The sequence below is a fragment of the Lolium perenne genome, chromosome 1, assembly GCF_019359855.2.
Source record: "Lolium perenne isolate Kyuss_39 chromosome 1, Kyuss_2.0, whole genome shotgun sequence".
NCBI classification, from domain to species: domain Eukaryota; kingdom Viridiplantae; phylum Streptophyta; class Magnoliopsida; order Poales; family Poaceae; genus Lolium; species Lolium perenne.
The window spans coordinates 99,535,892-99,607,980 of NC_067244.2; positions in this window are offsets into that span (position 1 = coordinate 99,535,892).

Here is a 72,089-nt window from a genome sequence, read left to right on the forward strand (position 1 = left end):
GATGCCTTGTAAGCCTATAAATACCCCCAGGACGCCCCTTTAGCTCTTTAGACTTGTTTTGAACTCAAACCTAAATTTGAGCTTAGTCTCCCTTGGGTATCATCCCTCTGTAATCAAGGCACCTTGGTTGTTGATTTGGAACTTGTTGAGTGAGATTCTAGTACAAGATACTCTCTCTCCCTCACCAAGCTCTTCTTCTCCAATCCCAATCTCTCCCCGGGGAATTCTACCGCGTGTCTCTTCCTCGGAGATTCTATTGGCGTGGTCCATCGAGCCACGGAGGTAAGCATCGGGTGTATCGGGGTGTGTGTGTGCGTGAGTCTCGGAGTTCCTCGTGTTCATCGCCGTGTTCTTCGTGTTCCTCGCGTTTTCCCATCTTCCCCCTTGGTTTCGAAGTCAATCCGCGAGATCGGGCCACACACGGGGTCTTAGACCTCATCACTAGATGTGTTTGTTTGACATTGTTTTCCGCTTTACCTATTTGCTCGAATTCATTCGTACTGTACACTGTACTGCTCACCATTGCCCAATGTCTGTAGTCGTCGCTTGGTGCCAGTCCTCTATGGACCTGTTTGTAATCTTATTACTTCTGGGTTCTTTGCACTGCTAATACATCGGTGGATTTACGGCCAAAAAGAAGAAAAAATTTGTTGGGATTATATTGCTTTTGATTGATCTGTTCGCCCCCAAGCATTTACAGAAGACACAAGAGATTCAAGGATGAAATGTCTCTCCTTGTTTGTAAGGCAAAGAGGAAATCATATCATGGCTTATAATCATGGGTAGAACTTTTTAGCTAGATTTTGCTGTTTGGGATCTATGATCCTTTTAGTTGCTGCTCTCCAGTAACCTTTTCCCTCTTTTTTATTACAGTGAAAAATACACATCGAGGAAACCACTGTCCAGCCAAAAAAAAAATAGACCTCAGTTGGTTTGCTGAAATCGGCTCAAATAACGTGGCATTTAGTTATATGGTTTTATATTCGACCTGTTTGCTCAGATATGTTGGTTTACATTCATACGCAACCTATTGGGCAAGTATGGACACAGCTTCAGTGACTTTCAGGTCAAAATTCAGCGGTTGAGTGATTTTTGGTTGGATCCATTCCTGTGAGTTCGATCGGCTTTTGATGGCTATTATTGAGACAAAGTCATGGCTGGACTTTTGACGCAACTCCAGTGACGTTCAGGTTAGAAGTCCAGCGTTGACTTTGGTTCAATAAAAGCCATCCAAAGCCAATCGAACGCACATGAATGTATCCAACCAAAAATCACTCTACAATAAGTCGTTTCCAGACTAAAACAATGTTTATTCCCAAACTATTTTTTTGAATCCGACCAATCTTTCCCAGAATGCAGAAGAAATATATAAGATTTACTGGAATGTTGTTCTTTTTTCTGGACAGTTTGAATTTTAAGTTTAAAGTTGGTTGTAAAACATAAAATGAGGTTTATTGATAAACAATATGGCTTAATCTGATGAAACTCCCCCAGAATGCATAACCCAGCATATAAGATTTACTGGATTTTTGTTTCAAATACTTCTAGGCAAGATTTAATTTTAAGTTTAAAATTTTCTCGTGAAACTAAAAATGGGTAAATTTTGGATCCATTCTCGTGCGTTCGATCGGCTTTTGATGGCTGTTATTGAAACAACGGTTAATTGGTTCTATGCCACTCCTCAATTCACAAGTTGTGTTTATGCCATTACAAAAACTGAAGTTGTGTTTATGCCACTCTCAATTCTCAATATCCCCTTCTATGCCATTTTCAATACTCCACTATAATAAATATAGCATATCTATGATAGTACTCCATGATACCACCCACTATGCACCCATGTTCCAAAACACCACTCCCACCGACTGTAACTTATTGTATCGAGCGATAAGCTTGATGAACAACCCAAACAAACAAAAAAAGGTTGTACCTTATTGTACTTGCTCTTACCCGTATCTTCTCTTTCTCTTTCATCGCGAGTGCAGCTAATTCAGTTAGTCTTCCAATGAATATTAATATTTTGTCTCAATGATTTTTATGAAGTACTAATTGAAGATTCATTTTTGAAAGATGTCATGTTTCGACTAACAATTAGCACTTTTGAATTCTTAGATTGCTTTTTCACACGATGCACTTCTTTTAATTTATTTTACCACATTTCAATGTGAACCTTGACCAAATAAATAGGACAACAATATCACGATCATATAATACATAAGCAGCATTGTTAGAATCGTGATGGAAAATACTTTCTATTGATACCAGTTTTATATCAATTTTTTTATATACTTCATCCTGAAAAATATGTTTCAACTTCATCAAAACTTGCATGTATCTGCAAACTAAACTCATCTAAATACATGTATATCTACATAAAATTGAAACATCATTTTTAAATAGAGAGATATAGATTAATATTTTTTCGAAGATAAAATAATAAAAACAAGGGTGCATTGTTTATTGAAATGGAGTGACTAGTATATATAAAATCATTTTAGTTGCCAATGATCATGTTGAGGTCCTCTATTTCTTGTTTTGCTCAGGCCCTCCGTATTCTCAGGTATGGCCCTGGTGGTCTATGGACCTGTTTGTAATCTTATTACTTTTGACTTCTTTGCACTGCTAATAGATTGGCGGAATTACGGCAAAAAAGAAGAAAGAATGTGTTGGTATTGTATTGGATGAAATTGCTCTCCTTGTTCATAAGGCAAAGAGGAAATCATATCATGGGTAGAACATTATATATATATTTTGCTGTTTGGGATCTATGATCCTTTTAGTTGCTGCTCTCCAGCAACTTTTGTACATATTTCCCTCTTTTCATTAATAAAAAGAAAAAAAATACAAAGTGGGGAAACCCAGTGGTCAGCCTAAAAAAAATCTGTTCGCTAGGTAGTCGTAGTTTTGCACTCAGTTCGTTTGCTGAAATCGGCTCAAATAATGTAGCATTTATAGTTTTATATTCGACCTGTTTGCTCAGGTATGTTTGCTTACATTCGTAGGTGACCTGTTTGTTGAAATAGCTTATCGCTTCTTTGACCATCTATTCCCTCAACAGATGGACAGAACTTGGATATTATTTCACTCATTAAACACACCAACATATTTGAGTGGTATTGAAGACTTCATGAAGCAAGTTAGTGATTTTACTGACGGCGACACAACAAAGGAAGTGATTTGTCCATGTCGCGTATGTTTGAATATTGGGTCCAAGCCTCAACATGTAGTCTCAGATCATTTATTCGTTTATGGGATGGACCAGACATATATCAGGTGGATTAACCATGATGAACACTATGATCAGCCTGAGATTATTGATCCTCTTTATTCGGATGGTTATCAGCCTGAAGATCTCGTCCAGGATGAGGCTATGGCTAATTTGTTACGGGATCTGTATCCATATGCAAGCCAACAACCCCATGGTTATCACAAAAAGCCTCTTTTCCATGACCTGATAGAAGATGCTAAGCGCTTAGTGGCCCCTGGTTCTGTTGTGTCAAGATTCGAATTAATTGTGAAATTACTTCATGACAAGTCATACCAGGGGATTACCAATAAAGCCTTCAATGTAGTTGCGAAGACATACAGCGATGCACTCCCTGGGGCTGGACTGCCAAAATCCTTTTATGAGGTGAAGCAGTACATCAAGGTACTGGGACTTGGATATGAGAAGATTGATTTTTGCAAAAATAACTGTGCACTGTTTTGGATGGAGTATAATGACCTCGATGAATGTCCAGTATGTAAGGAATCAAGATGGAAACATGATGGAGCTGGTGGTAAGAAAAAGATTCCTTGGAAGGTTCTGAGATACTTTCCACTTGTACAAAGATTGCAGAGGTTGTTTGCTTCAGAACAAACATCTCGGGAAACAAGATGGCACAAAGAGATTCTCACGCCCGACCCTGATTTACTGAGGCATCCTGCTGATGGCGATGAATGGAAGCAATTCGACCTGGATCATCCAGATTTTGCTGCAGATCCAAGGAACCTGAGACTTGGCCTTGCTACAGATGGATTCAACCCATTTGGCAACATGAGAAACTCGTATAGCATGTGGCCAGTACTAGTTACACCTTACAACCAGGCTCCCTGGACATGCACTGATCAGTTGAACTGTATGATGGCCTTACTCATCCCAGGTCCCAAATCTCCTGGGAAGGATTTTGATGTGTTTATGCAGCCTCTTATTAGAGACCTGCAAACATTATGGGAGGGTGTCCCTACACGGGATGTGTGTCAACCTAAAGAATAAAATTTTCTATTACGTGCTGCTGTACTGTATTGCACCCATGATTATCCAGCTTTGGGCACTATGTCAGGCAGAGTAACATCAGGTTATAATGCATGTGTTCACTGTGATACAGATCAGCTGGCAATGAGGATAATAAACAAGATATGCTATATGGGCCATCGCCGTTTCCTTCCAATGGGTCACAGTTTCTGAAAAAATAGTAAAAAATTGCAATTTATTGGTGATCAGGCATGCGCAAAGACTGAACTGCAGCACTTTACGAGTCACGAGTTGGAGGCGCAACTAGAAGCGGTCAGAAATGTTAAACCAGGAAAACCACCAGCCGCCACAGCAGGTACAGCAGAGAAGAATACAGAAGATGCAACATCAGTAGTAGCAGGTAGAAAAAGGAAGAAGAGAGGAGATGAACTGAGTCTAGCAGCTACCAAAAGGAAGATGGGAGGTGAAATAGCAGCATGTACCAAGAGGAAGGAAATGGAAAATGATAGACCGATAATATTTTATAAGCGCAGGGCCACTCTTTGGGACTTGCCGTATTGGGCTGGTAAGAAGCTTCGGCATAATATTGATATCATGCACATGGAGAAAAATATATGTGATAACATTGTCGATACATTGCTCAACATTCCATCCAAGAAAAAAGATAGCTCAAATGCTAGGATTGATTGTGCAACATTGAATGTTAACAGGCACTTGCAACTGGATCGTAATGACAAAGTGAACAAAGGCAAGGAAAAACATTATAAATTTCGAGGCGTGGAATTCACATTGCCGATGCCTAAAAGGAGATTATTTTGTGAGTACCTTCGAGGTGTGATGTTCCCGTTCGGATTTGCTTCCAACATTGCAAATTGTCTCAATGCTGAAGGAAACAAGCTCCAAGGGTCAAAAACTCACGATTGTCACATCCTGCTGCAAAGGCTTTTAGCTATTGGCATTAAAGATTTAGTGAAGCCAAATATGTACAACGTGATTGCAGAGTTGGGAAGGTTCTTTAGGGAAATATGTAGTAAAACTCTAAGCAGAGCTGTTGTAAAACGTCTTAAGGTGGGCATAGCAGTAATCCTGTGCAAGCTGGAGCTGATATATCCACCAGCGTTCTTTGATGTGATGGTGCATTTGGCTGTTCATCTACCTGATGAGGCACTTTTAAGAGGTCTGGTACAGTATGGATGGATGTACCCTATAGAACGTCGACTGTGCACTTTCAAGAATACAGTTAGAAACAAAGCTAGGCCGGAGGCTTGCATTGTAGTGGCGTATATTGCTGCTGAAGCATATACATTTGCATCAAGATATATTCCTGATATTGAGACCAGATTCAACCGGGGTCGCAAAATTTTGGAAGTTGGAGGATCTGTTTTTAATCATGGTGTCGAGCTATTAGGAAAGAGGACCGAAAAAACATTAGAGCAGTCTGAATTTGAACAACTGTCTTGGTATGTGCTGAATAATGTTGCAGAGGCTGATGAATATGTTAAGTGAGTACTATGCACACGAAATCCTCAGTTCCTCGCATATACTATGAAATTGTATCAAAATGAAATATATTCAGCTGACTTGGCTATGTTTTGCAGGTTGTACATGGAAACGAATGGAAAACTATCGGCACAAGGGAGTGGGTTTCAAGACTGGTTTGAGAAACATGTAAGATGTTCAATTGCACTCTAACTTTTCTATGTTTTTTCACATGAGATGACCTCTTGTCTATTTTGTAATCGTAGATCTCGAAACTCCATGCGGAGAATCCAGGCGCTGTTAGTGCTGATCTCCTTGTCCTATCACGTGGTCCAGATAAGAGGGTGTTGGTAGTTGCAGCTTGCAATGCCAATGGTGTCCATTACAGCTCCTATGAGCGTGAACAACATTTGAAGACACGAAATAGTGGCATCACAACCAGTGGAGATCACTTGACAACCAGAAAGAAGAGATCAGAGTCATTTGACCATTATGGTCACATAGAAGAGGTTATTCAGTTGTTCTATAGTGATAAGGTTACTGTCCGATCTGTGGTTCTATTTAAGTGTTACTGGTACAACCAAGATCCAAACAAGGGCAAAGGTGCCAGAAATGATGGGTATTTCATATCAGTCAATAATACTGCTCAGTGGTACAAGGATGATCCTTATATTTTGGTACCTCAAGCGGCCAAGGTACTTTTCTTGGAAGACAGATCTACAAAAGGATGGCAGTATGTGCAAAAGTTTGTGGCAAGTAACATATATGATTTGGATGAGAATGCGGATCCAATAATTGGTGCCCAACAAGATGATTTCGCTGGTTCTAGGAAAACTAAAGTTGCTGACATTGATGAAACCTCGTTGGATACAGGTATCCCTGCACATGATGGAGAAGTAGAATTCACTGTTGAGGTTAGTATAGTCGACAAAGAGATGGATAAACTGAAGCTACCTGGTGAATCTCGGGAGGAGAACGGACACGACAAGTAGGATGAGACCATGCACGAATATCAGAATGAAGACGGAGGTGATGATGATGATGATTAGACTCTTGTCTCTATATCATGCTATGAGATGAAGAAACATGATTTGTTTTGATTTTTCTATTTGGAAAATGTATGAGTCCTGAAGACAATTATCTGTTGGATTGTAATCCCATGATGACTAATTATTTATGTTTGTTGTCCTACTAAAAGTTGGTCAAACTTAATTGTGTGGAAGTAATCCCAGTCTGTTTGATTCATAGGGTCATATCCCATAGGAAAATAGAATGATAATAGATCAAACTAATGCAAAATATCTTATAACCACAATCAAATAGAATTTCTCTTGACATAGGATTCAAGTTGGCATGGCATCCCTATCATACAGGGTTTTTATTCATACTATGCTACAAATCGAAAATAAGATGAGTCAGTGATACGTCTCCAACGTATCGATAATTTCTTATGTTCCATGCCACTTTATTGATGATACCTACATGTTTTATGCATACTTTATGTCATATTTATGCATTTTCCGGCACTAACCTATTAACGAGATGCCGAAGAGCCGATTCTTTGTTTCTGCTGTTTTTGGTTTCAGAAATCCTAGTAAGGAAATATTCTCGGAATTGGACGAAATCAACGCCCAGGATCTTATTTTTCCACGAAGCTTCCAGAACACCGGGGAAGATACGAAGTGGGGCGACAAGGCGGCGACACGCCAGGGCGGCGCGGCCCAGCCCCTGGCCGCGCCGGCCTAGTGTGTGGGCCCCTCGCGTCGCCCCTAAACCTACCTCTCCAACTATAAGAAGCCTTCGTCGATAATAACTGATGAGGTCTAAGACCCCGTGTGTGACCCGATCTCGCGGATTGACTTCGAAACCAAGAGGGGAGATGGGAAAACGCGAGGAACACGAAGAACACGACGAACACGAGGAACTCCGAGACTCACGCACGCACACCAACCCGATACACCCGATACTTACCCCCGTGGCTCGATGGACCACGCCAATAGAATCACCCGGAAGAGGCACGCGGCAGAATTCCCGGTGAGAGATTGGTGTTGGAGAAAAGAGATTGGTGAGGGAGAGAGAGTAGCTTGTACTAGAATCTCACTCAACAATATCCAAATCAACAACAAGGATGGCCTTGATTACAGAGGGATGATACCCAAGGGAGACTAAGCTCAAAGGTAGGTTTGAGTTCAAAACAAGTCTGAAGAGGTAAGGGGGTGTCTTGGGTCTATATATAGGCCTACAAGACAACACATGGCGAAAAGGTACATAAGGGGGTAACTTAGGCAGTTTGGTGGGTAGTTCCCGTCGGATCCGGTCTGGGGCCGGTCAGACCGGGCCTGGGACCGGGCGGTCCGGTTGTGGAGCCGGTCGACCGGTCGCCAACCGGGCAGGTCGGTCTGGGGCCCGGTCGGACCGGACTCTGGGCCGGCTGGGCCTCCTCCTCCCTCTTCCTTCTTCCCTTCTTCTTCTTCCTTCTTCCTTCTTCCTTGCACCATGATGAATGGCTCCTCTTCCCTTCCCTCGCTTCCTTGCACCATGGGTGTTCCTCCTCTCCGGTTCCTCGATGATTCTTGTACCTTGTCGCGTGTAGCGTGGTTTAGGGTTGAAGGTCCACTTGGGGGACTCTTTGGCCATGGTGTAGCGTCGACAATAGGCGGGGTTGCACTTGATGGTCTTGGTGTAGCGACGTCGGTGACCGGGGCTACATCATCTCCCCCCCCTTGGGGAAGAGTCGTCCTCGACTCTTGTTCCTCCTCATCGAAGTGGTCGTCCATGACGGTTGTCCCATGTAGAGTTGGGTAGTCGCGGTCGAAGAAGAACTTGGAGAAAAACCACTTGCGAAGGGAAAGCTCCAAGAGGCATTTGGCAAAAATGGGAACCAAAAGAGTGTGGGTGTATCCAACATGTGGAAAGGCAAAAATTTGTGCATGTAAGAGTTGTATGGTGTCAAAAATGTGTGGTGTAGCATTGTCCCAAACAAGTGGAACAAACAAAAGGCAAGTGTCGGCGGCAAAATTTGGGGCAAAATTGTTATGTGCAATGGCAAAGCGATGGAGACTTCGAACTTGGGAGAGTATGGTTGGCTTGAGCCGAGAGTATGGGTGTCCTCAAGTGTGAAAGAATCCATTGCAAATGCCAAAGATGAAATGAGAAATCCAAAGAAGAGCAACTTTTTGTGTGACATGTGGCACAAGATGCATAAGGTGTCTCTCACATGTATGACATGGTCCTTGAGATTCTCGGAGTGTATGATGATAACATCAAGGCATACAACAATCATTGTGCCAACAAGATGTTTCAAGATAAGTTGCATAAGAGGCAAAAGGGGCGACGAGGAGTTGGACCAAACCGGAAACTCGACAAGGCAAGTCGGAAACACATGAGGGCGAAGGCTTGTGGGAACATACCCTTTGGTGTGATTCCCGCGGGTTAGGTCCTTGTTAGGGTAGCTCTCAATTGCGCGTTTCGTGAGCTCATGCTCCGTAGCGGTGGAAGTTGTCATTCGGGTACCTATGCACACAATGAATAGAACAAAAAGCGTGTGTGCATGGTAAAGGAACACATCATCCATCATGATGTTCCAAGACTTGTGCACATCACCATTAGTGTCAAGCAAGATAGTATGAAAAGCATGGCGATAGTGCAAATGGCATGAAGGTGCATGTGTGGTATGTGGGTACTCATGATCATCAAAAATGGAGAAGGCTATGGGGGCCATCTCATGGACAATGAAATAAGCATTCTTGCATACCAAGCATAAGAAAGAGCAATTGTTCACAATCTTGGATGCAATGATCATGGAATGGTGTAAACATTTGGGGCAAAGCATGCGGAACATGTTATCATTGTCATTATCATTGCAAGCAATACATGGTAAAGAGCAAGTGGTCGACATATTGCAAGCAATGGTGGAAAAATTGAAACTCTCATAGCATGGCATGGTCATGGTATCACAAACACTCAATTCCACATGATCAACAATGTTATCAAGCAAAGCATCACATGGGAAAGTGAAAGTAGCATGTGACGTAGCAAATGGGTCATCAAGATCATGCATGCATTCATGAGTCATCATGTCCACTAGTGGGATCATGGCATCACCAACACCTATGTTGTTACCTTTGTAGGCCGACTCATGTGAAGTAGGTGTGGTGGAAGTAGGAGGAACCATGTGGTCGACATCTTGGAGCAAGCATGGTGAAATATCATCATCTTCATGCACCATGTACATCGTCTCCATGAGCGGGAACTCGTCCTCCGTGGAACCTAGGGCAACATAAGAAGATACAAACGAGGGAGAGGTTAATGTGTTAGCAAATGCGATGTCCTCCATGGACCTATCATCTACCTCTCTCAACTCACTTTGTGTGTCACTCATGTCCTCCGAACGGAAGCACTCAAACTCACATATGGGGTGGAAGTCACTCAACTCACTATCACTCTCGCTCAAGTGGGCTAAGTGGCTCTCATCCTCACATGGGATTGGTACCAACTCATCAATGAAGCATAGGGGAGTAGGCTCGACTTTCTCATCTCCATGCGCCTCCTTGGTTGAAGGGAAATTCCCATGCTCAACCATCTCAACTCCATGCGCCTCCTTAGGTGAAGGGAGAATCCCATGGTCACCATGCTCAACTCCATCGCTTCCCAAGTCGTCCTCAAGTGGTGGCGTCGTGGTGTAGTAGAGAGCTAGGCTCGAATCCACATCAACCTTGAGTTGACCTTGGCGATCTTCATCTTGAAGTGTGGGCGCGATAGGCATCTTGGAGACTTGTGCATTGAGCTCGTCGAAGTAGAGCTTCTTGGCGCTTGGCGTTGTGCATTGCCATGCCACGTGACCCTTGGCCTTGCACACCTCACATAGGAGATTGGGACATTCCCGTGGAGGGTGGCCTTGTTGCTTGCACTTGTAGCATCGGAGTCCATAGGCACGTGACGAGGTAGAGGCCATTGTGGTGGTGGCACAAGAGGTGGAAGTCGCCTTATGAGGAAGGTATGCTCGATGTGCACTTGCTATCCTTGGAGTGGTAGTCACCCTATCAAGGTGTTTGTCGCCTTCATGTCGAGGCTCTCGTCTTCGTGCATCATCACCATGGCTTGATTGGTGTCGTCGAAGACTCGTGGAAGATGTTGGTCGATGGCGATCATGAAGTGGCTTGTGGCGGCGAAGCTCATGTGGTGACGTATGTCGATGACGGTCTTTGCCATGCCTAGATGATGGCTCATGCGACTTGGCATGTTGCTTGTGGCGTCTTGTGGAGCTTGGAGAAGAGTGTCGATGACGCTCATGATGGGGGCGCTCTTGATGCTCCATATGGTGTACTTGAAGTCGACGATCTTGTGCATAAGCACTCTCATGGTGGCGTCTTGTGGAGCATGGAGAAGTATGTCGATGACGCTCATGATGGGGACGCCCTTGACGATCCATATGATGGTGCCCTCGTGGAGGTCCTCCATCTTCATATGTAGCTCCATTTGCCAAGTAGGGGTATGTAGGAGCATCGTCTTTGCTCATCGTGGAGCGTATGTGAGGCTCCGCCATGGTGTCGATGTCGTACTCGTGGCGTTGCTCCACCATGTCGTCCATGAGTGGTGAGCCATTGTCGATGTAGAGCTCGTCGACGTCGTCCTCAAGGTGGTGCTCCACCATGTCATCCATGCTTGAGGAGCCATTGTCGATGTAGAGCTCCTCGATGTCGTCCTCAAGGTGGTGCTCCACCATGTCGTCCATGCTTGAGGAGCCATTGTCGATGTAGAGCTCCTCGATGTCGGTCATGTCGGTGATGCTCGCGGAGCCATAGTCGGTGTCGAGCTCCACATGTTCCTCCACATCCGCGGTGCTTGCAGAGGTATCCTCCTCGAAGTGCTCCGTGTACTCCTCCGTATCTTCTTCGTCGCTATACATGTTAGCATGACAAGATCTATATGGTGTATGTTAGTGGAAGGAGACTACCTCGCACTCTTACCAAGGTAAGATAGTATTGAGGCAATCCACCAAACCGAAAGCAAGATCAAGTGTATCGGGAACACACGCAAAACCACACGCAAAAGCTAGCAAATATGGTGTTAGGCGAGTGTTGTGGAAAGCCAAAAGACGAAATCCGAAATCAAGTTTGTTGTTAAGAGTGGGTGAAGTCCAACGAAATCAAATGTCAAAGCGATGATCACTAGAAACACGGAAAAGATATGGAACACACACACGAGATGAACGAGGTTAGTGCGACCAAGGAATGAGCGGAAAAGTGTATGAAGCCCTTAATCAAGGGTGCTCGGTGTCACACTAACACAAGGAGAGATCAAAGCTTGGTTGCAAACGAAGAGACAACAAGATTTACACGCGGCCTCTCTTCTCTTTTCTCTCTTGTTGCTTAAAAGCTTTTCCTCTTTTGTATTTGGTGGCACTTGCACTCGTTTGTATCTATGGTGGCGCTTTGTACACTTTGGTATGTATGATGGCACTATGCACACTTGTGCTATTTTTGTATTTTGGCGGCTTTTTCTCGCACTATGTTAGCGTTAGCTCGCTTTTGCTATCTTGCCACACGAGTTTTGCTTAGAAGCTTTACTCCACACGACACACACACCTCACAATCGGGGCCACGTGCAATGTCTCGCAACACTCGATAAGCAATGCTCGTAGGATAGATCGCAAAAGGAAGAGGGGCTACAAGGTGGGGAGCAAGTTATACCTAGATGAAAAGTTAGGCGGTGTCGGAACACACAACTTGCGATGATGGCGACGATGGTGTCGTAGTTGCGCCGGAGTCCGGGGTGCCGAAGGTGTCGCCGCGGTGTTGATGTAGACGCGGAAGCTCGATGGACAATCCTTGCACTCCAAAACGGAAACCGGGCAAAATAAGTCAATGCCCGAAAATTTGTGTCACGACGAGCGATCGAAGGTGTCAAAATTTTGGAGTCGGAAAATTTCGGAAACGGTGTCAAAATTAGAGTTAAGATGAAAAGGGATAACTGTGAAAGTTTGGGGTCAAACGGGCGCCGGAAAGTTGTCAAAATTTGGGGCAAAAAGTGGAGTCAAAATTGGACGAAAATTGGGTCAAAAGTCGTGAAATCCGGTTGGCGGCCGGTTTGACCGGGTCTGGGGCCGGATTTTCCGGTTGGCGGCCGGTCTCGCTCCGGTCCGAGCGTTTTTTTCCGGTGTGCCGCCCGGTTGGCGCCCGGTTTGGGTCCGGTTGACCGGCCAGGCGCGTGCGGGCGTGGTGAGCAGCGCTGCGCGGCGAGGATGGGCTCGATCAGAGCGAGTCAAGAACGTGGCCGGATGGGCAGGCTTGCTGTGCGCGTATGTGAAAATAGATTGGAATTGCTGTGTGCGTGGGAATTGGAGACTGCTCGATGCGTGAGCTGGGATGGTTGGAGCGGGTGTGGGGTGAGCGGCGGCTGTGCGCAGCGATGGTGAGTGGCTGAGGAGCGAGGTGGAGCAGCTGCTGCGTGCGGGCGCGGATTGGAGCTGGTGGTGCCCGGCCTGAGCGGCTTTGCTCCGTGGAGGCGCGGGGCCAGGGGCTGATGCGCGTGGCTGGCGGCTGGCCGAGCGGAGGCGGGTCGGCGGCGTGTGATGGGCCAAGGCGGAGCGCTGCAGTGGCTTGCGCGCGCGCGAGCGAGGGCGTGGCCTGGTTGGCTGCGCGCGTGAAGGCGGCCTGCGGGTGGAATTGGTGAGCAGCGGGGCGGCCGGAGCAAATTGTGAGCGGAGGCGAGCGGGGCGGCGTGGCTCTGGCAGCGGAGGGTAGGGCCCGGCGGCAGCAGCTGGTGGTGGGGATTCGTGGGCGTTGACCAAGCCAGGAGAGCTGTTCGTCCTCTCAAGAACAGCACGATGAACTCGACGAAAATGGGGGAAAACGTGCTCAGATTTGCTCAAAATCGGATGGAATCGAAGGGGAAAAGATGGGGAATTAGTAGATCAATCACTCCAACACCAAATCCATGGACTAAAACCACTCAAAACGCAACCAAATCACAGATCGTCAAGAGGCAATTTAGGGCTATTTTTGGGGATTTTTTGGGGAAAAATTTTCAGAGATGAAATTGGGTGGGTGGGGGGTCAAATCCGCGGAAACCAAAGGCTGCTGATACCATATGATGAGGTCTAAGACCCCGTGTGTGACCCGATCTCGCGGATTGACTTCGAAACCAAGAGGGGAGATGGGAAAACGCGAGGAACACGAAGAACACGACGAACACGAGGAACTCCGAGACTCACGCACGCACACCAACCCGATACACCCGATACTTACCCCCGTGGCTCGATGGACCACGCCAATAGAATCACCCGGAAGAGGCACGCGGCAGAATTCCCGGTGAGAGATTGGTGTTGGAGAAAAGAGATTGGTGAGGGAGAGAGAGTAGCTTGTACTAGAATCTCACTCAACAATATCCAAATCAACAACAAGGATGGCCTTGATTACAGAGGGATGATACCCAAGGGAGACTAAGCTCAAAGGTAGGTTTGAGTTCAAAACAAGTCTGAAGAGGTAAGGGGGTGTCTTGGGTCTATATATAGGCCTACAAGACAACACATGGCGAAAAGGTACATAAGGGGGTAACTTAGGCAGTTTGGTGGGTAGTTCCCGTCGGATCCGGTCTGGGGCCGGTCAGACCGGGCCTGGGACCGGGCGGTCCGGTTGTGGAGCCGGTCGACCGGTCGCCAACCGGGCAGGTCGGTCTGGGGCCCGGTCGGACCGGACTCTGGGCCGGCTGGGCCTCCTCCTCCCTCTTCCTTCTTCCCTTCTTCTTCTTCCTTCTTCCTTCTTCCTTGCACCATGATGAATGGCTCCTCTTCCCTTCCCTCGCTTCCTTGCACCATGGGTGTTCCTCCTCTCCGGTTCCTCGATGATTCTTGTACCTTGTCGCGTGTAGCGTGGTTTAGGGTTGAAGGTCCACTTGGGGGACTCTTTGGCCATGGTGTAGCGTCGACAATAGGCGGGGTTGCACTTGATGGTCTTGGTGTAGCGACGTCGGTGACCGGGGCTACATCAATAACTCCAGTACCGAGAGCCACGATACGGAAAACCATCCAGAGATGCCGCCGCCGCCAATCCCATCTCGGGGGATTCAGGAGATCGCCTGCGGCACCCTGCCGGAGAGGGGAATCATCTCCCGGAGGACTCTTCACCGCCATGGTCGCCTCCGGAGTGATGAGTGAGTAGTTCACCCCTGGACTATGGGTCCATAGCAGTAGCTAGATGGTCGTCTTCTTCTAATTGTGCTTCATTGTTGGATCTTGTGAGCTGCCTAACATGATCAAGATCATCTATCTGTAATGCTACATGTTGTGTTTGTTGGGATCCGATGAATAGAGAATACTATGCTATGTTGACTATCAATCTATTATCTATGTGTTGTTTATGATCTTGCATGCTCTCCGTTACTAGTAGAGGCTCTGGCCAAGTTTTTACTTGTAACTCCAAGAGGGAGTATTTATGCTCGATAGTGGGTTCATGCCTCCATTAAATCTGGGACAGTGACAGAAAGTTCTAAGGTTGTGGATGTGCTGTTGCCACTAGGGATAGATGCTATGTCTAATGATGTAGTTGTTGATTAAATTACGCACCATACTTAATGCAATTGTATGTTGTTTGCAACTTAATACTGGAAGGGGTTCGGATGATAACCTGAAGGTGGACTTTTTAGGCATAGATGCATGCTGGATAGCGGCTATGTACTTTGTCGTAATGCCCAATTAAATCTCACACTACTCATCATATCATGTATGTGCATGGTCATGCCCTCTTTATTTGTCAATTGCCCAACTGTAATTTGTTCACCCAACATGCTTATTCTTATGGGAGATACGCCTCTAGTGAACTGTGGACCCCGGTCCATTCTTAACATCGAATACAATCAACTGCAATACTCGTTCTACTGTTTTCTGCAAACAATCATCATCCACACTATACATCTAATCCTTTGTTACAGCAAGCCGGTGAGATTGACAACCTCACTGTTACGTTGGGGCAAAGTACTTTGGTTGTGTTGTGCAGGTTCCACGTTGGCGTCGGAATCCCTGGTGTTGCGCCGCACTACACTCCGCCGCCATCAACCTTCAACGTGCTTCTTGGCTCCTACTGGTTCGATAAACCTTGGTTTCTTACTGAGGGAAAACTTGCCGTTGTACGCATCACACCTTCCTCTTGGGGTTCCCAACGGACGCGTGCTGTACGCGTATCAAGCTCTTTTTCTGGCGCCGTTGCCGGGGAACTGAAGAAAAGTTACACCACAAAGATTTCTAACTCCCACGTCAACTGTACGCCAGCAGCTCTTTTTCTGGCGCCGTTGCCGGGGAGATCAAGACACGCTGCAAGGGGAGTCTCCACCTCCGATCTCTTTACATTGTTTTTGTCTTGCTTTACTTTTATTTAGTACTTTGTTTGCTGCACTATATCAAAATACAAAAAAAATAGTTGCTAGCTTTACTTTATTTACTGTCTTGTTTGCATTCTGCATATTAAAAAAACACAAAAAAATTAGTTACTTGCATTTCACTTTTGTTACCATGTCTAGTTCTGCACCTGTTACTTCTTCACCTGAGGAATTAGTCTTCACTTTTAAACAAGGGGATGAGGAGAGTTTTAAAGATGCTTGGTCCAGAATTTTTGATTCTTATCGTAAAGCTGAACCTCAAATGACTCTAAGTTTGCTCCTTAGTAACTTTTATTTTGGGCTTATGATTCGCTATAGATATGCCTTGGATGCTGTAGTGGGAGGAGATTTCCTTCATTGCAATGGGGATCAAGCTTTTAATGCCATAAAAAAATTAGTTGCATCACATAGTTCAGCTAATAACTTTGATTCAGCTCTTATTAGCATTTATAATAGATTAAACACTCTTGGGATAAGTGCATCTTGCTTGAAAGAAAATTATAGCTATGTTCGTAACCGTCTTGATCAAGTTTTAGAGAACTCTGAACCTTCAAAATGGGACCCTACTATTAAAGTTGTTATCGGTGGTGAAACTTTTCATGCCAATTGTGATATTATGTCTGAATTTTGCCTTATGCCTAAGAGTATTTATGAATCTTTGACACTTTGGGGACTCGTTGAAGGGGGAGAAGGAATAACTCTTATTGATAACTCTGTTATAATTCCTAAGGGAATAGCCGCTGGTGTGCATACAACCATTCTTGGAAGAACAGTATCCACTGATTATCTTGTTATTGAATGTGTAGGAACAGGACAAATCACACTCGGAAGATCCCTGCTGAAACTATTGGGAGCAGTCATAAATGTGGGAGAAGGCACCCTAAAATTCACCTCTACACCGGGAGGTAGACATGTATTCCCTAAATCAAAGAGTAAGAAAAAGAATAAGAAGGGTAGGCGTAAAGCCCGAGGTAATGTTGATGCCTCATCTCTTGATAATACTTGATACACACTTTCTGCGCCTAGCTGAAAGACGTTAAAGAAAAGCGCTTATGGGAGACAACCCATGATTTTACTACTACACTTTTGTTTTATATTTGAGTCTTGGAAGTTGTTACTACTGTAGCAACCTCTCCTTATCTTAGTTTTGTTGCATTGTTGTGCCAAGTAAAGTCTTTGATAGTAAGGTTCATACTAGATTTGGATTACTACGCAGAAACAGATTTCTTGTTGCCACGAATCTTGGCCTAATTCTCTGTAGGTAACTCAGAAAATTATGCCAATTTACGTGAGTGATCCACAGATATGTACGCAACTTTCATTCAATTTGAGCATTTTCATTTGAGCAAGTCTGGTGCCTCCTAGAAATTCTTCTTTACAGACTGTTCTGTTTTGATAGATTCTGCCTTTTATTTCGCATTGCCTGTTTTGCTATGCTTGATGGATTTCTCTATTCCATTAACTTTCAGTAGCTTTGTGCAATGTCCAGAAGTGTTAAGAATGATTATGTCACCTCTGAACATGTGAATTTTGATTGTGCACTAACCCTCTAATGAGTTGTTTTGAGTTTGGTGCGGAGGAAGTTTTCAAGGATCAAGAGAGGAGGATGATACAATATGATCAAGGAGAGTGAAAGCTCTAAGCTTGGGGATGCCCCGGTGGTTCACCCCTGCATATTTCAAGAAGACTCAAGCGTCTAAGCTTGGGCATCCCCTTCTTCATCGACAACATTATCAGGTTCCTCTAGTGAAACTATATTTTTTTCCATCACATCTTATGTACTTTGCTTGGAGCGTCTGTTTGTTTTTGTTTTTGTTTTGTTTGAATAAAATGGATCCTAGAATTTATTGTGTGAGAGAGAGACACGCTCCGCTGTTGCATATGGATAAATATGTCCTGAGGCTTTACTCATAATGTTCATGGCGAAGGTTGAATCTTCTTTGTTAAAATGTTATATTGTTGGAAACGGAAAATGCTACATGTAGTAATTGGTAGAATGTCTTGAATAATTTGATACTTGGCAATTGTTGTGCTCATGTTTAAGCTCTTGCATCATATACTTTGCACCTATTAATGAAGAAATACATAGAGCTTGCTAAAATTTGGTTTGCATAATTTGTCTCTCTAAGGTCTAGATAATTTCTAGTAAGGGTCGAACAACAAGGAAGACGGTATAAAGTCTTATAATGCTTACAATATGTTTTTTATGTGAGTTTTGCTGTACCGCTTCATACTTGTGTTTGTTTCAAATAGCCTTGCTAGCCTAAGCCTTGTATCGAGAGGGAATACTTCTCATGCATCCAAATCCTTGAGCCAACCACTATGCCATTTGTTTTCACCATACCTACCTACTACATGGTATTTCTCCGCCATTCCAAAGTAAATTGCTTGAGTGCTACCTTTAAATTTCTATCCTCTACCTTTGCAATATATAGCTCATGGGACAAATAGCCTAAAAACTATTGTGGTATTGAATATATACTTATGCATTTTATTTCTTATAAGTTGCTTGTTGTGCGATAACCATGTTCCTGGGGACGCCATCAACTACTCTTTGTTGAATATCATGTGAGTTGCTATGCATGTCCGTCTTGTCTGAAGTAAGGGCGATTTACCATGAGTTGAATGGGTTGAGCATGCATACTGTTAGAGAAGAACATTGGGCCGCTAACTAAAGCCATGATCCATGGTGGAAGTTTCAGTTTTGGACAAATATCCTCAATCTCATATGAGAAAATTAATTGTTGTTGAATGCTTAAGCATTAAAGAGGAGTCCATTATCTGTTGTCTATGTTGTCCCGGTATGGATGTCTAAGTTGAGAATAATCAAAAGCGAGAAATCCAATGCGAGCTTTCTCCTTAGACCTTTGTACAGGCGGCATAGAGGTACCTCTTTGTGACACTTGGTTAAAACATATGTATTGCGGTGATAATCCAGGTAATCCGAGCTAATTAGGACAAGGTGCGGGCACTATTAGTATACTATGCATGAGGCTTGCAACTTGTAGGATATAATTTACATGATGCATATGCTTTATTACTACCGTTGACAAAATTGTTTTTTGTTTTCAAAACCAAAGCTCTAGCACAAATATAGCAATCAATGCTTCCCTCTGCGAAGGGCCTTTCTTCTACTTTTATGTTGAGTCAGTTCACCTATTTCTCTCCATCTCAAGAAGCAAACACTTGTGTGAACTGTGCATTGATTCTTACATACTTGCATATTGCACTTGTTATATTACTTTATGTTGACAATATTCATGAGATATACATGTTACAAGTTGAAAGCAACCGCTGAAACTTAATCTTCCTTTGTGTTGCTTCAATGCCTTTACTTTGAAATTATTGCTTTATGAGTTAACTCTTATGCAAAACTTATTGATGCTTGTCTTGAAAGTACTATTCATGAAAAGTCTTTGCTATATGATTCAATTGTTTACTCATTGCATTAACATTGCTTTGATCGCTGCATTCATTACATGTTCTTACAATAGTTTGATCAAGATTAGGATGGCATGTCACTTCAGAAATTATCTTTGTTATCGTTTACCTACTCGGGACGAGCAGGAACTAAGCTTGGGGATGCTGATACGTCTCCAACGTATCGATAATTTCTTATGTTCCATGCCACTTTATTGATGATACCTACATGTTTTATGCATACTTTATGTCATATTTATGCATTTTCCGGCAGTAACCTATTAACGAGATGCCGAAGAGCCAGTTGTTGTTTTCTGCTGCTTTTGGTTTCAGAAATCCAAGTAAGGAAATATTCTCGGAATTGGACGAAATCAACGCCCAGGATCTTATTTTTCCACGAAGCTTCCAGAACACCGGGGAAGATACGAAGTGGGGCGACGAGGCGGCGACACGCCAGGGTGGCGCGGCCCAGCCCCTGGCCGCGCCGGCCTAGTGTGTGGGCCCCTCGCGTCGCCCCTAAACCTACCTCTCCGACTATAAGAAGCCTTCGTCGATAATAACTCCAGTACCGAGAGCCACGATACGGAAAACCTTCCAGAGACGACGCCGCCGCCAATCCCATCTCGGGGGATTTAGGAGATCGCCTCCGGCACCCTGCCGGAGAGGGGAATCATCTCCCGGAGGACTCTTCACCGCCATGGTCGCCTCCGGAGTGATGAGTGAGTAGTTCACCCCTGGACTATGGGTCCATAGCAGTAGCTAGATGGTCATCTTCTCCTAATTGTGCTTCATTGTTGGATCTTGTGAGCTGCCTAACATGATCAAGATCATCTATCTGTAATGCTACATGTTGTGTTTGTTGGGATCCGATGAATAGAGAATACTATGCTATGTTGATTATCAATCTATTATCTATGTAATGTTTATGATCTTGCATGCTCTCCGTTACTAGTAGAGGCTCTGGCCAAGTTTTTTGCTTGTAACTCCAAGAGGGAGTATTTATGCTCGATAGTGGGTTCATGCCTCCATTAAATCTGGGACAGTGACAGAAAGTTCTAAGGTTGTGGATGTGCTGTTGCCACTAGGGATAGATGCTATGTCTAATGATGTAGTTGTTGATTAAATTACGCACCATACTTAATGCAATTGTATGTTGTTTGCAACTTAATTGATGAGGTCTAAGACCCCGTTTGTGGCCTGATCTTGCGAATTGACCCGGAATCGAAAGGGGAAAAGAGGAAGAACACGAAGAACACGACGAACGCGATGAACACGATGAACACGGGGACACACGCACGCACACCGACCCGATACAACCGATGCTTACCCTCGTGGCTCGATGGACCACGCCGAATAGAATCACCCACGGAAGAGACCGCGGTAGAATTCCGAGGTGAGAGATACGGTGTTGGAGACGGAATCGGTGAGGGAGAGAGAGTGCACACACTAGAATCTCACTCACAAACTCAATCAACAACAAGGGTGGCCTTGATTACAGAGGGATGATACCCTAGGGAGACATAGCTCAAATCCTATTCTAAGCCAAATCTTGTCTAACCCTAGCAAAGTGCAGGTACGGGAGCACATATAGGCTCACTTACAGGCAGGGGTAAAGTAGGGATTACAGCTGAATGATTTCGGAGCGTCCAGATGTGAAGGGATGGTTCAGATTCGAGGGAAAAGTGCACGAGCGGTACCTCGGGCGGAGGTACCGGTCGTGGTACCGGAAAAACACCAAACGATGGCTGAAGTATCCAGGGTACTAGGACATGTGAGCGGTACCTTGACCGGTACCATGGGTGGAGGCTCCGGCCTGGCCCTGGGTGGAGGCTCCGGCCAAGGTACCGGAGTCCCTGCCCTTTCCCGCGCGTGGCCAACCAGGAGGAGGTGCCGGCCAGCATGTGACCGGTAGTACCAGCCATGCATGGCCGGTAGTACCGGCCTTGGGCCTCTCCCGCGCGCCTGGTCACCACTAGGAAGTGGTACCGGCCATGGGGGGCCTGGAGGCTCCGGCCTCTCCTTAGTGGAGGCTCCGGCCCCCCTCTCCCTCTTCTTTCCTCTCTTCTTTCTTCTCCTTTCCTTCTTCCTTTCTTCTTCTCCCTTTCTTCTTCCTCCTCCCTTGCACCAAGTGAGTGACTCCTCTTCCCTTCCTTGTCGTCCCTCGTACCTAATGATACATACACATATCCATTAGGTAGTATACCATCCAATGTATTGTCGACGTCGAGTGTCGAAAGGAAAGGGTTCACCTTGTCATGTATCGCGTAGGTTCGGGTTGTCGGTCCACTTGGGGGATTCCGTGGCCATGGTGTAGCGTCGTCGTTAGGCGGGGCTACATCATCTCCCCCCCCTTGGGGAAGAGTCGTCCTCGACTCTTGTTCCTCCTCATCTCCATGGTGTGGCGAGAGGTCCGAGAGGGTGAACGTCTTGCTCACCAAGTAGTTTGGAGTTTGTTTGTCGAAGAAGCGGTCGAAGAAGCACTTGGGGAAAAGCAACTTGCAAATGGAAAGCTTGTGGGTGCCAATTTGGTGATCGGCGAACAAGAGGCTCTCAATCAAATACGAAGCATCAAGTCGTTTCTCCAAAAGGCATTTGGCAAAAATGGGAACCAAAAGAGTGTCGATGTATCCAAAATTTGGTGGGGCAAAAGTTTGTGCAAGTAAAGGTTTACTTTGTAAAGTGTCAAAAATGTGATGTGTAGCATTGTCCCACACAAATGGAACAATCAAAAGGCAAGTATTGGCGGCAAAATTTTGGGCAAAATTGTTATGTGTAATGGCAAAGAGATGGAAACTTCTAGCTTGGGAAAGTATGGTTGGCGTGAGCCAAGTATGGGTATCCTCAAGTGTCCAAGAATCCATTTCAATTGCCAAAGATGAAATGAGAAATCCAAAGAAGAGCAACTTTATGAGTGACATGTGGCACAAGATGCATAAGGTGTCTCTCACATGTATGACATGGTCCTTGAGATTGTCGGAATGTATGATGAAAGCATCAAGACATACAACAACCATTGTGCCAACAAGATGTGTCAAGCTATGTTGCATAAGAGGCAAAAGAGGTGACGAGGCATTGGACCAAACCGGAAGCTCGACAAGAAAAGCCGGAAACACACGAGGGCGAAGGCGTTTGGGAACATACCCTTTGGCGTGAATCCCATGGGTTGGATCATGTATCTCGTCCGTGTTGGGGTAGCTCTCAATTGCGCGTTTCGTGAGCTCATGCTCCGTAGCGGTGGAAGTTGTCATTCGGGTACCTATACACACAAAAGAGAAAACAAAAAGCGTGTGTGCATGGTAGAGGAACACATCATCCATCATGATGTTCCATGTCTTGTGCATATCACCATTAGTGTCAATCAAGATAGTATGAAATGCATGGCGATGGTGCATATGGCAAGAAGGTGCATTCATGGCATGTGGTAACTTATGATCATCAAAAATAGAGAAGGCTATGGGGGCCATCTCGTGGACAATGAAATAAGCATTCTTGCATACCAAGCATAAGAAAGAGCAATTGTTCACAATCTTGGATGCAAGGATCATGGAATGGTGTAAGCATTTTGGGCAAAGCATGTTCAACATGTTATCATTGTCGTCGACAACCCTATGTAAAGAGCAAGTGTTCATCAAGGGTGTCACAACACAAGCATTATCATTATGGCAAGCAAGCGGGGAAAAGGTGAAACTCTCGTAGCATGGCATGTTCATGGTATCACACGCAATCAATTCCACATGATCAACCATGTTATCAAGCAAAGCATCGCATGGGAAAATGAAAGTAGCATGTGAAGTAGCAAATGTATCATCAAGATCATGCATGCACTCATAAGTCATCATGTCCACTAGTGGGATCATGGCATCATCAACACCTATGTTGTTACCTTTGTAGGCCGACTCATTTGAAGTAGGTGTTGTGGAAGTAGGAGGATCCATGTGGTCGACATGTCCATCTTGGAGCAAGCATGGTGAGATATCATCATCTTCATGCACCATGTACATCGTCTCCATGAGCGGGAACTCATCCTCCGTGGAACCTAGTGCAACATAAGAAGACACAAACGAGGGAGAGGTTAATGTGTTAGCAAAGGCGGTGTCCTCCATGGACCTATCATCTACCTCTCTCAACTCACTTTGTGTATCACTCATGTCCTCCAAACGGAAGCACTCAAACTCACATATGGGGTGGGAGTCACTCAACTCACTATCACTCTCACTCAAGTGGGCTAAGTGGCTCTCATTCTCACATGGGATTGGTACCAACTCATCAATGAAGCATAGGGGAGTAGGCTCGACTTTCTCATCTCCATGCGCCTCCTTGGTTGAAGGGAAAATCCCATGCTCAACCATCTCAACTCCATGCGCCTCCATAGGTGAAGGGAGAATTCCACGGTCACCATGCTCAAATCCATCGCCTCCCAAGTCATCCTCAAGCGGTGGTGTCGTGGTGTAGTAGAGAGCTAGGCTCGGATCCACATCAACCTTGAGTTGACCTTGGCGATCTTCATCTTGAAGTGTGGGCGCGATAGGCATCTTGGAGACTTGTGCATTGAGCTCGTCGAAGCAGAGCTTCTTGGCGCTTGGCGTTGTGCATTGCCATGCCACGTGACCCTTGGCCTTGCACACCTCACATAGGAGATTGGGACATTCCCGTGGAGGGTGGCCTTGTTGCTTGCATTTGTAGCATCGGAGTCCATAGGCACGTGACGAGGTAGAGGCCATTGTGGTGGTGGCACACGAGGTAGAAGTCGCCTTATGAGGAAGGTATTGATGAGGTCTAAGACCCCGTGTGTGGCCCGATCTCGCGGATTGACTTCGAAACCAAGGGGGAAGATGGGAAAACGCGAGGAACACGAAGAACACGGCGATGAACACGAGGAACTCCGAGACTCACGCACACACACACCCCGATACACCCGATGCTTACCTCCGTGGCTCGATGGACCACGCCAATAGAATCTCCGAGGAAGAGACACGCGGTAGAATTCCCCGGGGAGAGATTGGGTGATAGGGCAAAGGTGGCCGATCTTTCGATGAGACGAGGATAATTCGATTTGTTGGTGGAGTTCGTGCTTGACGATCCGACTACACGTGCAAAGCTCGTGCGCCAATGCAATCGCTAGGACAATCTCCGGGAGTTACTGATCTTGCGGAAGCACGATCAGCCTGACCAGCAAGGGTCTTAATTCCTACCTGAAATCGAGAACAAGTAAGAACTAAAGATGCAATCAGAATATTGCGAATAGAGATGAAAGCTTGATTGATAATGGTGGGATTCCGAATAGTCGGTCTTGTTCTGGGCGTTGGCCTCAAAAGAAGTACACGAAGTTGCAGCAATTGGCTAACTTTTAATCTAATCAAAATCCAAGTTCTAATGACGGCTACGGAGGGATATATATGGGGGAAGTCAAGGGATTTTCGTCCAACCAGCTAGGGTTGGCCAAAAACACCCCTAAATGGGCCTTCCTCCACTTATATGGCCTCTTAAAATCCCCTAAAATACCTAATCCGAAAATACATGGGCCTGGCCCATTAAATAAGGTGACGCAGCACCAATAATAACTCTTGGACGAATTTTATGATGGGGAAACTTGTAGAATTCGTCCAATCATCGTTGCTCCATTATAATGGCTTCAAAGTTCTGAAATCTCCACTTGCGGCGTCATCTTCAATCCTCAAACGCTTGCTGCCATCTCCTCCATGCGTGATCATGCTCCAATGCTTGTCCTCCTCATCCATGCTTGGTCCATCATTCCTAAGAGTAACAAACATATCTGATTTAGGCAGCATCATATTCTCATGTATGTGAGGAATAGTTCCAAGAAACGAAAGTACCTGATAGTTAAGTTGTTTGGCACGAGCTCGAGTGATTGGTCCTTGTATTTGTGTGGCTGTAGGTACAGCGGTTGTATCAAGAGATGGGATGTCCTCATCATGCCCCCCTTCTTGAATTGAAGTCGTCCTCGACGAAAACTCCTCTTCTTCCCCAAAGTAAGGCTTCAAATCTGCAATGTTAAATGTAGGACTAACCGGACCCAATTCTGCAGGAAGCTCAAGTTTATATGCATTATCATTTATTTTCTCTAACACCTTAAAAGGACCAGCAGCGCGGGGCATTAGTTTAGACTTGCGCAATTCAGGAAAACGATCTTTGCGCAAATGCAACCAAACAAGATCACCAACATCAAACACAACATGCTTTCTTCCTCTATCCCCAGCAATTTTATACTTAGCATTCATGCGTGCTATGTTGTCTTTAGTAGTCTCATGCAATTTTAGTATCAATTCAGCACGGTCTGTAGCATCCAAATTATTTTGCACAGAAGATGGTAAAGGCAACAAATCAATAGGTGCACGTGGTACAAAACCATAAACAATCTCAAATGGGCACATCTTAGTGGTAGAATGCAGCGAACGATTGTAAGCAAATTCAACATGAGGTAAACATTCTTCCCACAATTTTAAGTTCTTTTTCAAAACAGCCCGCAGCATAGTAGACAAAGTTCTATTTACTACTTCAGTTTGTCCATCAGTTTGGGGATGACATGTAGTACTAAACAGCAATTTAGTCCCCAACTTAGCCCATAAACATCTCCAAAAGTGGCTAAGAAATTTAGTATCACGATCAGAAACAATAGTATTTGGCACACCATGTAAACGCACAATTTCGCGAAAGAACAAATCAGCAACATGTGTAGCATCATCAGTTTTGTGACATGGAATAAAGTGTGCCATCTTAGAAAACCTATCCACAACAACAAAGATACTATCCCTCCCCTTCTGTGTACGAGGCAAACCCAAAACGAAATCCATAGAAATATCCTCCCACGGTACACTAGGAACAGGAAGAGGCATATATAAACCATGTGGATTAAGTCGAGACTTAGCTTTTTGACATGTAGTGCAGCGTGCCACAAATCTCTCAACATCTCGACGCATACGTGGCCAAAAGAAGTGTGCAGCAAGTACATCCTCCGTCTTCTTCACACCGAAATGACCCATCAATCCTCCTCCATGCGCCTCCTGTAACAACAAAAGACGAACGGAACCATCTGGGATGCATAGCTTGTTAGCACGGAACACAAATCCATCATTGAGGACGAATTTGTTCCATGTTCTACCATCTTTACAATTCAGCAACACATTGTTAAAATCAGCATCAAGTAAGTATTGTTCCTTTATGGTTTCTAATCCAAAAATCTTGAAGTCAAGTTGAGATAGCATAGTATAACGGCGCGACAAAGCATCAGCAATAACATTATCTTTACCCTTTTTGTGTTTGATAACATAAGGAAAAGACTCTATAAACTCAACCCACTTTGCATGGCGACGATTCAACTTAGCTTGACTACGAATATGCTTCAAAGATTCATGATCAGAATGTATAACAAATTCTTTAGGCCATAAATAATGTTGCCAAGTTTCTAATGTCCGAACCAGCGCATATAATTCTTTATCATAAGTAGAATAGTTCAGACTAGGCCCACTCAATTTTTCACTAAAATATGCAACAGGTTTGCCCTCTTGTAATAACACACCTCCCAAACCAATTCCACTAGCATCACATTCAAGCTCAAAAGTCTTATTGAAATCAGGAAGTTGGAGTAATGGAGCATGTGTTAACTTATCTTTCAGAATCATGAAGGCGTCTTGTTGTGCATCGCCCCACACAAAGGGCACATCCTTCTTTGTAAGCTCATTCAGCGGCGCAGCAATGGATCCAAAATCTTTCACAAAGCGCCTATAGAAGCCAGCGAGGCCAAGAAAACTCCTCACTTGTGTGACCGTCTTTGGCTGCGGCCAACTCTCAATTGCCTCAATCTTGGCTGGATCAACTTCAATTCCTGCGCAGAACAACATAGCCAAGAAACGCAACTCGATTGGTGCAAAAGGTGCACTTCTCAAGATTACCATACAAACGTGCATCACGTAACGCATTGAAAACAGCACGTAAATGATCCAAATGTTCCTCCAAAGATTTGCTATAAATCAGAATATCATCAAAGTATACCACCACAAAACGTCCAATAAAAGCACGTAAAACTTCGTTCATCAGTCTCATGAAAGTACTAGGTGCATTAGTTAAACCAAAGGGCATTACTAACCACTCATATAAGCCGAACTTAGTTTTAAACGCTGTTTTCCATTCATCTCCTAATTTCATACGAATCTGGTGGTAACCACTACGCAAATCAACTTTAGAGAACATAACAGAACCACTCAATTCATCAAGCATATCATCTAAACGAGGTATTGGATGACGGTATCGAATGGTAATATTATTAATAGTTCTACAATCAGTACACATGCGTGAAGAACCATCCTTCTTAGGTACCAAGATAATAGGAACAGCACATGGGCTAAGAGACTCACGAATGTAACCTTTATCTTGGAGAACCTGAATTTGTCGCTGAATCTCTTTCGTCTCTTCAGGATTGGTACGGTATGGTGCACGGTTGGGCAGCGACGCTCCTGGAATCAAGTCAATCTGGTGTTCTATGCCACGGATAGGTGGTAGTCCAGGGGGAACATCTTGTGGGAACACATCAATGAATTCCTGCAAAAGGTTAGCAACCGCAGGTGGAAAAGAAGGAGGCATATCCTCAAATGAAAACAGAACTTCTTTGCAAATGATAGCATAGCATTGAGTAGTGTCCACATCAAGTTCAGCAATATCAGATTTGCTAGCAAGCAAACAAGGATTTTTCAAACGAATTTCAGTAGCATGGTTCGAATCAGATTTAGTATTAGTCTTATGTGGAACAAAATCTGCAGCAACAATCTGATTCTCACTCTTAAGTTTCTCCTCGTTTTTTACTCTACTAGCTCTAGCAAGATCATCTTTTAGTATTTGTTCAGGAGTCATAGGTTTGAGACCAATTTTCTTTCCATCATGCATAAGAGAATATTGATTAGTTTTACCATTATGAACAGATTCTCTATCAAATTGCCAAGGTCTACCAAGTAACAAAGAACAAGCTTGCATAGGTACAACATCACAATCCACAAAATCAGAATATGTACCAATAGTAAAATGCACACGTGTAGTTCTTGTTACCTTGAGCTTCCGAGAGCTCTCAAACCATTGAATGTAGTATGGATGTGTGCGCTGTCTTGTAGGGAGAGAAAGCTTCTCTACCATATCAACGCTAGCCAGATTATTGCAGCTCCCTCCATCAATGATGATCCTTATAGCTCGCTCTTTTACAACGCCTCTTGTTTGGAACAGATTGTGGCGTTGATCATGCTCAGCTTTGCTCAATTGCACGCTCAACACACGCTGTGCAACTAAGCTCCTGTACTGATCAGCAGTGTCACCGTCCATTACCTCCATCTCTCTCTCAGAATCAGAGTTGGCACCATCACGTGCAGCAATAAGGGCCAATGTATCTTCATCAAAGTCACTTGCAGAATCATATTCTCCATCTTCTCGCACCAACATCACACGCTTGGTTCTGCATTCTCGCTCTATGTGACCAAATCCCAAGCATTTGCGACATTGAACGTCGCGCGTCTTCCCCGTGGAGGCCATGGAAGATGAACTCCGAGGAGGACCAGCCGATGGTGTTGGTGTAGTGGCAGGAGGTGCTCGTGAGGCAGGCGCGGTGTACTTGGAGGTAGTAGGTGCTGGTGCAGTACCACGAGATTGTGGCGCTGATTGTCGCGGAGACCATGACGATGTACGACCTGCGAAACATTAGCTCTTCTCCATGGTGGTTGACGATCCTGCACTTCACGTTCAGCTTTGCAAGCAAGATGAAACAAGCGAGTAATAGTGTTGTACTCCTTATAATCTAAAATATGCTGAATCTCTTTATTCAAACCACCAAAGAAACGTGCAAGCATAGCCTCATTATCCTCTACAATACCACAGCGAATCATGCCAGCTTTGCAATTCTTGATAATAGTCTTCTACAGAATTTTTCCTTGTTCTAAGCGAGACAATTTTTTCAGCAAATCACGTTGATAATGTGGAGGAACAAAACGAGTACGCATAGCAAGTTTTAACCCAGTCCAAGTAGCAGGAATATTTGCTGCATGTGTTCTACAATATTCAGACCACCAAATAGATGCAAAATCTGTGAACTCACAAGTAGCAGCACTAACACGCAAGTGATCCGGGTATTTTAAACATGCAAAGCGTTGTTCTACTTCCAATTCCCATGTAAGATATGCATCAGGATTATATCTACCCTCAAATGGCGGAATGTTCAGTTTCAGTTTAGCAACATGATCATCATCATTACGTACCGGGCGAGGAGGTGGTCGAGCGTTGCGGTTCAGCTGCCGTGGACGACCAGGTGCAGGTTGTTGGACTTCCTCGCCGTCCAGTATGTTCTCATCTACCTGCTCGTCCGCGTCCCCTTCATAGTCTTCGTATCCCTCATCAGAAGGCGCGTCATGTGCGGCTGCTGCAGCAGAGCGGTACCGCGAGAACGTCCGCACGAGGAACGCGGCGTGCGCGGCGTTGCACGTTGGCGCGAGGCGGCGGTAACCGAGTCAAAAGCTCCTGGAACTTGGCGTCGAGCTTGGAGTTGAAAGCTGCCTCGAGGCCATCCAGCTTGTCCGGCGCGTCGGTGAGTTTGGCATCCACGTCACCACTGCGCGCAGCGGTGTCACGTGCCTGCCCGCGCCAAAGGTGGGGGAAGGGAGCATGCACCTGCTCTGGCGTCATCTTGGCCGGGTCAACAGCGGTCGGATCAATCGGTCCCGACATGGTTAGTACACGAAAAGCACAAATGTATATGCCTACAAACTACGAAATATGGTGGTTCACGCGCAATTCGTCAAGCAAAATACAAAGCTCTTACAAGTTCTTACCAAACAGGAGGAAGGTGATGTAACAACCAGCAAGGATCAGCGTCTCCCAAGATTGCCAAAGCGATTACCAGGTGTCGACACAGTGCACGTGGAGACAATATGTAGAGCTCTGGGAAGGCAAAGTATAGTGATATGGTGGCACAATAATCAAATCAGCGATGCAAATTGAGTAAACGCTCAACGAAGGTCCTGTGCTGGTCCTAGGCTAGATCGTATTAGAGACGCGAGCCGAAATCACCCACGAGGTCACGATGCGGCACAAGATGCAAAGGACAGCGAATCGGCGCCGAAGGATAGAGCAACCTATGGGAAGGAATTTTTTTTTTTTTTTTTTTTTTTTTTGGGAATCCATCGTGGCGCTAGACCACGAGAGGTCTCTATGGTCGGGCGACCGGAATTTTTTTTTTTTTTTTTTTTTTTTCGGGGGAATCTTCGGGGGCGCTACACCACAGCGGTCTCTATGGGCGGGCGCCCGGAAATTTTTTTTTTTTTTTTTTTTTTTTTTTTTTTTTTTTTTTGCAGCTAGGTTGCTTTCAGGATTCCGACGGAAAACGCGAAATTGACCAAGAAAACGGATCTAAAACCCGGAAAAACTCAGAAACAAAGATCAAGAAAGACCCTACGATGATGGGAATCAAAGGAGAACAACAAAGAGTTGATGGCAGATGTGGCGGAAGTGTATGGTGGCGGTGATATGGCGAGGACTGCAAGCGGAGATGGTGCGGCGGCGACTACTATGATCAGAACTCGAAACTCTAACGACTCTAGACGCTAAGACCAGCACGCGACACAACGATTGCAGACAAAGACTCAAAAAGCAAAAACTGAAAAGATCATGCAATGGCTTGGCAGGGGCTATGGGACGGATGATCTAAACCTAATATATTTTTGTGGAGCTTTTTCTGGGTTATAGGTAAAACAAATCTACACTAGTAAACCGTAAATCTCACCGAGCAACCTGAAATCTGATACCACTTGATAGGGCAAAGGTGGCCGATCTTTCGATGAGACGAGGATAATTCGATTTGTTGGTGGAGTTCGTGCTTGACGATCCGACTACACGTGCAAAGCTCGTGCGCCAATGCAATCGCTAGGACAATCTCCGGGAGTTACTGATCTTGCGGAAGCACGATCAGCCTGACCAGCAAGGGTCTTAATTCCTACCTGAAATCGAGAACAAGTAAGAACTAAAGATGCAATCAGAATATTGCGAATAGAGATGAAAGCTTGATTGATAATGGTGGGATTCCGAATAGTCGGTCTTGTTCTGGGCGTTGGCCTCAAAAGAAGTACACGAAGTTGCAGCAATTGGCTAACTTTTAATCTAATCAAAATCCAAGTTCTAATGACGGCTACGGAGGGATATATATGGGGGAAGTCAAGGGATTTTCGTCCAACCAGCTAGGGTTGGCCAAAAACACCCCTAAATGGGCCTTCCTCCACTTATATGGCCTCTTAAAATCCCCTAAAATACCTAATCCGAAAATACATGGGCCTGGCCCATTAAATAAGGTGACGCAGCACCAATAATAACTCTTGGACGAATTTTATGATGGGGAAACTTGTAGAATTCGTCCAATCATCGTTGCTCCATTATAATGGCTTCAAAGTTCTGAAATCTCCACTTGCGGCGTCATCTTCAATCCTCAAACGCTTGCTGCCATCTCCTCCATGCGTGATCATGCTCCAATGCTTGTCCTCCTCATCCATGCTTGGTCCATCATTCCTAAGAGTAACAAACATATCTGATTTAGGCAGCATCATATTCTCATGTATGTGAGGAATAGTTCCAAGAAACGAAAGTACCTGATAGTTAAGTTGTTTGGCACGAGCTCGAGTGATTGGTCCTTGTATTTGTGTGGCTGTAGGTACAGCGGTTGTATCAAGAGATGGGATGTCCTCATCATTGCGATTGGAGAAGAAGAGCTTGGTGAGGGAGAGAGAGTATCTTGTACTAGAATCTCACTCAACAAGTTCCAAATCAACAACCAAGGTGCCTTGATTACAGAGGGATGATACCCAAGGGAGACTAAGCTCAAATATAGGTTTGAGTTCAAAACAAGTCTGAAGAGCTAAAGGGGCGTCCTGGGGGTATTTATAGTCTTACAAGGCGTCATGGGCCGAAAAGGTAAGTTCGGGCCGAAAATATAACTTAAGTCGTGCAGGCCGGTCAGGAGGCCGGTCAGGCCGAACTGTGACCGGCGGGCGGTCGGGGGCGGTCGACCGGGCTCGTGGACCGGGCGGTCCGGTTTCAGACCGGGCCGGGACCGGGCGGCGACCGGACGAGGCTCCAAGTCCCCTGGATGGCGCCGGATGTCACGAGCGCAAATCCCGGTTGCTGACCGGGCGGTCCGGTCAGGCCGGTCGACCGGCCGTGGACCGGGTGGTCCGGTCAGGAGCCGGTCGACCGGGTTACGGGCCGGCCGTCCGTCTTCTCTTCCTTGCGCTCTTCGGGCGACTTCTGTCCAGCTCCATGTCCATCTTCATGTCCATCTTCTTGTCCACCTGCTCCTCTCCTCCCTTTGACCATGGCGTATCCTCCTCTTGGTGACCTTGATGCTCCTTGTACCTAATGACACATAACACGTCGGCATGAGGTAGCAATCCATCCAAAGGTGTACCAAGATCAAGGGTGGTGAGGAGCGAGTTCACCTCATCATGTAGTGCTTTGACTCGGGCTCGTGTCATCGGTCCACTTGGGGGACTTGTTGGTCTTGGTGTAGCGACGTCGGTGACCGGGGCTACATCATCTCCCCCTTGGGAAAGAGTCGTCCTCGACTCTTGCACCTCCTCATCTCCATGATAGGGTGACAAGTCCGAGACGTTGAACGTGTTGCTCACCAAGTACTTGGATGTTGGTATGTCGATGACGTAAGCGTTGTCATTGATGCGCTTGAGGACCTTGAAGGGGCCATCTCCTCTTGGCTTGAGCTTGGAGTTGCGCTCATGAGGGAACCTTTCCTTTCGGAGGTGGATCCAAACGAGGTCTCCTTCTTCGAATATCCTTGCCTTCTTCTTGGCGTTGAGGCGGTTGGCTTGACGAAGAACATGTTCTTGTATGGTTGCCCTTGTCTCTTCATGTAGTTTCTTGACGGCGGCGCGCGCTTGTCGAAGTCCATGTTGATGCGCTCGTGGAGAGGAAGCGGAAGTATGTCGAGTGCCGTGTAAGGTTCGAAGCCATAGACGACCATGAAGGGGCTCCTTGATGTAGTCTTGTGCTTGGCGCGGTTGTAGGCGAACTCGGCGTGGGGAAGGCACTCCTCCCATGACCTCAAGTTTTTCTTCACGAGGACCCGTAGGAGGGTGGAGAGGCTTCGATTGACCACTTCCGTTTGGCCGTCCGTTTGCGGGTGCGATGATGATGAGAACAAGAGCTTGACTCCAAACTTCGCCATGATCGACTTCCAAAGATAACTCATGAACTTGACGTCTCGATCCGACACAATGCTTTGTGGTACTCCATGTAGGCGAACTATTTCCTGAAAAACAATGAAGCAATGTGTGAAGCATCGTCGCTCTTATGGCAAGGTATGAAATGAGCCATCTTAGAGAATCTATCCACTACAACAAATATGGAATCATGACCATGCTTAGTGCGAGGCAAGCCTAGAACGAAATCCATGCTAATATCGGTCCATGGTGCATAAGGAATAGGCAATGGCATGTAAAGACCATAAGGGTTGGAGGTAGACTTAGCTTGTAAGCATGTTGTGCACCGACGGCAAAGGCGCTCCACATCTCGCTTCATCTTTGGCCAATAGTAGTGGGTTGAGAGCATGGCATATGTCTTGTCACGGCCAAAGTGGCCCATAAGACCTCCTCCATGAGACTCTTGCAAAAGCAATTTTCGAAGCGAAGACGCGGAATGCAAATCTTGTTGGCTTTGAACAAATAGCCATCATGCAAATAGAAATCATCCACTCCTCGCTCAACGGAGCACTTCTCAAAAATGGGAGCAAAGAAAGAATCGGAAGGATAGAGTTCTTTGATCTCTTCAAGTCCCAAAACATGAAAATCCAAACGAGTTAGCAAAAGGGTGTTTTTGCGGGAAAGAGCATCCGCCACAACATTGTCCTTGCCCTTCTTGTATTTGATCACATATGGGAAGGACTCAATGAACTCGACCCATTTTGCATGTCGTTTGTTCAAGTTGTGTTGGCTTTTCAAATATTTCAAGGACTCGTGGTCGGAATGAATGATAAACTCTTTTGGCCAAAGATAGTGTTGCCAAACTTCAAGAACACGAACCAAAGCGTAGAGCTCCTTGTCATATATAGGATAGTTGAGGCGTGCGCCATCTAACTTCTCACTATAGTATGCCACGGGTTTGCCCTCTTGCATAAGAACACCACCAATACCAAGCCCACTTGCGTCACACTCAATCTCAAAAGTTTTTGCAAAATTTGGAAGAACAAGAAGTGGAGCTTCGGTAAGGCGTTTCTTCAACTCATCAAAAGCATTTTGTTGGGCCTTGTCCCAAACAAACGGAACATTCTTCTTGGTAAGCTCATTCAAAGGGCAAGCAATGGTGCTAAAGTCTTTGACAAAGCGGCGGTAAAACCCGGCAAGTCCATGGAAGCTTCGGACTTGGCCAACATTTGTAGGGGTAGGCCAATTATGGATGGCCTCCACCTTGGAAGAATCAACTTCAATCCCATTAGCGGAAACCACAAAACCAAGAAAAACCAATTTGTTTTGAGCAAATGTGCACTTGGGGAGGTTAGCATAAAGCTTTTCATGGCGCAAGATGCACAAGACTTCTCTCACATGTTGCACATGGTCCTCGAGGTTTTTGCTATAAATAAGAATATCATCGAAGTAAACAACCACGCTCTTGCCAATGAGAGGACGCAAGATGTGATTCATGAGGCGCATGAAAGTAGATGGTGCATTGGAAAGACCGAAAGGCATAACGAGCCATTCATAGAGACCAAGTTTGGTCTTGAATGCCGTTTTCCATTCATCACCAATAGCCATGCGGATTTGATGGTAACCACTACGCAAATCGACTTTAGAGAAAATCGTGGCACCACTAAGTTCATCTAGCATGTCATCTAAACGCGGAATGGGATGGCGGTAACGGACGGTAATGGCATTGATGGGGCGACAATCCATACACATCCGTTGCGTCTCATCCGGTTTAGGCACAAGGATCACGGGAACCGCACAAGGGCTAAGGCTTTCACGGACATACCCTTTGGCGAGGAGATCTTGAATTTGACGGTTGATCTCCTTGGTCTCTTCGGGGTTGGTGCGGTAGGCGGCACGGTTTGGGAGCGGAGCGCCGGGTATGAGGTCGATGCGGTGTTCTATGCCGCGGAGTGGTGGTAGTCCATGAGGGAGCTCGTCGGGGAAGACGTCTTGAAATTCCTGCAAAAGAGACAACAAAGACGGAGGAATGTTGATTAAGTCGTTAGTCTCCGACGCGGGTCCCTTGCATATGAGCACATAGTGCAATATGGTGGATGGGTTTTCTTGGAGCTCTCTCCACTCACTCTTGGTGGCTAGAAGGACACTCTTGGACTCACTCATATATGGCTTGTGGCGCTCACTCTCTTTGTGGTGGGTCGCTCCTCTCCTCTCATCTCACTATGGTGGGTGTGGAGTTGTGCCCTCGCTAAAGCCTTCGCATTGTCCGCGATGATTTGGCTAGGAGTCATCGGGCGCAACTCGAACTTCTTGTCGTTGACCTTGAAGGTGTATGTGTTGGAGAGTCCATCATGTATAGCCTTCTTGTCATATTGCCAAGGGCGGCCAAGCAACATGTGGCACACCGTCATGGGTGCCACGTCACACTCGATGGTGTCCTCATAAGGGCCGATCTTGAAGTTGACGGTGACGGTATGTTGTATCTTGACGTTGCCCTTGTCACTCAACCATTGGATATGGTAGGGGTGAGGATGCTTGCGGAGAGTAAGGTGGAGCTTCTCACACAACTCGGTGCTTGCAAGGTTATGGCAACTTCCACCATCTATGATGACCTTGATCGACTTGCCACCAATTCCGGCACGGGTTTGGAAGATGTTGCACCGTTGGTCTTCCATAGCATGAGGTTGTGTGGTTAGCACCCTTGTGACCACAAGTGAGGGACTTGGGTCATGCTCACATAAGAGAGGATCTTCTCCACTATCTTGTTCATAAGCTTCTTCACTTGCCACGGCGGCTTGCACAAGGGCTTCATATTCATCCTCATCAAGAGTCTCGATGTCACCATTCTCCATAGTGATCATGACCTTGGTGTTCTTGCACTCAAACGATTTGTGACCTTGGGTGCCACACTTGAAGCAAGTGACACTAGAGGGTCCCGTGGATGCCTTAGAGGAGGCGGTGGAGGAGACCGTTTGCTTCATGCGACTTTGGATAGTCGGTTTCTTGGAAGGTGTAGAGGATGCGTCGGCCTTGGCACTTGTAGCATAAGGAGTTGATGTAGTAGGAGGAGTCGATGTAGCGAGCTTGGAGGAGAAATAGGACTTGGCCTTGGAGTACTTGATGTCCTCAATCACTTGGCGCTCGGCCTTCGATGGTTGGTGGACTAGCTCAACCATGTTGGAGTAAGGTTGGAACTCGACAATCCTCTTGATGGGATAAGTAAGGCCATTGAAGAAGCGAGCAATGGTTTGCTCCTCGGATTCTTGGATGTTGGCTCGCATCATAGTGAGCTCCATCTCCTTGTAGAACTCCTCAACGGTTTGGGTGCCTTGCTTCAACTTTTGGAGCTTGTTGAAGAGGTCTTTTCATGTAGTGCTTTGGGACAAAGCGAGCATGCATCTCCTTCTTCATATCTTCCCAAGTGTCAATTGGAGGTTCACCCTTTTCTTCGCGAAGAGTGAGGACTTGCTCCCACCAAGTGTTGGCGTAGTCTTCAAACTCGAGTGATGCCATAGCCACTTTCTTGGCACCGGAGTAGTTGTGGATGCGGAAGATCTTGTCCACCTTGAGTGCCCATGAGAGGTAAGCTTCGGCGTCGTCTTCACCTTTGAACTTGGGCATGTTGAACTTGAGCTTGCCATACATGTTCTCTTCATCCTCCAAGTTTCTTCTACGAGGAGGGGCGCCGTCAACTCGTGCGGCTAGAGGTGGAATAGGAGGTCTTCTATGGCCAACCATAGCATTGGGTTGGCGTTGGAGTTGAACACTTGCTTCACTTGGTTCACGGTGAGGATGTGGTTGAAGATCTTGTCGCGGTTGAGGACGATGCTCAATGTTGGGTCTCTCATCTTGATCATGGTGTAGTTCTCCTCGTCCACGTTGATCATGGTGAGGGTGGCGACGAAGATCTCGCCGAGGTGGATCTTGAGGATCTTGGTCTTGGGGATGGCCATCACGCCCATGGTGGGCATGGCGATCCGCTTGGTGACGATCTTGGTGAAGGCCTTGAGCTTGTGGAGGACGCTCATGTGGACGAGCATGGCGATGTATTTCTCCACGCCTAGAGTTGGAGTGAGAGTCTTCATGACGAGCATGTTGGCGATGAGGTCGATGATGGTCTTCACGCCTTGAGGAAGAGCTTGGGGATGAAATGCCACCATGAGAGTAATGGTCTTCATGCCTTGAGGAAGAGCTTGATGAAGAGGAAGTAGAACGGTGTCGACGATGGCGACCCAAGTTGGTGATGGCGCGCTCGAGGCTATCCATGCGCCGCTCCATGTTGGCATCATTGGCCGCCATTTGGCCATTCAAGTTATCCGTAGCTTCACGAAGAAGGGCCAAGTCTTGGTTGACGGTGGAGAAGTTGTGAGCCACCTCATTGTATTGCTCATCGATGCGCGTCTCGAAGAGAGAGAGTTGCTCCTTGAACTCTTGTCGTTGCGTCCATAGGTTGTGTTGAGTAGCCAACCTCTCGGTGTTGCGGAGGATCTCTTCATCCCTATTGGTATCTCCGTTCCTATCCATGATGGAAAGACAAGAACTATGTTGTGTATGTTAGTGGAAGGAGACTACCTCGCACTCTTACCACGGTAAGATAGTATTGAGGCAATCCACCAAACCGAAAGCAAGATCAAGTGTATCGGGAACACACGCAAAACCACACGCAAAAGCTAGCAAATATGGTGTTAGGCGAGTGTTGTGGAAAGCCAAAAGACAAATCCAAGATCAAGTATGTTGTTAAAAGTGGGTGAGGTCCAAAAATCCAAATGTCAATGTGAAGATCACTATAAACACGGAAAAAGATGTGGAACACACACACGAGATAAATGGGGTTAGTGCAACCAAAAGTGAGCGGAAAAGTGTATGTATAAGTGCTCGGTGTCACACTAACACAAGGAGAGCCAAAGCTTTGGTTGCAAAGGAAGAGACAACAAGATTCACACGTGGCCTCTCTTCTCCTATCTCTCTTTGCTTAAAAGCTTTTTCTCTTTTGTATATGGCGGCACTTGCACTCGTTTGTATCTTTGGTGGCACGTGGACACTTTTGTGTATATGGGCGTATGGATGTATGGATGTATGGATGTATGGTGCTACTCGCACTCTTTTTGTGTTTTTGGGGCTTTTTGACGCACTATGTTAGCGTTAGCCTCGCTTTTGCTATCTTGCCACACGAGTGTTTGCTTGGGTGCCTTACTCAACGCGACACACACACCTCACAATGCGGGGCCACGTGCAATGTCTCGCAACACTAAACAAGCAATGCTCGATGGGATAGATCGCAAAAGGAAGAGGGGTTACAAGGTGACCTGCAAGTTATACCTGCGATGGTGGTGGTGGTGGTGGTGGTGGTGGTGGAGATCGCCGGATGTCGAGGTCGAAGGGGCGTTGCGTCGCCCGGTCGGAGGCCCGGTTGGACCGGGTTCTGGACCGGCTTGCCCGGTTTGCCGCCCGGTTGACCGGGTGTTGGGCCGGCTCGGCCGGTCGTGGGCCCGGTTGACCGGCTGCTCAACCGGATTTCGCGGGATGAACTTTCTCTCTCCTGTTCTTCACGAAAACCAAGCCAAATCGACCAAATCGAGGGGAAACGATGGAATTGGAGGCTAAAAGTTGGGGAAATAGTAGATCAAGCACAACAACACCAGATCCACGGACCAAAACCACTCAAAACGCAACCAAATCACAGATCGGTCAAGAGGCAATTTAGGGCTATTTTTGGGGATTTTTGGAAAATTTTCTAGGAACGAAATCGGGTGGGTGGGAGGTCAAATCCGCGGTAACCAAGAGCTGCTGATACCATATGATGAGGTCTAAGACCCCGTGTGTGGCCCGATCTCGCGGATTGACTTCGAAACCAAGGGGGAAGATGGGAAAACGCGAGGAACACGAAGAACACGGCGATGAACACGAGGAACTCCGAGACTCACGCACACACACACCCCGATACACCCGATGCTTACCTCCGTGGCTCGATGGACCACGCCAATAGAATCTCCGAGGAAGAGACACGCGGTAGAATTCCCCGGGAGAGATTGGGATTGGAGAAGAAGAGCTTGGTGAGGGAGAGAGAGTATCTTGTACTAGAATCTCACTCAACAAGTTCCAAATCAACAACCAAGGTGCCTTGATTACGGAGGGATGATACCCAAGGGAGACTAAGCTCAAATATAGGTTTGAGTTCAAAACAAGTCTGAAGAGCTAAAGGGGCGTCCTGGGGGTATTTATAGTCTTACAAGGCGTCATGGGCCGAAAAGGTAAGTTCGGGCCGAAAATATAACTTAAGTCGTGCAGGCCGGTCGGGAGGCCGGTCAGACCGGGCCCGTGGACCGGGCGGGCCGGTCGAGGGCGATCGGCCGGGCTCGTGGACCGGGCGGTCCGGTTTCAGACCGGGCACAGGACCGGGCGGCGACCGGACGAGGCTCCAAGTCCCCTGGATGGCGCCCGGATGTCACGAGCGCAAATCCCGATTCTTGACCGGCGGTCCGATCAGAGGCCGGTCAGACCGGGCTGTGGACCGGGTGGTCCGGTCAGGGAGCCGGTCGACCGGGTTCTGGGCCGGCCGTCCGTCTTCTCTTCCTTGCGCTCTTCGGGCGACTTCCTGTCCAGCTCCATGTCCATCTTCATGTCCATCTTCTTGTCCAGCTGCTCCTCTCCTCCCTTTGACCATGGCGTATCCTCCTCTTGGTGACCTTGATGCTCCTTGTACCTAATGACACATAACACGTCGGCATGAGGTAGCAATCCATCCAAAGGTGTACCAAGATCAAGGGTGGTGAGGAGCGAGTTCACCTCATCATGTAGTGCTTTGACTCGGGCTCGTGTCATCGGTCCACTTGGGGGACTTGTTGGTCTTGGTGTAGCGACGTCGGTGACCGGGGCTACATCAGGTATGCTCGATGTGCACTTGCTATCCTTGGAGTGGTAGGCACCCTATCATGGTGTTTGTTGCCTTCATGTCGAGGCTCTCGTCTTCGTGCATCATCACCATGGCTTGAGTGGTGTCGTCGAAGAATCGTGGAAGATGTTGGTCGGTGGAGATCATGAAGTGGCTTGTGGCGGCGAAGCTCATGTGGTGACGTATGTCGATGGCGGTCCTTGCCATGCCTAGATGATGGCTCATGCGACTTGGCATGTTGCTTGCGGTGCCTTGTAGAGCTTGGAGAAGAGTGTCGATGACGCTCATGATGGGGACGCTCTTGATGCTCCAAATGGTGTACTTGAAGTCGACGATCTTGTGCATAAGCACTCTCATGGTGGCGCCTTGTGGAGCATGGAGAAGTATGTCGATGACGCTCATGATGGGGACGCCCTTGACGATCCATGTGATGGTGCCATCGTGGAGGTCCTCCATCTTCATATGTAGCTCCAATGGCCAAGTGGTGGTACTTGGGAGCATCGTCGTTGCTCCTTGTGGAGACTAGGTGAGGTTCCGCCATGGTGTCGATGTCGTAGGCGTGGCGTTGCTCCACCAAGTCGTCGATGTCGCACTCGTGGTGTTGCTCCGCCATGTCGTCGATGTCGTAGTCGTGGCGTTGCTCCACCATGTCGTCCATGCTTGAGGAGCTATTGTCGATGTAGAGCTCCTCGATGTCGGTCATGTTGGTGATGCTCTCGGAGCCAAAGTCGGTGTAGAGCTCCTCGATGTCGGTCATGTTGGCGATGCTCGCGGAGCCATAGTCGGTGTCGAGCTCCACATGTTCCTCCACATCCGCGGTGCTTGAGGAGGTGTCCTCCTCGGAGTGCTCCGTGTACTCCTCCGTATCCTCATCTTCGCTATCCATGTTAGCACGATGGTATGTATATGGTGTATGTTAGTGGAAGAACACTACCTCGCAATCTTACCGTGGTATGATAAGATCGGGGCGATCCAACAAGCCGAGGTCAAAGTCAATTGTATCGGGCACTCACACAAAAACACACGCAAAAGCTAGCAAATATGGTGTTAGGTGAGTATGGTGGAAAGCCAAAAGATGAAATCCGAAATCAAGTGTATTGTCAAGAGTGGGTGAAGTCCAAAAATCCAAATGTCAATGTGAAGATCACTATAAACACGGAAAAGATATGGAACGCACACACGAGATGAACGGGGTTAGTGCGACCAAGGAATGAGCGGAAAAGTGTAAGAAGCCCTTAAGCAAGGGTGCTCGGTGTCACACTAACACAAGAAGAGATCAAAGCTTTGGTTGCAAATGAAGAGACAACAAGATTCACACGCGGCCTCTCTTCTCTTATCTCTCTTTGCTTAAAAGCTTTTTCTCTTTTGTATATGGTGGCACTTGCACTCGTTTGTATCTTTGGTGGCACTTGCACACTTTTGTATGTATGGGTATATGGATGTATGGATGTATGGAAGTATGGTGCTACTCGCACTCCTTTTGTGTTTTTGGGGCTTTTTCACGCACTATGTTAGCGTTAGCCTCGCTTTTGCTATCTTGCCACACGAGTGTTTGCTTGGATGCTTTACTCAACACGACACACACACCTCACAATGCGGGGCCACGTGCAATGTCTCGCAACACTCAATAAGCAATGCTCGATAGGATAGATCGCAAAAGAAGAGGGGTTACAAGGTGGGGAGCAAGTTATACCTAGATGAAAATGTTAGGCGGTGTCGGAACACACAACTTGCGATGAAGACGGAGATGTCAAGAGTACGGTTGCAAGTCCGGGGTGCCGAGGATGTCGTCGCTTGCTTCGGAGCTGCGGGTTAGTTTCACAAACAAGGCACTCAAACCGGAACAAGCAAACACAAGTTAGCGGAAGAAAAGGGTCAAAGTAGCTTGGCGTCGATGGCGGTGGTATGCCGGTGGTGATATCGGTGAGCTAGCGGCGGCGGTGGTGATGGTGGGGCAGCGGCGATGCTTGCCGGTGGTATGCCGATGGCGGTATCGGTGAGCTAGCGGCGGCGGTGGTGATGGTGGGGCAGCGGCGATGCTTGCCGGTGGTATGCCGATGGCGGTATCGGTGAGCTTGCGGTGGCGGCGGCGGTGGTGGTGGTGCCACGGCGGTGTTTCCCGATGGTTTGGGGGGGTGGCGGTGTTTGCCGGTGATGAAGGGGGGTGGCGGTGCTTGCCGGCTGCGGAGAGGAGTGGTGGTGGTCGGCGGTGGTGGGGTGGAGATGGTGGTGGTGGCCGGCTTGGGGAAGGAGGAGCGGTAGTGGGGGGTGGAGCCTCCACCCGGAGGTACCGCTCGTGCACGGGTGGAGGCTCCACCCGGAGGTACCGCTCGTGAGCTGCTCCTTCTTCCTCACGTGCACGCACACACTTTCTCTCTCCTGTTCTTCCCCAAATCCAAACCAAATTGATCCAAACTCGAAAATTGATGGAATTGGAGGCTAAAAAGTGGGGGAAATAGTAGATCAACACTAGAGACACCAAATCCATGGACCAAAACCACTCAAAACGCAACGAAATCGCAGATCCATCAAAAGGCAAATTAGGGCTATTTTTGGGGAATTTTTTGGGAAATTTTTCAGAGACGAAATTGGGTGAGTGGGGGGTCAAATTCGCGGAAACCAAAGGCTGCTGATACCATATGATGAGGTCTAAGACCCCGTTTGTGGCCTGATCTTGCGAATTGACCCGGAATCGAAAGGGGAAAAGAGGAAGAACACGAAGAACACGACGAACGCGATGAACACGATGAACACGGGGACACACGCACGCACACCGACCCGATACAACCGATGCTTACCCTCGTGGCTCGATGGACCACGCCGAATAGAATCACCCACGGAAGAGACCGCGGTAGAATTCCGAGGTGAGAGATACGGTGTTGGAGACGGAATCGGTGAGGGAGAGAGAGTGCACACACTAGAATCTCACTCACAAACTCAATCAACAACAAGGGTGGCCTTGATTACAGAGGGATGATACCCTAGGGAGACATAGCTCAAATCCTATTCTAAGCCAAATCTTGTCTAACCCTAGCAAAGTGCAGGTACGGGAGCACATATAGGCTCACTTACAGGCAGGGGTAAAGTAGGGATTACAGCTGAATGATTTCGGAGCGTCCAGATGTGAAGGGATGGTTCAGATTCGAGGGAAAAGTGCACGAGCGGTACCTCGGGCGGAGGTACCGGTCGTGGTACCGGAAAAACACCAAACGATGGCTGAAGTATCCAGGGTACTAGGACATGTGAGCGGTACCTTGACCGGTACCATGGGTGGAGGCTCCGGCCTGGCCCTGGGTGGAGGCTCCGGCCAAGGTACCGGAGTCCCTGCCCTTTCCCGCGCGTGGCCAACCAGGAGGAGGTGCCGGCCAGCATGTGACCGGTAGTACCAGCCATGCATGGCCGGTAGTACCGGCCTTGGGCCTCTCCCGCGCGCCTGGTCACCACTAGGAAGTGGTACCGGCCATGGGGGGCCTGGAGGCTCCGGCCTCTCCTTAGTGGAGGCTCCGGGCCCCCTCTCCCTCTTCTTTCCTCTCTTCTTTCTTCTCCTTTCCTTCTTCCTTTCTTCTTCTCCCTTTCTTCTTCCTCCTCCCTTGCACCAAGTGAGTGACTCCTCTTCCCTTCCTTGTCGTCCCTCGTACCTAATGATACATACACATATCCATTAGGTAGTATACCATCCAATGTATTGTCGACGTCGAGTGTCGAAAGGAAAGGGTTCACCTTGTCATGTATCGCGTAGGTTCGGGTTGTCGGTCCACTTGGGGGATTCCGTGGCCATGGTGTAGCGTCGTCGTTAGGCGGGGCTACATCATTAATACTGGAAGGGGTTCGGATGATAACCTGAAGGTGGACTTTTTAGGCATAGATGCATGCTGGATAGCGGCTATGTACTTTGTCGTAATGCCCAATTAAATCTCACACTACTCATCATATCATGTATGTGCATGGTCATGCCCTCTTTATTTGTCAATTGCCCAACTGTAATTTGTTCAGCCAACATGCTTATTCTTATGGGAGAGACGCCTCTAGTGAACTGTGGACCCCGGTCCATTCTTAACATCGAATACAATCAACTGCAATACTCGTTCTACTGTTTTCTGCAAACAATCATCATCCACACTATACATCTAATCCTTTGTTACAGCAAGCCGGTGAGATTGACAACCTCACTGTTACGTTGGGGCAAAGTACTTTGGTTGTGTTGTGTAGGTTCCACATTGGCGCCGGAATCCCTGGTGTTGCGCCGCACTACACTCCGCCGCCATCAACCTTCAACGTGCTTCTTGGCTCCTACTGGTTCGATAAACCTTGGTTTCTTACTAAGAGAAAACTTGCCGCTGTACGCATCACACCTTCATCTTGGGGTTCCCAACAGACGCGTGCTGTACGTGTATCAAGCTCTTTTTCTGGCGCCGTTGCCGGGGAACTGAAGAAAAGTTACACCACAAAGATTTCTAACTCCCACGTCAACTGTACGCCAGCAGTCAGCACTTTGTCCCGGCAGATAGGGCAGCTGGCGTTCGTTACAAACCAGGAGAAGATGCACTTCCTATAGAACGGGTGTTTGCATCCCCGGAGACGCACCGTTGTGCGCCGCGACAGCCCCAGCATGCATATGCTGCAGTGGCCGTCCTCCGGCGCAACTAGGACCCAACTGTCTTGCAGAGCCGGCAAGTTGACGATGAGCCGGTGGTCCACCCTAAGGGTGAGGTCGAAGTGGAGGCCACCGACCCGACGACACGCCTGCTTCCACATCAGGTGCATAACATCGTAAGGCATGATGATGTCCCACTCCTCCTCCGTGAGGTTCAGGTTCTTGAGCAGCCATACACGGGCAAGAATCTCGCGCATAGTTTGCACGACATAGCCCCCACTACGCAGCTCCCTCGGAGGCAAGCCAAGATCCAGCACCACCTCTTCGCAGGGTGTAGTGGTGATATCGTCCTCATCCAGTGGGGCAGGGAGGGGCCCGTCCATCCTCCCGAGCTCGTACGTCCTCGAGAAGAAGATGTGCACTGTCATAGTGTACGGGGACGCCTCGCCCTCGCCCACGGCTGGCGGCTCGCCGACGGAGAAGTCGGTCGTGCTTGCCGACACACGGCAAGCACGGAAGACATGTGGGCCAGACTCGATGATGCGCTCGCGTGAGGAGCGCTCTAGTAGGGGCGTCGCCGCCATTGGGGATTCTTCGGAGGGGTGTAGACTGGCGGCTAGTCGACGGTGAGGTGGTTGGTGTGAGATCTCTGGGATGAGGCCAGGGGAAGTGGGCGAAGTGCTCGGGACTAGGGACTCCCCTCAACTTTCCGCAGTAGTATAATAATAAGTGGTGGACGAGGGAGACTAGTCCAGAGACTACGCAAAGTTGAGTACAGTAGTAGTAGTATATCATGTTCGAGGGAAAATTCCCAAGATTTATTATCAAAATTCAAGCTAATTTCGCCTATTTTGTTCTGCCGTTTTTTTCTTGAACACAGTTCTGCCGTTCATTAGACATCATCCAACGGCCTTGGTCTCTAGGATTCGCTACTACAGTGTCATCTACTATTTTCTACCCAATTCCAGAAACATCCATAAAGCTATAGATAGCTTTCCTGCTTGTTGGCCCCACCCCATTTTTTAAATATTTTCTTATCCCCTTCGCTCATGCTAGCAGCTACTTGCAGCCATTGCTACACCAGCGAGGTGATCTCTATGATAGGCACAGTTTTAGTAATACAGCAAGTTGTAGATAGCTAACCATGAGACACATGCCTCTCTGGTTGAGACTGAGCTCGCTCTTGTGATTGGGCTCCAATGGTCGAGGTGAGTCACAGCTGCAATGACAGAGGTTTGTGCTGGATGTAGGCACTGGGATAGAATTAATTAGCACAGAGGCGTAACTAGCACTAGATGGAGAAGGCATTATACACATATCGGACACGAAGTCGCGTCTGGCGAGCAGCTCGCATTCACTTGCATCAGTGCGGTACAACAAAAATGATGAAGAAGGATTGGAGCTTTGAAGATAGTCAGAAAAGTTACAAAAAATAATACGTGCAAAACTTAACCTGTATAAACGCACATGCATGGATAATTTTACATTTCTGCATGAGAAAGACATGTCAATTTTCAGTAAGACATGGTTTGATTTGTCAAATTTGATGCTCCTTAATGCATTTCAAGTGAAAATTACAGGTTTATTCATTATAATTGCCGATTTTTAACGTTACATGCAGCTGACTAGCAAACTATAAGTGTGTGATTGCTTGCTTCCAAAATAAGGATATGTAATCATTTTGTATAAGGTAGTACCAATTAGTCGTTATATTGCAGAACTTAAAGAGTTTTGACAAAAAAAAAACTCGTTGCTACTAAATAAAAATGGTCATGTTGACAAATTTGATCCAGTGTTGAACAGAGCCAGAAATATTTCTAAAACTTGAGCATGGAAGAGGCTAGGGGTAAATGCCCCAAGGCCAGCCGAGCCTATCGTAGGTGCCGTCGCGAGGCCGACGTGCTCGTTGCCGGTACGTATCTCCGCTTAATAGGTACCTTAATTTGGAGCGCGCGCGGACGCTGCGCTACCCCGAGCTCGAGACACCGCCGTACCGCTAGCTCGACCATGGCGGCGGAGGCGGAAGCGGAGCGGCGGCGGCGGAAGGTAAAGCTCCTGCTGACAAACATATTAGGCACAAATGGGCAACCTTCAGTAACCCATGTTCCATTTTTTTTTGTCAGGATAACCCCATGTACCACCTTCCCAATAGAAAAAGTAATGTTCAACCTTCCCTGTTGGGCCCAATATTTCACTTTTGGGTTGCCAACGAACATCTACATGGTAATTGTTATCGGTCTACTTGCTCCGGCTGTCGAAGCCCAATAACTACAAATGGGCCTTTCTGCTCATGCAATTGCGGCCCTTTTCTAATGAAACACAGATCCTATGATTGGCAAAAAAACACGGAGATTCTACATAAGAGTTGTTTTTATTTATTTTGAATTATTGGGTTCCAATTTTTGAAACTGCTCATGCCTAATATGAAAATCCTTGATCGCTCCATACCCACATGGATAACGGTATTTTTAAAAATTCATAAAGTGGATTTGAAATTTAAAACATATCCTGATAATTCCATGATTTAATCTATCAACTTGCAAGATCTTGGAGCGAAAGAGCTTGTATTAGTCTGAAAGAATAATACTGATAAACCTGTCGTTAACAAGAAATAAAGGTTTATCGTTCAGAGAGGATGCCATGTGGGACCCATGAGAAAGTAGCGTCCTCAACGTTTCAAAGAAAAAGGAAAGTAGCCCGAAAATAGGGGTAAAAAATAAATCCTAGAAAGGAAACATTTGTAGTTCATAGAGGCTGACATGTGGGACCGATCTGCCAGCAGCATCCTCATCATTTTGAAGTCGGTAGGGTCAGAAGAAAAAGGCAAATAGCCAGAAATTAGGGGTCAAAAATAAATCCAAAAAGGAAACTTTTATTCTAAATAGAGGATGACATGTGGGACCGACCTGCCAGCAGCGTTTCAAAGGGGGCAGGGGATCAAAAGAAAAAGGCAAATAGCCAGAAATTAGGGGTAAAAAATAAATCCAATAAAGGAATGGTTTATTGTTCATAGATGCTGACATGTGGGACCCATGAGCCACCAACGACCTCAATTTCAAAGGCGGCATATGATTGAAAGAAAAAGGCAAGTGACCAAAAATCAGGGGGTTAAAAAAATCTAAGAAAAGAAACTTTATTGTACATAGAGGATGACATGCGGGTCCCATGAGCCAGCACCTTACTCAACATTTCAGAGGCGGCATGAGATCGAAAGAAAAAGGAAAGTGACCAAATATCAGGAGCAAAAAATAATCCAAGAAAAGAAACTTTTATTGTACATAGAGGATGACATATGGGTCCCACTTATACAAGCTCTTTCGCTCCAAGATCTTGCAAGTTGATTGTACATAGAGGATGACATGCGGGACCCTTGTGTCAGCAGCTTACTCAACGTTTCCAAGGCGGCATGGGATCAAAAGAAAAAGGAAGTAGCCAGAAATTAGCGGTCAAAAATAACTCCAAGAAAGGAAACTTTTATTGTTCATAGAGGATGACATGCGGGACACATGCGCTAGCAGCTTCCTCAACGTTTCAAAGGCGGCATGAGATCGAAAGAAAAAGACAAGAGACCAAATATCAGGAGCCAAAAATAATCCAAGAAAAGAAACTTTATTGTACATAAAAGATGACATGCGGGTCCCATTTTGCAGCAGCGGTGTCAACGTTTCAAATGCGGCTTGAGACCAAAAGAAAAAGAGTAGCCAGAAATTAGGGGTAAAAAAAACTCCAAGAAAAGAAAGTTGATTGTACATAGAGGATGGCATGCGGGTCCCATGAGTCCGCAACTTACTCAATGTTTCCAAGGCGACAGGGGATCAAAAGAAAAAGGAAATAGCCAAAAATAAGAGGGTGAAAAAAATCCAAGAAAATAAACTTTTATAGTACAGAGGATGACATGTGGGTCCCGTGAGCCAGCAGCTTCCTCAACGTTTCAGAGGCTGCATGAGATCGAAAGAAAAAAAGGCAAGTGATCAAAAATAAGGGGGTAAAAAAAATCCAAGAAAAGAGACTTGATTGTACATAGAGGATGACATGCGGGACCCATGACGTAGCAGCTTACTCAACGTTTCCATGGCAGCACAGGACCAACAAAAAAAGAGGAAGTAGCCAGAAATCAGGGCTGCATCTGGCCGTCTGGGCCTTCGAACTATCCTGCTGGACGCCTTTGGACTCGTACAATTTCAGCCCACTCCAAAACAGGAAAGTCCTATGCTTCGCAAAAACAAAAACAAGGAGATTCAACATATAAGTTTGTTTATTTAATAATAAAGATTTATTTTTTCCGTTTGCAACAGCTCAGAGCGAAATACACTGTTTATTGTCTGCAAAATAATCAAGATATCACATGTTTCTTGTACGGGGAGGCTGACATCAAGGACCCATGATCCAGAAGAGTCGTCAACGTTGTAAAGACGGCAGAGGATCGAAAGAAAAAAATAAACAAAAAATCAGTTGGTAAAAATCCAAAAAAATAAACATTTTCCGTTCTGATAAGATGACATGCGGGACCCATGAGGCAGCAGCATCCTCAACGTTTCCACGGCGACACAGGATTTAAAAAAAGGCAAAATAGCCAGAAATTAGAGGTCAAAATAACTCCAAGAAAGGAAAGGTTTATTATTCATAGAGGCTGACATGTTGGACCCATGAGCCAGCAGAATCCTCAACGTTTCAAAGGCGGCAGGGGATCAAAAGAAAAAGGAAGTAGCCAGAAATTTGGGGTCAAAAATAACTCCAAGAAAGGAAACTTTTATTGTTTGTAGAGGATGACATGCGGGACCCATGAGCCAGCAGCTTACTCGATGTTTCAAAGGCGGCATGAGATCGAAAGAAGAGGGCAAGTGACAAAATATCAGGAACCAAAGATAATCCAAGAAAAGAAACTTTATTGTACATAGAGGATGACATGCGGGTCCCATTTAGCAGCAGCGGTCTCAACGTTTCAAATGCGGCTTGAGATCAAAAGAAAAAAGAAAGTTGATTGTACATAGAGGATGACATGCGGGTCCCATGAGTCAGCAGCTTACTCAACGTTTCCAAGGCGGCAGGGGATCAAAAGAAAATGGAAATAGCCAAAAATCAGAGGGTGAAAAAAATCCAAGAAAATAAACTTTTATAGCACATAGAGGATGACATGTGGGTCCATGAGCCAGCAGGTTCCTCAACGTTTTCAAAGGCGGCATGAGATCGAAAGAAATAGGCAAGTGACCAAAAATCAGAGGGTGAAACATAATCCAAGAAAAGAAACTTTTATTGTACATAGAGGATGACAAGCGGGTCCCATTTTGCAGCATCGGTCCCAACGTTTCAAATGCGGCTTGAGATCAAAAGAAAAAGAAAGTAGCCCGAAATTAGGGGTAAAAAAACTCCAAGAAAGGAAAGCTTTATCGTTCATACAGGCTGACATGTGGGACCTATGCGCCAGTAGAGTCCTCAACGTTTCAAAGGCGGCAGGGGATCAAAAGAAAAAGGAAATAGCCAAAGATCAGAGGGTGAAAAAAAACCAAGAAAATGAACTTTTATTGTACATAGAGGACGACATGCGGGTCCCATTTAGCAGCAGCAGTATCACCGTTTGAGAGGCTACACGGGATCGAAAGAAAAAGGCAAGTGACCAAATATGAGGTGCCAAAAAAACTCCAAGAAAAGAAAGTTGATTGCGCATAGAGGATGACATGCGGGTCCCATTTAGCAGCAGCGGTCTCAACGTTTCCAAGGCGGCACAGGACCAAAAGAAAAATGAAGTAGCCAGAAATCAGGGAGTCAAAAATAATCCAAGAATAGAAAGTATTTTGGTTCATAGAGGATGACATGCGGGACCCATGAGTGCCAAAAATAATCCAAGAAAAGAAATTTTATTGTACATAGAGGATGACATGCGGGTCCCATTTTGCAGCAGCGGTCGCAATGTTTCCAAGGCGGCACTGGACCAAAAGAAAAATGAAGTAGCCAGAAATCAGGGGGTGAAAAAAATCCAAGAAAAGAAAGATTTCAATTGCGCTGCATCTGGACATCTGGGCCTTCGAACTATCCTACTGGGCCTTTTGACTCGTACAATTTCAGCCCACTCCAAAACAGGAAAGTTCAGATTTTTCTTAAAAAAAATAGGAGAGTCCTATGCTTCGCAAAAACAAAAAACAAGGAGATTCAACCTATAAGTTTGTTTATGTAAAAATAAATATTTAATTTATCCGTTTGAAATAGCTCAGAGCGCAATACACTGTTTATTATCTGCAAAATAATCAAGATATCACATGTTTCTTGTACGGGGAGGCTGACATCGGGGACCCATGAGCCAGCAGCGTCATCAACGTTTTAAAGGCGGCAGGGGATGGAAAGAAAAAATAAACCAAAAATCTGTTGGTAAAAAATCCAAAAAAAGAATCATTTTCGTTCTGAGAAGATGACATGCGGGACCCATGAGGCAGCAGCATCCTCAGCGTTTATTGTTCATAGAGGCTGACATGTGGGACCCGTGAGCCAGCAGCGTCCTCAACGTTTTAAAGGCGGCAGGAGATCGAAAGAAAAAATAAGCAAAAAATCATTTGGTAAACAAAATCCAAGAAAAGAAACATTTACCGTTCTGAGAGGATGACATGCGGGACCCATGAGGCAGCAGCATCCTCAACGATTCCAAGGCGGCAGGGAATCAAAAGAAAAAAAGGAAATATCCACAAATTAATTAGGGGTTCAAAATAAATCCATCAAAGGAAACTTTTATTGTTCATAGAGGATGACACGTGGGACCGACCTGCCAACAGCGTCCTCATCGTTTCAAAGGGGGCAGGAGATCAAAAGAAAAAGTCAAATAGCCAGAAATTAGGGGTGAAAAATAACTCCAAGAAAGGAAACTTTTATTGTTCGTAGATGATGACATGCAGGACCCATGAGCCAGCAGCTTACTCAACGTTTCAAAGGCGGCATGAGATAGGAATAAAAAGGCAAGTGACAAAATATCAGGAGCCAAACATAATCCAAGAAAAAAACTTTATTGTACATAGAGGATGACATGCGGGTCCCAATTAGCAGCAGCGGTCTCAACGTTTCAAATGCGGCTTGAGATCAAAAGAAAAAGAAAGTTGATTGTACATAGAGTCCCATGAGTCAGCAGCTTACTCAACGTTTCCAAGGCGGCATGGGATCAAAAGAAAAAGGAAATAGCCAAAAATCAGAGGGTGAAAAAAAATCCAAGAAAATAAACTTTTATAGCACATAGAGGATGACATGCGGGTCCCATGAGCTAGCAGGGTCCTCAACGTTTCAAACGTGGCATGAGATCGAAAGAAAAAGGCAAGTGACCAAATATCAGGAGCCAAAAATAATTCAAGAAAAGAAACTTGATTGTACATAGAGGATGACATGCGGGTCCTAATTAGCAGCAGCGGTATCACCGTTTGAGAAGCGGCAGGGGATCGAAAGAAAAAGGCAAGTGACCAAATATGAGGTGCCAAAAAAATCCAAGAAAATAATGTTTTATAGTACATAGAGGATGACATGCAGGTCCCATGAGCCTGCAGGTTCCTCAAGGTTTCAAACGTGGCATGAGATCGAAAGAAAAAGGCAAGTGACCAAATATCAGGAGCCAAAAATAATTCAAGAAAAGAAACTTGATTGTACATAGAGGATGACATGCGGGTCCTATTTAGCAGCAGCGGTATCATCGTTCGAGAGGCTGCACGGGATCGAAAGAAAAAGGCAAGTGACCAAATATCAGGAGCCAAAAATAATCCAAGAAAAGAAATTTTATTGTACATAGAGGATGACATGCGGGTCCCATTTTGCAGAAGCGGTCTCAACGTTTCCAAGGCGGCACAGGACCAAAAGAAAAATGAAGTAGCAAGAAATGAGGGGGCGAAAAAAATCCAAGAAGAAAGATTTCAATTGGGCTGCATCTGGACATCTGGGCCTTCGAACTATCCTGCTTGGCCTTTTGACTCGTACAATTTCAGCCCACTCCAAAACAGGAAAGTTTGGAATTTTCTAAAAAAACAGGAAAGTCCTATGCTTCGCAAAAACAAAAAAGGAGATTCAACATATAAGTTTGTTTATGTAAAAATAAAGATTTAATTTATCAGTTTGCAATAGCTCAGATCGCAATACACTGTTTATTGTCTGCAAAATAATCAAGATATCACATGTTTCTTGTACGGGGAGGCTGACATCGGGGACCCATGAGCCAGCAGCGTCGTCAACGTTTTAAAGGCGGCAGGGGATGGAAAGAAAAAATAAACCAAAAATATGTTGGTACAAAATCCAAGAAAAGAAACATTTTCGTTCTAAGAGGATGACATGCGAGACCTATGAGGCAGCAGCATCCTCAGCGTTTATTGTTCATAGAGGCTGACATGTGGGACCCGTGAGCCAGCAGCGTCCTCAACGTTTTAAAGGCGGCAGAAGATCGAAAGAAAAAATAAGCCAAAAATCATTTCGTAAACAAAATCCAAGAAAAGAAACATTTACCGTTCTGAGAGGATGACATGCGGGACCCATGAGGCAGCAGCATCCTCAACGATTCCAAGGCGGCAGGGGATCAAAGGAAAAAAAAAGAAATATCTAGAAATTAATTAGGGGTTCAAAATAAATTCATCAAAGGAAACTTTTATTGTTCACAGAGGATGACATGTGGGACCGACCTGCCAACAGCGTCCTCATCGTTTCAAAGGGGGCAGGAGATCAAAAGAAAAAGGCAAATAGCCAGAAATTAGGGGTCAAAAATAACTCCAAGAAAGGAAACTTTTATTGTTCGTAGAGGATGACATGCGGGACCCATGAGCCAGCAGCTTACTCAACGTTTCAAAGGTGGCATGAGATGAAAGAAAAAGGCAAGTGACAAAATATCAGGAGCCAAAGATAATCCAAGAAAAAAACTTTATTGTACATAGAGGATGACATGCGGGTCCCAATTAGCAGCAGCGGTCTCAACGTTTCAAATGCGGCTTGAGATCAAAAGAAAAAGAAAGTTGATTGTACATAGAGGATGACATGCGGGTCCCATGAGTCAGCAGCTTACTCAATGTTTCCAAGGCGGCAGGGGATCAAAAGAAAAAGGAAATAGCCAAAAATCAGAGGGTGAAAAAAACCCAAGAAAATAAACTTTTATAGCACATAGAGGATGACATGCGGGTCCCATGAGCCAGAAGGTTCCTCAAGGTTTCAAACGTCTCATGAGATCGAAAGAAAAAGGCGAGCCAAAAATAATTCAAGAAAAGAAACTTGATTGTACATAGAGGATGACATGCGGGTCCCAATTAGCAGCAGCGGTATCACCGTTTGAGAAGCGGCAGGGGATCGAAAGAAAAAGGCAAGTGACCAAATATGAGGTGCCAAAAAAATCCAAGAAAAGAATGTTTTATAGTACATAGAGGATGACATGCGGGTCCCATTTAGCAGCAGCGGTATCACCGTTTGAGAGGCGGCAGGGGATCGAAAGAAAAAGGCAAGTGACCAAATTTGAGGTGCCAAAAAAAACTCCAAGATAAGAAAGTTGATTGCTCATAGAGGATGACATGCGGGTCCCAATTAGCAGCAGCGGTCTCAACGTTTCCAAGGCGGCAAGGGATCAAAAGAAAAAGGAAGTAGCCAGAAATCAGGGGGTAAAAAAAATCCAGAATTTTGGTTCATAGAGGATGACATGTGGGACCCATGATCCTGCATCGTAAACGGCTCGATCGGAGAGCGCTGAACGAGATGGTGCGATCGAGAAAAAAACAATGCCAGAGAAGCTGCCATCTGGGCCCTACATCCCTCGGCGGTGCGGATTTGCGTTGACTCGGCCGGCGAACCCGAGAATTCGAGATGCACCACGTCCGGGACACCATACGCAACGTTTTGGCCGTTTTCGTCGGGCTAGGTGGCCTCAAAAACGAGAAAAACCGTTTTGCCATGCACAACGGAGAGACCCAAAATCGTCGGCCATGGTACACCAGCAACCACGGCGCGACTTCAACTTCGTCAGCCATGGCAACTTTTCTTGTAGTGTATAGAGCATGGTGTCACAGAGGCTTTACGCACAAACAGCTGAAGACATGTGCTACTTTAAGCATCTTCCAGAACAGGAACAGATTGAGGATGCAGACAGACAGAGTGGTGATACGTCTCAAACGTATCTATAATTTATTATGTTCCATGCTACTTTTATGATGATACTCATATGTTTTATACACACTTTACGTCATATTTATGCATTTTCCGGCACTAACCAATTGACAAGATGCCAAAGAGCCAGTTGTTGTTTTCTGCTGTTTTTGGTTTCAGAAATCCTACAAAGGAAATATTCTCGGAATTGGACGAAATCAATGCCCAGGGTCTTATTTTTCCACGAAGCTTCCAGAAGACCGAAAGGATTACGAAGTGGGGCGACGAGGCGCCGCCACACTAGGGCCGCGCGGCGCAAGGGGGGCCCGCGCCGCCCTAGCGTGTGGCCCCCTCGTCAGCCCTCCGACTCTGCCCTTCCGCCTATAAAAATCCTTCGTCGAGAAAACCGCAGTACCGAGAGCCACGATTCGGAAAACCTTCCAGAGACGCCGTCGCCGCTAATCCCATCTTGGGGGATTCAGGAGATCGCCTCCGGCACCTTGCCGGAGAGGGGAATCATCTCCCGGAGGACTCTTTATCACCATGATCGCCTCCGGAGTGATGTGTGAGTAGTTCACCCCTGGACTATGGGTCCATAGCAGTAGCTAGATGGTCGTCTTCTCCTCATTGTGCTATCATTGTTAGATCTTGTGAGCGGCCTAACATGATCAAGATCATCTATTTGTAATGCTACATGTTGCGTTTGTTGGGATCCGATGAATATGGAATACTATGTTATGTTGATTATCAATCTATCATATATGTGTTGTTTATGATCTTGCATGCTCTCCGTTGCTAGTAGAGGCTCTGGCCAAGTTGATACTTGTAACTCCAAGAGGGAGTATTTATGCTCGATAGTGGGTTCATGCCTCCATTTAATCTGGGACAGTGACAGAAAGTTCTAAGGTTGTGGATGTGCTGTTGCCACTAGGATAAAAAATCAATGCTTTGTCTAAGGATATTTGTGTTGATTACACTACGCACCATACTTAATGCAATTGTCTGTTGTTTGCAACTTAATACTGGAAGGGGTGCGGATGCTAACCCGAAGGTGGACTTTTTAGGCATAGATGCATGCTGGATAGCGGTCTATGTACTTTGTCGTAATGCCCAATTGAATTTCACACTACTCATCATGATATGTATGTGCATTGTTATGCCATCTTTATTTGTCAATTGCCCAACTGTAATTTGTTCACCCAACATGCTATTTCTTATTGGAGAGACACCACTAGTGAACCGTGGACCCCGGTCCATTCTTTTACATCGAATACAATCTACTGCAAACATTGTTCTTACTGTTCTTCGCAAACATCATCTTCCACACTATACATCTAATCCTTTGTTTACAGCAAGCCGGTGAGATTGACAACCTCACTGTTACGTTGGGGCAAAGTACTTTGATTGTGTTGTGCAGGTTCCACGTTTGCGCCGGAATCCCCGGTGTTGCGCCGCACTACATCCACCACCATCAACCTTCATGTGCTTCTTGACACCTACTGGTTCGATAACCTTGGTTTCTTACTGAGGGAGAACTTACTGTTGTACGCATCACACCTTCCTCTTGGGGTTCCCAACGGACGTGTGCCTCACGCGTATCAAGTGGATAAGCAAACGGAGTACCTGCTTTGCGGGGCTGGGGACGCAGCTCAGGCTCAGCCAACTTCCCACATGCGTGGTGGCCTTACGCTCCATTGCCCCCCTCACCACCACCGAGGTCTTTCCTTTCCTGTACAAGCTGACAAAAGATACATTGAGGATCAGCAGAAACTACAAAGGTTGCAAATGTCGACAAATAAAGGAAGAACACCCCAATCCAAGCAAAGGTAGGCCCCGCCCCCCACCCCCATCAATCACTCCCACCAGCGCGAGGGTGACCTGAAAGACACCCCTTCGCCCAGAATAGGAAATAGATGCGCAAGATATCAAGGTGAGGAAAAAAGAACCGATCTCGAGAAAGGAAAGAACATTACTAGTACTACCTAATCCGCTTGGTCTAGATGCAGCTTGCCCCTCCAAGCTGGATGCCTGGACGGTGGAGGCCAAAATGAGGGGATCGAGCTAGCTAGCGGCTTGCATCCGTCGGCTGTCGGCACTCGATCGGGAGAGAAGGGGGGCTACATAAAGGGGAGGGGTAACATATTTTATTACACAGTGAACGTACTGATGTGACTAGTCATTACATATCTCACTGAAACTGGGGCCCATAGTGTGGCACCCCAAATTCACTTGAAGCTGCCCGGCGGGGCGCAATGGCGCGTCAAGAAAACCCCCGAATTGTAGCGGGGAAATGAAACATTTCACAAAAATTCGAAATTCAAGCACACCGCCACGCGCCAAGCACGCGGGCTGTTCCTTCCTCTTCCTCGGTTCGTCCTCCCCTATCCGAAAAAACCCCAAATCCCAAGCTCAAACAAAAAAAAACCCAAATCCCCTGGCCGCCATGCAAGTCCTCGTTAACCCGCTGGAGATCATTCCCAGACGAGGCGGACCGCCCGCCCTGAGATCCCGAGTTCCGTCCACCTTGAGGAACTGAGTCCTGTCTCGCAGCAGCGGCTTGAGGGCACTGCAGAGGAAGTTCCACCGGAAAGTGCTCATGGCAACCGTGCAAGCTCACCGGCGTGCTGTATCCCGAGAGGAACTGGTCAAAGCTTTGCTATTCGCAAAAGGAAAATTGCGGGCCAAGATCTGGTCAAAGCTTCGTCGATGGCTTGCCGCGAGAGGCTTGGAGTCCAGAGTCAATAAACTAGCTGCTCGAGGACTTGGGCGGTTTACACCGATTCATATTATTAACTGACTCAAGTTTGTTAGTCTAGTTAACAAATGCATCTAGATACATCCATATCTAGACAAAATTGAATCAATTAATATGAATCAGAGGAGAGTACCTGAAAGTGTTTCATGCTACCAACTAAAGCGCTGGCAGGACTCGCTGTAGAAGTAATTGTGCTACTACTCATACGATGAACTGATTGTGTGGGTGTCAAATTTTTCAACACGATCATCCACTGAATGCTTAATTATAGTTCTAGCGCCAAAGGCGTACAAATCATAACAAAGATAGTACATACTACATCACCAGAACATGAGAGTATGAATCATAAAGTAGCTCAACATTTTGCATCAGGGCTGGGTGGTCCTGAGACTACCGGGACGCCCCTCATGATCTCCGGGCGTGCATCCACTTCAACGCAAAGCTGTGTACTCGGTCCACGGCCTCCTTCTGTAGGCTGGATAATCTCAGGTGTAGGACCTTCGTCTATGAAATGCTTGTCATCAGTACCATTGTAACATCCCAAATTTCAATAAAAGGAAGAAGGAGAATTTCCAAAGTCCAAAATTCAGAATCAACAAAAACTTTTATTTGCATATAGAGCTATGCCTAGGACTTGTGCATTTTGTGTGATATGCCATGTTCAGTGCTTATATGTTTATGTGCTAAACCCTAAAACCCTAAAGTGATCAAGAGAAGATCACAAATCAAATCAAATAAAAAGAGAAAGAAATCAAATAAGAAAAACCCTAAAACCCTCACATATGGTTTATGCCATTTTTGAAAATCTTTACCCTAGACCATTTTGACCTTCACCATTGGTTGTATTATGTTACTAAACACTTATTACAACTTTTGGAACCAAAGAAACACAAATCAAATCAAATCCAAACTCAAATTGTGCTCACATAGAATAATAATGGTCTAATCTGCCATTTACATTCTGGTCACTACTTTGAGCCCCTGGTTTTCAAGATTTTCAAACCAAACAAATCCAATTCTTTGCACCTCATCCAAGAGCACATCAAGGTGAACAACTTTTGTAAATATCACCATATCAAAATCATCTTGGATCAAAATCTATGCTCATGCAAAGTTGAGACTTTTTAACAAGTGTAACAATCTCACACTTTGCATTTTGGCATTTCTTTTATTTTTAAAATTCCACCACCACCTATGTTTGTCTCTTGTCAATTGCAAATCATCCAAACCAACCATTTTCAAATTTTGGAACCACATGACCTAAACCAAATTTGGCAAGAATTTGAAAATTACAAATAGGATCAAATCCAAAACACTATTTGGAATAGTGTTGGCCAACCCTACCTACCCCACTTGACCCTACTTGGTCCCCTGGTCCCCTCTCTCTCTCTCTTCCCAGCATAGCAACCCTAAGATGCAGGCTAGCATGGCATGGACATGGCCATGCCGGCCATGTTCCACCATGTCCCCTGTCCTCTCTTCTCCTTCTTCCCCAGCCATGGCCCTGGTGCCATTGAGCTCCACCACGACCTCCTACACATGCCTATGCCCGCCATCGTCGGAGAGTACGCCGACACTCGCCGGAACGCACGCGTCCAGAACGGCCCAGGCATGCCGACGGCGTCGCACATGCATGCGCCACGGACACCACTGGCCACCTGTCGCCTCGCCACCCTGCACCTCGCCTGGACCCCCTCTCGACGGGTTGAGCTTCACCACACGACCACGAAGTCGCCAGACATGGACACGACCGCGACCCGTGACCGCCGCCGCCGGAGACGGAGAAGGAATCCCGCCTCAGATGCCGCCAGACCTCGCCTCGCCCCGACCGTGTTAGGCACCACCTACGCTGCCTGTCGCCACCCAGAGGACCACCGTGACGCACTGAACACCGCCGCGCCCTCGCCTAGCTCGCTAGACCGCTGGAGACGCTGCGCCCTTTTCGAGTTCACCGTAGCACCACGGTGCCCTTGCTCGCCTATAAATAGAAGCCCCCATTCGACGATCTGAGCACACCACAGCACTCCCCTATTCTCCCTCGAGCTCCTCGACCACCTCACTGCTCCGAGTAGTCACCGTAGCTCGCCAATCGCCACCTCACTGCCGCACGCCGCCGCGGAAGCTCGCCGCCGATTGGAGCCTCCCCAGGACGTGACGCTACTACCAGGAGGATCGCCGTCGTCCACCACTTCACCGAGCACACTGCCCACCGTCGCTGTAGCCACGGTGAGCCCTCCGACCCCCTACTGCCGCCGCACCAGTGCGAGCTTCTCGCCGGCGACTGATACGCGTACAGCACGCGTCCATTGGGAACCCCAAGAGGAAGGTGTGATGCGTACAGTGGCAAGTTTTCCCTCAGTAAGAAACCAAGGTTTATCGAACCAGTAGGAGCCAAGAAGCACGTTGAAGGTTGATGGCGGCGAAGAGTCCTCCGGGAGATGATTCCCCTCTCCGGCAGGGTGCCGGAGGCGATCTCCTGAATCCCCCGAGATGGGATTGGCGGCGGCGGCGTCTCTGGAAGGTTTTCCGTATCGTGGCTCTCGGTACTGGAGTTATTATCGATGAAGGCTTCTTATAGTCGGAGAGGTAGGTCAAGGGGCGACGCGAGGGGCCCACACACTAAGCTGGCGCAGCCAGGGCCTGGGCCGCGCCGCCCTAGCGTCTGGCCTCCTCGTCGCTCCACTTCGTATCTCCCCCGGTGTTCTGGAAGCTTCGTGATAAGGGGTGGCCCGATCTTCTAAGTAAGCGACGGGTGGTGATGAACACATGATGGTAGCAGCGGATGGAATCGATGATGATGAGGAGGATAACTTGTATGACGCCGACGAAGTCTCTCGATTGATTCCTGATGCCAATGCAACAGCTCTCAACCCTGCAAGATATTCGCAACTCCACACACTTGCGCACGTAGCCGCCGACCACGAAGCGGTAGATTGCAATCTTCTAATCCCCAATGGAACAGCAGATCACACAAACTTTCAGTAGCATTAAACTCCAGATCGCAACGAATTGGAGAGTTGGGAACAATAGTTTTGCTTAGCAAACAACTATGAACTAGGGTTTATCTTAAACTTGGTCTAAAGAAGCTAGGGGGTCGTCCAAGGCACTTATATAGGTGTCCGGGACGAGTTCTGGTCGAAAAATACAAGTAAAACCGACCCAGAATAGTTCTGGTCGAGACAGACTCGGACAGATCCGGTCTGGAATCCGGTCAACCGGGCCAGGGACCGGGCTGCCTGGCGTATAACCCGGTCAACCGGGCGGAAAACCGGGAAGTTCGCAACTTTCCAGTTTTTGCCCGGTACGATGAATCCCATCCGGTTGGCGCCCGGTCTACCGGGCCAGGGACCGGGCTGGCCGGTCAGGAGGCCGGTCTAACCGGGTGCTGGACCGGCCTGGACGTCGTCTTCTCCTCTCGCGCCTTCCTCCCGCTCCTCCCTCGCGCGACCATGAGATATCTTCATGTCCAGCTCCATGTCCAGCTTCACGTCCATCTTGACGTCCGTCTTCATGTCCAGTTGTTTCTCTACTCCTCGTGTGATGCTCGTCTCCTCTTGATACCTGATGATACATAAATAATAGGATTTAGGCAGTATAAAATTCTCATCAATCAAAGTATCGTTTAGAAACAAGTTCACCTGTTGTTTAAGTAGCTTCGCACGAGCCCTTGTAATCGGTCCAATCCGAACTTCATTGGACTTGAGCTTCACAGCAGGTTCATCTTCATTTGTCAATGACGGAGGCAGTGGTGTAGTAGGGATGTCCTCATCATCTCCCCCCCCCCTTCAAAAGGCGTCGACCTCGACGCTCCAAGGTCTTCTCCGTCATATGGTGTCAAATCAGCAACATTGAAAGAATTACTGACACCAAACTCATCAACTGGAAGATCTATCGAGTATGCATTATCATTGATCTTGGCAAGCACTTTGTAAGGACCAGCACCACGAGGCTTCAACTTAGACTTCCGCAGCTTCGGGAACCTATCCTTGCGAAAATGTACCCAGACCATATCACCAGGCTTGAACAACATCTCTTTGCGCTTCTTGTTCATCCTTGTAGCATTGCTCTTGCCTTTCTTCTCGATCAACTCTTTAGTCTTCACATGGATTTTTCGCACAAAATCTGCCCTCTTGGATGCCTCCATATTAACTCTCTCATGTATGGGCAAAGGCAACAAGTCAAGTGGAGTAATGGGTTTGAAACCATATACCACCTCAAAAGGACACAACTCCGTGGTAGAATGTACCGCCCTGTTGTAAGCAAACTCTACATGCGGCAAACACTCTTCCCACTCCTTCAGGTTCTTCTTGAGCATGGATCTCAGCAGTTGTGACAAGGTTCGATTCACCACCTCAGTTTGACCATCAGTTTGGGGATGACAAGTAGTGCTGAACAATAGCTTTGTCCCCAGCTTTCCCCAAAGTGTCTTCCAGAAGTAGCTCATGAACTTCACATCACGATCAGAAACAATAGTCTTCAGGACTCCATGTAGTCGAACAATCTCCCTGAAAAACAGGTTAGCAATATGCGACGCATCGTCGCTTTTGTGGCAGGCAATAAAGTGTGAGATTTTAGAAAATCTGTCCACTACCACAAATATAGAATCATGGCCTCTTTTAGTACGCAGCAAACCTAACACAAAATCCATACTAATATCTTCCCAAGGTGTAGTAGGTGCCGGTAATGGAGTATACAAACCGTGAGGCTTCAGCTTGGACTTGGACTTGTTGTAAGTAATGCACCTCTTCACATACCTGTCCACGTCCCGCCTCATCTTTGGCCAATAAAAGTGATCAGCGAGCATGAGTAGCGTCTTCTCACGCCCAAAGTGACCCATCAAACCTCCAGCATGTGATTCCTGCAATAAGAGCAAACGCACAGACGATTCTGGAACACATAGTTTGTTAGCTCTAAACAAGAACCCATCATGTATGTGATATTTTTCCCATGCTTTACCAATAGCACACAAGCGGTATGGTTCAGCAAAATCATGATCAGTCGCATATAAATCACATAACACCTCTAATCCAGGAATTTTAACATCAAGATGGGTTAATAGCATAGTCTTCCTAGATAGAGCATCAGCATCAATATTATCTTTTCCCTTCTTATGCTTAATAATGTACGGAAAATACTCAATAAACTCAACCCACTTAGCAAGACGCCTGATGAGGACATCCCATCTCTTGATACAACCGTTGTACCTACAGCCACACAAATACAAGGACCAATCACTCGAGCTCGTGCCAAACAACTTAACTATCAGGTACTTTCGTTTCTTGGAACTATTCCTCACATACATGAGAATATGATGCTGCCTAAATCAGATATGTTTGTTACTCTTAGGAATGATGGACCAAGCATGGATGAGGAGGACAAGCATTGGAGCATGATCACGCATGGAGGAGATGGCAGCAAGCGTTTGAGGATTGAAGATGACGCCGCAAGTGGAGATTTCAGAACTTTGAAGCCACCATAAGAAGAGATGAAGACATGGACGAAATATAGAGTTTCCCACTTCATAATTTCGTCCATAGCATGTTATGGTGATGCGTCACTTTTAGTTTTGGGCCAGGCCCATGTCATTTTCGCAGGAATTAAGTCAGCCACTTTTTAGAGTCCGTATTGAAGGGGGAAAGGCCTTCTAGGGTTTGGTTCGACCACCATACGTATGGTTGGCCGAAACCCCACCTTTTCCTCCTTTAAATACCCCCATAGCCGTCACGTTTAGACTCGGATTTTGATTAGATTAAAAGTTAGCCATCGCTGCAACTCTCGTGTACTTCTTTTGAGGCCAACGCCCAGAACAAGACCGACTATTCGGAATCCCACCTTATTCAATAAAGCTTTCATCTTTCATCCGCAATATTCTGATTGCATCATTAGTTCTTACTTGTTCTCGATTTCAGGTAGGAATTAAGACCCTCGCTGGTCAGGCTGATCGTGCATCCGCAACATCAGTAACTCCCGAAGATTGTCCTAGCGATTGCATTGGCGCACGAGCTTTGCACGTGTAGTCGGATCGTCAAGCACGAACTCCACCAACAAATCGATCTATCCACGTCTCATCGAAAGATCGGCCACCTTTGCCCTATCAAGTGGTATCAGATTTCAGGTTGCTCGGTGAGAATTTACTGTTTTCCTAGTGTAGATTGCATCTGCCATCATACCCATAAACCACGAAAAAGCCAAAAAAAAATATACAGTTAGGGTTTAGATCATATCGTCCCATAAACCCCCTGCCACGCCTTGCATTGTCTTTTCAGTTTTGCATAGTTGAATTTGTGTCTGCATCTTCATGTCGAGTTGCTGGTCTTAGCGTCTAGTTCCTTTAGAGTTTCGAGTTCTGGTCATATTAGTCACGCCGCCGCCCACTCGCACCATACGCAGATCACCGCCATATACACCCACCATATACTTCCGCCACTGCCAGATACATCCACCATATACTTCCGCCACTTCCATATACACCCACCATATAATTCCGCCACTGCCAGATACATCCACCATATACACCCACCAGATTGTTTCCGCCACAGACATATACATCTGCCATATACACTGTATCCTACCGCGACACGGATTCGTGCTGTTTCTCTGCCGCGACAGAGCCCGTGTAGAATTAGGTTTTATTGTTTTTCCGGTGTTCTGGAAGCTTCGTGATAAGGGGTGGCCCGATCTTCTAAGTAAGCGACGGGTGGTGATGAACACATGATGGTAGCAGCGGATGGAATCGATGATGATGAGGAGGATAACTTGTATGACGCCGACGAAGTCTCTCGATTGATTCCTGATGCCAATGCAACAGCTCTCAACCCTGCAAGATATTCGCAACTCCACACACTTGCGCACGTAGCCGCCGACCACGAAGCGGTAGATTGCAATCTTCTAATCCCCAATGGAACAGCAGATCACACAAACTTTCAGTAGCATTAAACTCCAGATCGCAACGAATTGGAGAGTTGGGAACAATAGTTTTGCTTAGCAAACAACTATGAACTAGGGTTTATCTTAAACTTGGTCTAAAGAAGCTAGGGGGTCGTCCAAGGCACTTATATAGGTGTCCGGGACGAGTTCTGGACGAAAAATACAAGTAAAACCGACCCAGAATAGTTCTGGTCGAGACAGACTCGGACAGATCCGGTCTGGAATCCGGTCAACCGGGCCAGGGACCGGGCTGCCTGGCGTATAACCCGGTCAACCGGGCGGCAAACCGGGAAGTTCGCAACTTTCTGGCTTTTGCCCGGTACGATGAATCCCATCCGGTTGGCGCCCGGTCTACCGGGCCAGGGACCGGGCTGGACGTCGTCTTCTCCTCTCGCGCCTTCCTCCCGCTCCTCCCTCGCGCGACCATGAGATATCTTCATGTCCAGCTCCATGTCCAGCTTCACGTCCATCTTGACGTCCGTCTTCATGTCCAGTTGTTTCTCTACTCCTCGTGCGATGCTCGTCTCCTCTTGATACCTGTTGATACATAAATAATAGGATTTAGGCAGTATAAAATTCTCATCAATCAAAGTATCGTTTAGAAACAAGTTCACCTATTGTTTAAGTAGCTTCGCACGAGCCCTTGTAATCGGTCCAATCCGAACTTCATTGGACTTGAGCTTCACAGCAGGTTCATCTTCATTTGTCAATGACGGAGGCAGTGGTGTAGTAGGGATGTCCTCATCACTTCGTGGAAAAATAAGATCCTGGGCGTTGATTTCGTCTAATTCCGAGAATATTTCCTTATTAGGATTTCTGAAACCAAAAACAGTAGAAAATAGCAACTGGCTCTTCGGCATCTTGTTAATAGGTTAGTGCCGAAAAATGCATAAATATGACATAAAGTATGCATAAAACATGAAGATATCATCAATAAAGTGGCATGGAACATAAGAAATTATCGATACGTTCGAGACGTATCAGCATCCCCAAGCTTAGTTCCTGCTCATCCCGAGTAGGTAAACGATAACAAAGATAATTTCTGGAGTGACATGTCATCATAATCTTGATCATACTATTGTAAGCACATGTAATGAATGCAGCGATCCAAGCAATGTAAATAACATGAGTAAACAAATGAATCATATAGCAAAGACTTTTCATGAATAGTACTTTCAAGACAAGCATCAATAAGTCTTGCATAAGAGTTAACTCATAAAGCAATAATTTCAATGTAAAGGTATTGAAGCAACACAAAGGAAGATTAAGTTTCAGCGGTTGCTTTCGACTTGTAACATGTATATCTCATGGATATTGTCAACATAAAGTAATATAACAAGTGCAATATGCAAGTATGTAGGAATCAATGCACAGTTCACACAAGTGTTTGCTTCTTGAGATGGAGAGAAATAGGTGAACTGACTCAACATAAAAGTAGAAGAAAGGCCCTTCGCAGAGGGAAGCATCGATTGCTATATTTGTGCTAGAGCTTTTATTTTGAAAACATATAGAGAGCATAAAAGTAAAATTTTGAGAGGTGTTTGTTGTTTTCAACGAATGGTAGTGGGCACTCTAACCCCCTTGCCAGACAAACCTTCAAAGAGCGGCTCCCATTTTTTTTTGGTGGCACTCCTTCCAACCTTTGCTCTCACAAACCATGGCTAACCGAATCCTCGGGTGCCTGCCAACAATCTCATACCATGAAGGAGTGCCTTTTTATTTTAGTTTTATTATGATGACTCTCCTCCCCACCTTTGCTTTCTCAAGCCATGGCTAACCGAATCCTTCGGGTGCCGTCCAACAATCACATACCATGGAGGAGTGTCTATTTTTGTTAATTAATTTGGGACTGGGAATCCCATTGCCAGCTCTTTTTGCAAAATTATTGGATAAGCGGATGAAGCCACTAGTCCATTGGTGAAAGTTGCCCAACAAGATTGAAAGATAAACACCACATACTTCCTCATGAGCTATAAAACATTGACACAAATCAGAGGTGATAAATTTTGAATTGTTTAAAGGTAGCACTCAAGCAATTTACTTTGGAATGGCGGAGAAATACCATGTAGTAGGTAGGTATGGTGGACACAAATGGCATAGTAGTTGGCTCAAGGATTTTGGATGCATGAGAAGTATTCCCTCTCGATACAAGGCTTAGGCTAGCAAGGCTATTTGAAACAAACACAAGTATGAAGCGGTGCAGCAAAACTCACATAAAAGACATATTGTAAGCATTATAAGACTCTATACCGTCTTCCTTGTTGTTTGACCCTTACTAGAAATTATCTAGACCTTAGAGAGACCAATTATGCAAACCAAATTTTAGCAAGCTCTATGTATTTCTTCATTAATGGGTGCAAAGTATATGATGCAAGAGCTTAAACATGAGCACAACAATTGCCAAGTATCAAATTATTCAAGACATTCTACCAATTAGCACATGTAGCATTTCCCGTTTCCAACCATATAACAATTTAACGAAGAAGATTCAACCTTCGCCATGAACACTATGAGTAAAGCCTAAGGACATATTTGTCCATATGCAACAGCGGAGCGTGTCTCTCTCCCGCACAATGAATGCTAGGATCCATTTTATTCAAACAAAAAAAAAAAACAAACCGACGCTCCAAGCAAAGTACATAAGATGTGATGGAATAAAAATATAGTTTCACTAGAGGAACCTGATAATGTTGTCGATGAAGAAGGGGATGCCTTGGGCATCCCCAAGCTTAGACGCTTGAGTCTTCTTGAAATATGCAGAGGTGAACCACCGGGGCATCCCCAAGCTTAGAGCTTTCACTCTCCTTGATCATATTGTATCATCTCCCTCTCTTGATTCTTGAAAACTTCCTCCACGCCAAACTCAAAACAACTCATTAGAGGGTTAGTGCACAATCAAAATTCACATGTTCAGAGGTGACACAATCATTCTTAACACTTCTGGACATTGCACAAAGCTACTGAAAGTTAATGGAATCGAAAAATCCATCAAGCATAGCAAAACAGGCAATGCGAAATAAAAGGCAGAATCTGTCAAAACAGAACAGTCCGTAAAGACGAATTTCTAAGAGGCATCAGACTTGCTCAAATGAAAATGCTCAAATTGAATCAAAGTTGCATACATATCTGTGGATCACTCACGTAAATTGGCATAATTTTCTGAGTTACCTATAGAGAATTAGGCCTAGATTCGTGACAGCAAGAAATCTGTTTCTGCTCAGTAATCCAAATCTAGTATGAACTTTACTATCAAAGACTTTACTTGGCACCACAATGCAACAAAACTAAGATAAGGAGAGGTTGCTACAGTAGTAACAACTTCCAAGACTCAAATATAAAACAAAAGTGCAGTAGTAAAATCATGGGTTGTCTCCCATAAGCGCTTTTCTTTAACGCCTTTCAGCTAGGCGCAGAAAGTGTGTATCAAGTATTATCAAGAGATGATGCATCTACAGCATTTTCACAATTTATCCCATTCGGTATCTTAGATGCTCCTTTTTCTATAGTGGTATTAAGAGCTTTATCAATTTTAGGCCTATAATAGTTTTTTGGTTTAGGCACCTTAGAGACATACATGAACTTTTGCTCCTTACCCACATAAGCTTTCTCTCTAAACTTAATAGACGAAAAAGTTGAACCCAAGGTTCCCATAGCTTCTTCAAGTTCACTAATCCTTTGGGTTTGATTATCATGAATAGCACAAGCTTCTAAGATGGCAATTCTCTCATTAATTCCGCCTAGAGATCTATCAAGTTTATCAGTGCTATCAAGTAATGCTCCCAAATTAGTCTCAATACTTGGAAGATTTTGCTCTATGGTTTCCAACTTTTTCATGACATCTTCAAGAGAGGTTTCAATTTTAACTTCATTAACAGGTGGTATTCCAAATAGACTCTCAATAATGCAACTAGCTTCTAAGGCAGGAGTACCTAGGAAGTTACCTCCCGTGAGACAATCAAGAACATACCTATTCCAGCTAGAGATACCAACATAAAAATTCCTCAGTAGGATAATGGTGGAGTGTTTCTTAGTGCACCTATTATGGGCATCACTAATTCTATACCAAGCATCTTTTAAACATTCTCCCCCTTTTTGCTTAAACGAACGAACTTCAACTTCAGGATTACTCATTTTAGCAATAGTAAATAAAGCAAACTAGATAAAGTAAATGCAAGTAACTAATTTTTTTGTGTTTTTAATATGGCAAACAAGATAGCAAATAAAGTAAAACTAGCAACTAATTTTTTGTGTGTTTTGTTTTAGTGCACCAAACAAAGTAGTAAATAAAAGTAAAGCAAGACAAAAACAAAATAAAGAGATTGGAAGTGGAGACTCCCCTTGCAGCGTGTCTTGATCTCCCCTGCAACGGCGCCAGAAAAAGAGCTTGATACGCGTACAGTACGCGTCCGTTGGGAACCCCAAGAGGAAGGTGTGATGCGTACAGCGGCAAGTTTTCCCTCAGTAAGAAACCAAGGTTTATCGAACCAGTAGGAGCCAAGAAGCACGTTGAAAGTTGATGGCGGCGAAGAGTCCGCCGGGAGATGATTCTCCTCTCCGGCAGGGTGCCGGAGGCGATCTCCTGAATCCCCCGAGATGGGATTGGCGGCGGCGGCATCTCTGGAAGGTTTTTCATATCGTGGCTCTCAGTACTGGAGTTATTATCGACGAAGGCTTCTTATAGTCGGAGAGGTAGGTCAAGGGGCGACGCGATGGGCCCACACACTAGGCCGGCGCGGCCAGGGCCTGGGCCGCGCCGCCCTAGCGTCTGGCCGCCTCGTCGCCCCACTTCGTATCTCCCCCGGTGTTCTGGAAGCTTCGTGGAAAAATAAGATCCTGGGCATTGATTTCGTCCAATTCCGAGAATATTTCCTTATTAGGATTTCTGAAACCAAAAACAGTAGAAAACAGCAACTGGCTCTTTGGCATCTTGTTAATAGGTTAGTGCCGGAAAATGCATAAATATGACATAAAGTATGCATAAAACATGTAGATATCATCAATAAAGTGGCATGGAACATAAGAAATTATCGATACGTTGGAGACGTATCAGCGACGACGATGACCCTGAGACGTTAGATCAGCCCCTAATCCTACGCTCCACGTCGCCCCGTACCGATTCGGGTTGGCTGAGCCGCTGACAGGCAGGCCCCACCCTGTCAGGCAGCCCACGCGTCTGTGGACCGTGGTGGGCTGGGCAGGCTGTTTAATTTGAAGATCGGCCCGTTAGTTTTTCCCGCCAGGCCCACTTATTCAAATTCGATTTTCCAGATTTAGTTTAATTTCAATACTGGCCCTGTTTTCAAAATTCAATAGATTCAAATTGGCTTGGCCAAATTTAGCAAACTTTATATCCTTGGAAAGCTAATGAAAAGATCTACAAAACTACACTGGTCTCACTGTGAGATTCTTTGTAGAAATAATGTGACAAAAAGAACAACTCAGGGACTTTTGCACATTCAAACAATTCTTAAAAATCAACCAAAAGTGCTATTAAATTGATTTCAACTCTCATAGCTCACATTTCACTTACACTAATTGTTTCTGCAAAAATATGGTGTGGTTAGTTTGTGTGATCATGGCCTAGTTTAAATAAAGGACTATATGGCTAGTTGAGTTAAGTGATATTGTCCAAAACTATTATGTAAATCATATGAAGTGTTTTACTTCATTTAAATCTTGTCCTAAGTACATTCATATGAAGTTTTGACCCTGGTCTAAATACTCTCACATGAAATACTTGGTGATATTAAATCATAATTAGCATTGTTAACTAGTATGAGGTATTCTACCTCATTTAAATCATTTTCCCCAAATGATGATGATGAATGGTGGACTTAGGTCAACATGATTTCATGCATGATTGTTTGAGGAAGTTAAATCTTAAGAAGATTCAATGAGAGGAAATTATTTCCTCAAGAACTAAATGGAAACTATCATTTACATATGTAATGAGAGGAAATTATTTTTCCTCAATAAAGAAAACCAATGCACCTAATTGTGTTATGTGTGTTATTAGAATAGTTGTGTGAAGCCATGGTGTGCTTAGTATAGCTCTTGAACTTTGTTGCGTGATGGTATCTCGTATTCGTTTTTAGACGCTAGTACCGGAGAATACCAGGAAGAGGAAGGTTTCTACCAAGAAGAGGAGGAGGAGAACTTTGATCACTACCCTCACCAAGGCAAGCTAATATTCTTGCAAAGTGCAAAGCCCTTTTGGGGCAAGGCACCATTAGTCTTACCTTACTTACAACAATCCTATCCCAAGTTTTTACCATACAAGTTTTTACTTGATTTATTAAAGAGTTACTTTTATAGTTAACTTTGGTCTAAGTTAAGATTATTACTAGAGTAGCAAAGTTAGTCTCAAAGATGGCCAAGCAAGATAGCACCCCTCATGATTAGTGCTAGTGATAATAACTAAAAGTGACTACTCTAGATGGGAACATGTGACTTGAAATGAATTTGAAACCTTGGAATGATGAGTCACTCCATTGAATGATTTATGAAGGTGAATATGACTTGAAGGAGATGGTGAATTTTGACTAAAACTGATATTGGTTTGGATGCGATACCTTTCCAATTTTTGAGTACCCCCACAATACCTGATTATGGGTAGGGCTTAACTGGAAGTTTATGCATCTTAGTATGGGTTCACTCTGAACAAGCATCATAGGGTTATGCCGAGGCTGCCTCCGTTGTATAAGAAATGATGTGAAATGAGGTGAATTTTACGACCAAGCCCTGTGCAGTTCCCAGGTTGACAGTTGGTCTTCACTGGGAGGCCAAGCTCATGGGGAGAGGTACCTATACTAGGGTATGTAAGTGAAAGGTTATGGTTGATGATCCGCGTACTGTGTTATGATGATTCGGGGATATCCTCGACGGATGAAATCAAATGTTGTGGCACAAGTGTGCAACCTCTGCAGAGTGTAAACCTATTCGAATAGCCATGTCCACGATTACGGACGGTTGGAAAGGCCATACAGTTTCCGGTGTCAGATTCTTGAAAATATTGATGAAGTAAATGGTGATTTGAACTGAATTGTTTTGATTCACAACTGAGTTATTGGAATGACACTAATGTTCCCACTTGAGTTAGTTAGCACATGAATGAGTCTTTATCAAATACTTGTGAACTAAAATTGGCTTTA